We start from the raw sequence: 71,908 nt of genomic DNA, 5'->3' as shown, positions 1-71,908 counted from the left end.
GCTGGGTCCTTTTTATTCCTGTCTCTCTGTAAATAGTTATATTTTATATATTTATGTTTAATGTTTTTCTGTTTGAGAATTTTATATTATTTGAAATAAATTTTTGTAATGACTTATGCTTCAGTTCTACTACACAGCAAATATTGGCACACAGCTTGACACATGTAGAATTAATTTCATGTTATACTAATGAAAAAAATATACTACTATATAGGAACATAGTGAAGATCAATTATTTAAGAGAATAAAGAGAGGTTAGTTTATTTTGGAGTAGACCTCCATTTATTAAGAAAATTTTTAAAAGGCAGGGTTGTGGGGAAGTCAGTGGGTCTTCAAACAGGCTATTCTTTTGGCTGCCAAGACACTGCTCCCTCTGCCGAGAAGTGGGCCATGAACTTCTTCTTGACCAGGACAGCCTCTCTGGAGGAGTTGTTGGCTGCTACACGACCCAGAACTTTTTTGAAAAATTAACCTGTGATAAGACAGCATATCAAGACAGAATTGTTATTATAATATAACTAAAGATTAACTGTGCACAATTTTATCTAGCTCTCAGTTTTAAAAAAGGCTGGTGACCCCTGTTATAGAGTCTGACAGCTGCAGAGATTATATACAAATATTCAACTGGTTCTGTACCAGAATTAAACCAGGTCTAAAGAAAAAAAAGGAGTGAGTATCACTACAAAGATTAACCCAGAGTAGTCCTCATACCAGTTTGATATCAGCAAACACCGAGAGCATACACTGATATGACACCACAGCCATGCTATCAATGCAAACACTGATAACAGCATAAATCGAATTAAATCGGGACTTGATGAGAGCTTTTGAGTATCACTAGAAATATTATAAACAGTCGTCTCCGTACCACAGTTTGCTTTCAGTAAACACCAACGGCATTCGCTGATAGAATACTACATCCATGTCAGCAGTGTATAAACGGATAGTTTAGCATATATTAGCACAGGTATCAATAAAGGACTACCGTATTAAATACTTTTACTAACCTCAGGCAGATGGACAGGCGCTCTGCAGGTGGGATTGACTGCCTGTAGTTGGTGTCTAGGCGGGCGATGCTTGAACCTACGCGGGACAGCAGCTCCTCAAACTGGGCAAGGGAAAGACAGTGGTGCTGCTGAAAGCGGCCGTTATCCAGGCGCAGCTCCGGGAGCAAGTGGTGAAACTCACCAAACCGCTCACACTTCAGGAGGACCTGATGAACCCAGGTACGGCGAGGACGTCCTTTACGCCGCTGCTCTGCTCTCCATAGTAAATAGAGAAGGGAGACTCTCTCTTCAAACGCTAGCTCGATAGCTGCCATCTTGCAAACATACCGTCTGGCACTACTTCCTCCCACATTTCCAGTTCACGCGCGTCAAAATTGAATATTTTGATGCGCAAATGATTCGCGTTGGACACGCGTCGAGGTACGAATGTGCACACGTCAAGTTAGGGGTATCTGGTGCGTTTTGTATGGCAAGCCGTTAGAGCCATAAATCGCCACTTTCCTAACCCGTTTGGTTAAGAAATGGCGTAAAAAACGCCGTTTAATTATTCAAAACGCCGAAAAAAGCGGCGTTCTGTTCCGACAAACGCCGCTTTTTCCGCCACTCGGATGGCGCCCTGAACGCACCATCCGAGTGACGTAAAAAGCGGCGTTCAAAGACAGACGGAAACGCCGTTTTTTACGCTACTTGGCACAAAACGCCGTTTTTATGCATCTTTGAACGGCGTTTTTTACGGCGTTCTCTGCCAGCTGTAACGGCGTTTAAAACGGCGTTTTATTGAAATTATGCAGGGCACTCCCCATGGTTCCCTCATCCAATTACTTTCAACTCATTTCACCCAATCAAAGAAGAGGAAGTGCAGACCACACTAATGCATCACCGATTCACCTTGCTGCTAAGTGATTGCCTATTCAGTACCAGTGCTTGTCACAGTATTCACTTGTATTATAATCCCACTATGCATTTTGATGTGTTTAAGGCATGATCGAGCAAACAAACGACAGAATACTTTTTCTGAAACCTTAACTGTGTTACCTGTTATGGCAGCTAACAGGTAATGAGCAGAGCTAGCTCTGCTCATTTCTGAGCTTCTTTCTTATTTTCCTCTTTACTTCTCTTAACCTTTAACTTATGTTTTAGCAATCAGATCCTGCCATCTTGCATTACCGCTTCGTGCTAGTTATGTTGACTTTTCTCTTCTTTTGTCTCCACTTTTTTCACCCGTGTTTGGACACTCGGCGCATGGCTCCTTTGTTTACATTAGGGATCAGCTGTTAGCGCTGCGCCCTGCAGCTGCGCTACCGGCAGACAGACCCTACATCCCCAGTGAGGGAAGAAACGGGGGTGATGTCTCCCGAGGACACCTCACACACCATCTCTCCTTCCTGTAATCACTTTAAATGTGAGATCGCTCCCTGATATGATTGAGGAGCTAATGACGCTAACCCGGTCACAGTGGCAGTATCCCGGTACTCCCTCTGTGAGTAGGCTGCCCGGCTTCCAGCTGCTGCGGGCGGACAAGACGAGAGACAGCGGTGAGAGGAAAGGAGGGGGGCTGGCAGTGTTTGTTAAAGACGGTTGTGGTATCTCTGGGCACATCGCTGTGAAAGAACAACTCTGCAACACAGACATTGCGCTATTAGCCGTTAGCATCCGTGGAGGTAGCCTGTGACTCTCTGTGGTCCGCAGACTGCAAACGCAATCTCCGAGAGCTCTTCTTCTAATATCAGGGGACTTTAATCATGTCTCGCTGGACTCCACACTGCCCACCTTCACCCAGTATGTGACCTGCCCCACCGTAGGCAATAAAACATTGTACTTAATGTATGCCAATGAAAAAGTGGCATACAGTTCATCACCTCCCCCTGCCCAGGGAAGATCCGATCGTAACCGAGTGCGTCTTGTCCCTGTGTGCAGCCCTTACTGTGCAGGGAGCCACTAATCACCCACGCAGTGCAGAGATGGTCCGCGGAGGGCATATAAATAAATAATAAAAGCAAGTAAATGACAGTATGCTCTTTTTTTCTTTTCGAAATAAGTGGAGACATTAACTTTGATCAAAATTCTTTCCCCCGCCATCTCCCTCCTAAGTGGTTAAACTGTCACACTGCTAGACTGCAACTGCACTCTTTGGTATCAACTTCTGTAATCCTGTAATTTCTGTGTAAAAGAATTAGATTGTGTATTATATTGTTAGTTTATACACCTGTGTGCGTGTGTATTTATGTATGTCCATACACATATATGGATTGTGTTTTACTTTTTTGTGCTTGAAAGACGCCCTCAAATGGAACCAAATTCCTTGTATGTGTTTGCGCATATACTTTTCCAATAAATGCGATTCTGATTGAGATATTTCCCTCTGTATGGCACACACGAGTAAATTAAGTAGAAAAAATGTCATGTGTATAGCCTCTTTTAAAATTGTTTGTTTTTAGGCTTGTAGAGATGACAGTAGGCAAGCAGACAAGTTTCCTGAGGTTGGGCTGAATGAACCTATAACAGAGATAAACCTAAACAAGCAGAAGGAACTTTAGCTAAATATATTTTCACGTACAGCCAAATGACTGTAATAAAGTAGGTAAGCCGTGACCATAGAAAAAGCAAAGCAATCACTGGATATACTGTCCAAATTGCTACACACTTTTTAAGCATCGTTCACCAACAAACTGAGTCTAACAAATCATTTTCTTTACTTTGGTAATTACAGTTATTGCCTTATGTATAAAATATAATTTTAATACCAGTGTTCATTATCTTGATGTGATTCTTTTTTTTTTTTTACAAAAAAGCTTTACAGCCTCTTACATAATTCTACCACAATTACATAATTGATTTTTAACCAGGTTATAGTGAAAGGCCAGGTGCCAATCTCAGAGTTAACGAGAGCTTAAAGTCAGTTTGTTAAAACTGCTTTGTTCTCGAAACCAGTAAAATTAATTCGTAACTTTTAATTCTGAGTTGAGATTGATTCTTCAGTTCTTGGTTTGAGAACAATGAGGGTAAATTCATTTAACCTTTTACCTTGACTTAAGCACATAATTGTACTACATAGCCCTCGTCAATGGAACCCAATACCAGTATTTGACAGTAACAGGTAAGCCTTAAATTTAATTTTTAAATAGACAAGACACCATGAGAACTGACATTACAATATTTTATTTTACAAAAGTCAGTGTCTTTTAGTTCAAAGTTTGTCTGGCATCTCTTGTACATCTTGAAAATAAATTAAAAAAAACAAAAAACAAAAACCACTCTATGCAGTGTACTATAATTGAACATAAACAACAATCTTTCAAAAGAATATTTCTAGATGAATTGTCATTTGAACTATTTCCTGGTAAAAACTGCGTTTTATAAGGAAAGCTCTCTCTCCGCCTGCAAAACCAAAACCAAAAATAACCCCACCCTTTCTTATTGTTGGAAAAATGTACTATGTCGACCAATCAAAAAAATGATATGGCAACATGGCATTTAGTTGTTTAGGAAGGGGGGGGGGGAGGTTTTAGAAGTGACAGCGGTGTTTTGAGATATGAGAGATTTGCGACGTTTGTTTGGAGTCTAAAGTTAGTGTGTTGTTTTGGAGTGGCACAAATAATTTGTGTGGCATCAAATTTGATGCAGAACACCGGATTGTTCTGTAAATAGTTTGAAATGTTTATTTAAAAAATGCCTTGGCTGCATTTTTTGATAAACAGCTGCAAAAAACGTTGTTGTTTGCAAAACTCAATAACTTTTTTGAAGAAGTAACTATGTAATTAATTGCCCAACATTGGTCATTATAAACTGTATTTGCAGACAGAGTTACAGGACTCTCAACCACACCACAGACTCATAATACAAGTCAGAGCTTTATAAAAAAAAAAAAAAAGAAAGTTGTGTTTTGAAAATTGGAGTTCAAGTTATTTTTACTTCCAATAGTGTTAACATACTACACAGGTCATGAACAAATTTTTTTTTTTTTTCAAATTTTCATTGTAAGTGGGCTAAAGCAGTTAATTAAAAGTAGTCTAACATAAATGTAAATGCTGTAATTTGATTATTTTAATAAACCATGTAACTTGGATGGATTCAATGCTGGCGTGACCACAGTCACACGTCTGCTGTTGCTCACAGTGGTCCACGGGACCGCTCAGGGAGTTTGTGTGTTCGCTCAGACACATGAAAAATTAGAGGGAACATGGTGGCAATACTAAAGGGCTCATAACAGGACTCATTTTCACAAAATCTTTATTCATCTTCATTTACTCATCTTTTACTCATCTTCATTTAAGCATGCACTTCTAGAAGGGAAGACGAGGCCGGTGTCCCTCTGCAAAAATCTTCACCCCTTTGTCTGTGAAACACAGTTTTATAGAAGTGACCCCATCATAAAACCCCCCTATGGTGTGCTGCAAACTCTGTCTGTGTCTATGTGCACGAGCACATGAATGCCTACATGCTACATAGCTGTAATCTACAAACAGCATTCTCACATACGTGTCTCTCTTCTCCAGGTGTGACAGGGCAGTATGTAGTGTCAGGGCTATGGCATCATCAGTGGACCTGTTGTGGTGGTATGCGAATTGTAGAGAGTCCAGTGAGTCGGGTAGTGAAGAGCAAACAAAGTCCCTGACCAGCTTCTCGAAGCATTTGCTCACGATGGATTGTTGGATTCCCTTGTGATCACCTTTACTAAATATCTACAACCAATCTGTTTATATCCTGTTTTTTTTTTTCAATGTTGAAAATGAAAATCTAGTAGCAGCCTTCTCATTTCTTTGTGTTGTATTTTACAGGCCCACAGAGAAGGACAGTGCCGAGGCGAACGAGGGACAGGTCCCAGGACGGTCCATCAGCAGTGGAGCTGGCCATCCTGGAGTCCCTGAAGAGGCCATGCCAGTCTCCAACGGAACATTTCCTCCTCAGCCTTGTTCCTGCTCTTGAGAGCAATGCCGACTCACACGAGACAATTGTAAAATTTCAAATTTATAAATTAGTTTTTGAAAACAGCACAGCTGTGTTAAATTTGGAAACATTGGACCCCAGCAATCAGTAGTTTTCTGCTGAGGCAGCAGGCTCTCCAGGGCAGAAACAATGTTCTTATTCTTCTCCTCCTTCCCCCTGAGGCTCTTTCACTTTAAGCTGGGTCCTTTTTATTCCTGTCTCTCTGTAAATAGTTATATTTTATATATTTATGTTTAATGTTTTTCTGTTTGAGAATTTTATATTATTTGAAATAAATTTTTGTAATGACTTATGCTTCAGTTCTACTACACAGCAAATATTGGCACACAGCTTGACACATGTAGAATTAATTTCATGTTATACTAATGAAAAAAATATACTACTATATAGGAACATAGTGAAGATCAATTATTTAAGAGAATAAAGAGAGGTTAGTTTATTTTGGAGTAGACCTCCATTTATTAAGAAAATTTTTAAAAGGCAGGGTTGTGGGGAAGTCAGTGGGTCTTCAAACAGGCTATTCTTTTGGCTGCCAAGACACTGCTCCCTCTGCCGAGAAGTGGGCCATGAACTTCTTCTTGACCAGGACAGCCTCTCTGGAGGAGTTGTTGGCTGCTACACGACCCAGAACTTTTTTGAAAAATTAACCTGTGATAAGACAGCATATCAAGACAGAATTGTTATTATAATATAACTAAAGATTAACTGTGCACAATTTTATCTAGCTCTCAGTTTTAAAAAAGGCTGGTGACCCCTGTTATAGAGTCTGACAGCTGCAGAGATTATATACAAATATTCAACTGGTTCTGTACCAGAATTAAACCAGGTCTAAAGAAAAAAAAGGAGTGAGTATCACTACAAAGATTAACCCAGAGTAGTCCTCATACCAGTTTGATATCAGCAAACACCGAGAGCATACACTGATATGACACCACAGCCATGCTATCAATGCAAACACTGATAACAGCATAAATCGAATTAAATCGGGACTTGATGAGAGCTTTTGAGTATCACTAGAAATATTATAAACAGTCGTCTCCGTACCACAGTTTGCTTTCAGTAAACACCAACGGCATTCGCTGATAGAATACTACATCCATGTCAGCAGTGTATAAACGGATAGTTTAGCATATATTAGCACAGGTATCAATAAAGGACTACCGTATTAAATACTTTTACTAACCTCAGGCAGATGGACAGGCGCTCTGCAGGTGGGATTGACTGCCTGTAGTTGGTGTCTAGGCGGGCGATGCTTGAACCTACGCGGGACAGCAGCTCCTCAAACTGGGCAAGGGAAAGACAGTGGTGCTGCTGAAAGCGGCCGTTATCCAGGCGCAGCTCCGGGAGCAAGTGGTGAAACTCACCAAACCGCTCACACTTCAGGAGGACCTGATGAACCCAGGTACGGCGAGGACGTCCTTTACGCCGCTGCTCTGCTCTCCATAGTAAATAGAGAAGGGAGACTCTCTCTTCAAACGCTAGCTCGATAGCTGCCATCTTGCAAACATACCGTCTGGCACTACTTCCTCCCACATTTCCAGTTCACGCGCGTCAAAATTGAATATTTTGATGCGCAAATGATTCGCGTTGGACACGCGTCGAGGTACGAATGTGCACACGTCAAGTTAGGGGTATCTGGTGCGTTTTGTATGGCAAGCCGTTAGAGCCATAAATCGCCACTTTCCTAACCCGTTTGGTTAAGAAATGGCGTAAAAAACGCCGTTTAATTATTCAAAACGCCGAAAAAAGCGGCGTTCTGTTCCGACAAACGCCGCTTTTTCCGCCACTCGGATGGCGCCCTGAACGCACCATCCGAGTGACGTAAAAAGCGGCGTTCAAAGACAGACGGAAACGCCGTTTTTTACGCTACTTGGCACAAAACGCCGTTTTTATGCATCTTTGAACGGCGTTTTTTACGGCGTTCTCTGCCAGCTGTAACGGCGTTTAAAACGGCGTTTTATTGAAATTATGCAGGGCACTCCCCATGGTTCCCTCATCCAATTACTTTCAACTCATTTCACCCAATCAAAGAAGAGGAAGTGCAGACCACACTAATGCATCACCGATTCACCTTGCTGCTAAGTGATTGCCTATTCAGTACCAGTGCTTGTCACAGTATTCACTTGTATTATAATCCCACTATGCATTTTGATGTGTTTAAGGCATGATCGAGCAAACAAACGACAGAATACTTTTTCTGAAACCTTAACTGTGTTACCTGTTATGGCAGCTAACAGGTAATGAGCAGAGCTAGCTCTGCTCATTTCTGAGCTTCTTTCTTATTTTCCTCTTTACTTCTCTTAACCTTTAACTTATGTTTTAGCAATCAGATCCTGCCATCTTGCATTACCGCTTCGTGCTAGTTATGTTGACTTTTCTCTTCTTTTGTCTCCACTTTTTTCACCCGTGTTTGGACACTCGGCGCATGGCTCCTTTGTTTACATTAGGGATCAGCTGTTAGCGCTGCGCCCTGCAGCTGCGCTACCGGCAGACAGACCCTACATCCCCAGTGAGGGAAGAAACGGGGGTGATGTCTCCCGAGGACACCTCACACACCATCTCTCCTTCCTGTAATCACTTTAAATGTGAGATCGCTCCCTGATATGATTGAGGAGCTAATGACGCTAACCCGGTCACAGTGGCAGTATCCCGGTACTCCCTCTGTGAGTAGGCTGCCCGGCTTCCAGCTGCTGCGGGCGGACAAGACGAGAGACAGCGGTGAGAGGAAAGGAGGGGGGCTGGCAGTGTTTGTTAAAGACGGTTGTGGTATCTCTGGGCACATCGCTGTGAAAGAACAACTCTGCAACACAGACATTGCGCTATTAGCCGTTAGCATCCGTGGAGGTAGCCTGTGACTCTCTGTGGTCCGCAGACTGCAAACGCAATCTCCGAGAGCTCTTCTTCTAATATCAGGGGACTTTAATCATGTCTCGCTGGACTCCACACTGCCCACCTTCACCCAGTATGTGACCTGCCCCACCGTAGGCAATAAAACATTGTACTTAATGTATGCCAATGAAAAAGTGGCATACAGTTCATCACCTCCCCCTGCCCAGGGAAGATCCGATCGTAACCGAGTGCGTCTTGTCCCTGTGTGCAGCCCTTACTGTGCAGGGAGCCACTAATCACCCACGCAGTGCAGAGATGGTCCGCGGAGGGCATATAAATAAATAATAAAAGCAAGTAAATGACAGTATGCTCTTTTTTTCTTTTCGAAATAAGTGGAGACATTAACTTTGATCAAAATTCTTTCCCCCGCCATCTCCCTCCTAAGTGGTTAAACTGTCACACTGCTAGACTGCAACTGCACTCTTTGGTATCAACTTCTGTAATCCTGTAATTTCTGTGTAAAAGAATTAGATTGTGTATTATATTGTTAGTTTATACACCTGTGTGCGTGTGTATTTATGTATGTCCATACACATATATGGATTGTGTTTTACTTTTTTGTGCTTGAAAGACGCCCTCAAATGGAACCAAATTCCTTGTATGTGTTTGCGCATATACTTTTCCAATAAATGCGATTCTGATTGAGATATTTCCCTCTGTATGGCACACACGAGTAAATTAAGTAGAAAAAATGTCATGTGTATAGCCTCTTTTAAAATTGTTTGTTTTTAGGCTTGTAGAGATGACAGTAGGCAAGCAGACAAGTTTCCTGAGGTTGGGCTGAATGAACCTATAACAGAGATAAACCTAAACAAGCAGAAGGAACTTTAGCTAAATATATTTTCACGTACAGCCAAATGACTGTAATAAAGTAGGTAAGCCGTGACCATAGAAAAAGCAAAGCAATCACTGGATATACTGTCCAAATTGCTACACACTTTTTAAGCATCGTTCACCAACAAACTGAGTCTAACAAATCATTTTCTTTACTTTGGTAATTACAGTTATTGCCTTATGTATAAAATATAATTTTAATACCAGTGTTCATTATCTTGATGTGATTCTTTTTTTTTTTTTACAAAAAAGCTTTACAGCCTCTTACATAATTCTACCACAATTACATAATTGATTTTTAACCAGGTTATAGTGAAAGGCCAGGTGCCAATCTCAGAGTTAACGAGAGCTTAAAGTCAGTTTGTTAAAACTGCTTTGTTCTCGAAACCAGTAAAATTAATTCGTAACTTTTAATTCTGAGTTGAGATTGATTCTTCAGTTCTTGGTTTGAGAACAATGAGGGTAAATTCATTTAACCTTTTACCTTGACTTAAGCACATAATTGTACTACATAGCCCTCGTCAATGGAACCCAATACCAGTATTTGACAGTAACAGGTAAGCCTTAAATTTAATTTTTAAATAGACAAGACACCATGAGAACTGACATTACAATATTTTATTTTACAAAAGTCAGTGTCTTTTAGTTCAAAGTTTGTCTGGCATCTCTTGTACATCTTGAAAATAAATTAAAAAAAACAAAAAACAAAAACCACTCTATGCAGTGTACTATAATTGAACATAAACAACAATCTTTCAAAAGAATATTTCTAGATGAATTGTCATTTGAACTATTTCCTGGAAACTTTCTGAACACCACTTATTTTGCATAGCTTGATGCATGAATACCCTAGTTGTCTTAACTGGACTATAAATATAACTATATACACAATGAACAGTCATTTGTAAAAACACCTTTATAATGTAAAATCTTTAAGAAGCCTGAGTGCCAGGAGCAATCCCCTTTAAGAACATTTACAATAAGAACTTCATCCCAAAAGCCCACAGGTTTTAACCACAGCTTCCCAGCATCAGTTCATGTATGCAGCTACACCTTTCCAAATCCCAGGGATCCTTTTAAGGCATCATTCATAAGATCTTTGAATTGATCTTCATCTGCAACACCTCTTGGGAGATACAGGGATAAGCTGCACGTTGATGTGTACGGGATACGCCGCATCCCTGACTCCTGATCGTAGAAGTCTATGTTGCAGGACTGTGGGAACCCCAGTGGTGGAAGTAAGTCAGCCCCAGTTATAAAGACGAGGAGCTCTTCAAATGTGTGGTCCACCTCTCGCTCTGTTAAAATACATACAAGTGTTAAATAAGGTGTGCAATGTGTAGATTTATAATCAGTTACACTGACTGCATAGTAGAACAGTTGCGTTAATGACTATTTTGGAGTCAAAAACAGGTTGTTAGGCAAAACAATTATTGCAAAGCATTGTATTATAAAAAAAAAAATAAAATTACTCAAAGCAATCCTGCCCTGCTAAGACAGGAAATTAATTTTGTCCTCCGAGTCAGACCTATATGTCAAGGACTGTTTATGCAATGTGTATTTTTTTTTTAAGAAGTTATTCATTCTGTCCTTGCAAGAGTACATTGGCTTTCTAGTGATGTCACATTTGCGTGGGTGTTGTCATTGCACCACTCGATTACTCTAGGACACTAATATACAGGAGGTTTCGTTATAGTCAATGTAATACCTGAAGGTTCTTGTAGTTAGGCAGTGCATCTAATTAACAAATGACCTTTGTCTCAAAGGGAGACAGGTTTCAAATTGTGTTATTCTATCTTAAACACTGCAAAAACACTGGGGGTGATCGTGGCTCAAGAGTTGGGAGTTCGTCTTGTAATCGGAAGGTTGCCGGTTCGAGCCCCGGCTCGGACACTCTCGGTCGTTGTGTCCTTGGGCGAGACACTTCACCCGTTGCCTACTGGTGGTGGTCAGAGGGCCCGGTGGCGCCAGTGTCCGGCAGCCTCGCCTCTGTCAGTGTGGCTGTGGCTACAATGTAGCTGCCATCACCAGTGTGTGAATGTGTGGATGACTGCTTTAGTAAAGCGCTATACAAATACAGGCCATTTACCATTTACTTAATTCTCAGATGTGCTAATACAATTGAATCATAAATTTTACCATATTTTAAATACAAGTATGTAATATAACTATTTAATATTTTAGTGTTAGAAGTTTTCGGTCATGTAATAAAATTAATGTTTTACCAGAAATCACAATGAAAATCAAATTACATCCTATCTATCAGTCTAAACAAGCAAGATCTGGTAGAGATGACAGAGGATAAAAGAAATAATCTTCCAAAAATATTTGTTGTAGGTGGTTTCCTTTCAAATACCTCACCTAAAAAGGTAAAATAATCAAAAACTTCCTCATATGCTCTAAGAAGGGGTGGATTTTGCAAAGTTCTAAGGTTTTATTGCACCCAAGTGTTGTTTCGATTTAGTTGTCTGTATTTTGTATTGTGGACACTGTATTTAACATGAAATGCCTGAAGCAATTCAAACAGAAACAAGACATGTGTTGTATTCTATGTACTCACCCTGAATGGCCATAAGCCACCATTCCCACTGAAAGATGGTTGCTTCCTCTTCTTCACGTCTGTTACTTCCAGCTGGACTCCATCCAATGGTGAAGAGATCCTGGAAGCTGTTCCTTGTAAGTTTATTTCCTGCATTTGTAAATACAGGAAGGAACTGCAGCATCTCTTCACCATTTGCCAGAACCGACCACACGAGTCCATACCGGCAACAAACTGCTGAATCATGCTGGCAACCCTGTTGACCACAGATTGTACTCTCAATTCATACAACATAGCAAAATTGTGAAACAAAAAAAAAAGTTTTGTCAATTTAAACACCACCTTAACTGCAATACAGATATAAACTCAGCAGATTGATGATTTGTTTAAGTGTTAACTATTAGGGGGGAACACAATGGGAAGACGAGCACTGACCAGGAAAGTACTTTGTAATTTTCTAACAAATTCTCACCTGTGAAACGCAAAATGAGATACAATCTCGCCCCTTATCCTCTTAACATCAAGTAGTGTGGCAGTGTAGATGTCAGGGATACCACAGCCTGCAATCCAGTCCCCAAGGTGACTTTTCAAGTCTGCCAGGTCTTCTGGGGTGCTGCAGCTGGAAACCTTGAAAATTAGGCACCTCCATAAATACATACGTTTAAAGCATTCACTAAGGCCCACCTCCGTGCTGTTGGCGGAAAACTCCAAAGCTATCATTAGACCATGAGATAATTTTAGTGAAACTAATCACACAGAGACACCCCCCCCCCCCCACCAAGAAAAAAAAGAAAAGAAAAAAAAACCACCCAACACACTCAGAGTAAGGAATGAGTGTTCAATCGGTGTTTATTGCATGCATTTTTCGATTGTCTCGCAAATTAAATGCTCCCTGAAAATATGGGATATGCTACATTTATAAACTAAAATCTTTATGCATAAATGCACATAACAGGGATTAAAATGACTGTCATTTGAAGTCGTCAATCTAGGATAGACATTTATGATTACAGAATTTGTTGTTGAATTGTAACAGATAATTAGTAAACGAGCCATTTATTATTTAAAAATGTAAAAGTTATTTCCTTTTGCAAAAACAAAAAAGGCGCAAAGCTAAAAGCTTGCCAATAGAGTAACCACCACCAAAGCATTTCACCTTTGTAGAAGAGATGTCCCCTCTTCACTGTCATCTTGATTCAGTAGCCGGTTAAATTGGGCATTCATTCTGTCTCTGATATCAGTGACTCTCCGTCGAAATGCAGCGCTCCGTTCGGACATGACTGTTCCCAAAAAGTCCGCCAAAAGGCTTGGCAGAAATATATATATAGCATCCCTAAAATTCAAAGTACGGCGGGAGAAGGTACATTGTTTGTGATTGGATCAGCAAGACTGAAGGTTGTGTTTTTTTTTAATCCACCCCTTACCACAACCTGTGATCAGAATTTGTGTTAACCAATCACAGTCAACCTCATATTTGTGTTGTCTCAATCAAGCTATGTGCGACAAACTACATACAGATGAATGCATGCGAAATCTCTGCGCCAACAAAAAACACCGTAAGTACCCTAGTTAATCTCAATTATTGTTCGTCTTTGCTAACTAAAAGCTAAGCGATGATTCAAAAACATTGCTTTGTCCTTTTAAGCACATGTTATATGTTAGCTTTGTATTGTAGTAGGCGGAAAAAAAAGTCATGCTGAGAACCTTCACAGACAAGTCATGCTAACCTTTGTCCGTTAGGAATGTTGCCAACATGCCATTTTAGGTGAGGCATGTTAATAAGGTCTTTAATATGGTACTCCGTTTAGCCACTTTATATTATTTAAAATACGATTTTATATCACTTGTTACATTAGCCGGATTAGGCTACACGGTACTGCACTGCCATCCCAGATAGCAAGACGACATTGAATTGATGTTGATTTTTTTCTATAAAGTACCGGAGAAAGTAGATTGAATGTTCTTTTGTTATCACTGATTTATGGTCTAGTTACAGTTCACTAGCTATGTCGACGTGCAATTTAGGTATATCTGACCGGTAAATTAAAGCAGCGATCACCTGGACTGTTCCGTATCACCCCTCTCACAGTGGTACATCCCTCCAGGTAACCATTCACAAGTCTTGTACAGTAGAGCGGGAATTAATCTCAGCGGAATTGAGAGGAGAAAGTGGATGCAAGCTGCCATTAAACTTGACTGAAGAAGAAGAGAGGAGAAAGTAGAGAAATGAATAAAGAACAGTCAGTATATGCAGAAAAGAAATAATAAAGTTAAAAGAGCATGGTCTTCATGAACCCAGGGTACAATACAAAAATGTCGTTTTATTTAAGTGAGCAAAACAATGTAGACCATGTTCATTTTGGTAATTAGTTGGAAAAAAAAAACTAATGACAGCATTTAAAATAAACAAAGATGAATAACATGGATGGGAACATTTGACAATGGAATCGGAACATTATCAAAAATGATTTTTCAGATCTGCTGAGTAGAAGATGCGGAGATTCAAATTTTTAACTTGGGTGTGTGTTTGAAATATGAAAATATTGGTTGACATCGTTGACATACTGCTATTAAAGATAGGAATATGTATGAAACGTAGATTCAAAAGCTCTATTAACAGAACTATAACCTGTTAGAATGTGACATTTATTTCAGATGCATTCTGTAACTGTTCACAGTCCCAATACTTAGTGATGACAGAGTGTTTCCAAAAGTGCTCAGTCACAATTTTCAGAAGACTAACATGAAATTTTTTGATTTATTTAAATATATAAACCTGTTGAAAGCAATAATTTAAATTTTTGTCTTTGTAGAATCACAGTACAAAGTATGGCCTGGAGGATTTTCATCTCAAGGTGCAAGAACATTCATAATGACTGTACACGGCGGCTGCTGATGGACGATGTTGGGCCAGATGTGCTACAGTTAGCGTTAAGGAGGTATGATGAAAGCATGATGGAAAACATTTAACATTTTAACTTGCATAAAATGTTTAAGGGGAATATGGCCTGAAAATATAACATGAATTAAGAAGTAATTTTTTGATGTCTTTGAGGTTGGAGACAATGCAGAGAAGCCTTCGGTGGGCAAGAGGAAGACTGATCAGTGTAACTGCAGCAGATCAACTTCTGCGTGACTTGGCTGAATTGATTCAGGAGGTCGAACTGTCTACTCAGCATGGCCAACAAGGTAAGCACATATTGTGTCGATTCCTTGACTGATCAAAAGTGTGAAATAAATTATGACTCTGTCTTAACCTATTTTCCAAATACACCAAACGCTTATATATTTTCAGGCTCTTTTGGATACCAGGCACCAGTGGTTTTCAACAGAGGTAGAGGCAGATCCCTTTACCTTATCACTCGGGAACAGCTTTCATTCCTGAAGTCATGTGGATTCACTGCACCTCAGATGGCTGATATTTTGAATGTTTCACTTCGTACAATTCGAAGACGTCTGCGGTCAGTGACTTTTGAAACCAGTGTGACTTTCAGTTCTTTTGTGACACACACCCACTGTTTATTCAAATTAAATGGTATTGTGAAATTGTAAAAATTAGTATATTTGAATGTGCACTAACTAGTCAAGTAATGATGTGTGTTGTTATGGCAGTGATAAAATACTCGTGTTCTTTTTGTCTGATTTCAGACAGTATCATTTCACCCGTGCATCAATGTATGCGGAACTGACTGACAGTGCGCTGGATGAACATGTGCAGGACATTGTCGCTGGCAATGAACAAATTGGTCCTGAGGCTGTCAGAGCCTCCCTGCGAGTACGTGGACTACGTGTACAGCGAAGGAGGGTTCGAGCAAGCATGCTACGGATAAATCCTGGAGCAGCTGCCATAAGAACAGTTTTGCGGAGACCAGAACGAAGAACATATCAGGTTGCAGGTCCAAACTCATTGTGGCACATTGATGGAAATCACAAGCTGATAAGGTAACCAAGCACACTGATTTGTTGAACACCTATTTTGACCAAAGTGAAATTCAGCATTACATCAAATATAACTGTTGAACAGTAAGACACATCCAATAGAGCCAGGCCCTGTGATGGGCAGTCCTCTAACACAACTGGTTATGTTTAAAGGGGAAAATGAGAGAACACAGACATCGCAAGCAACGTACAGACAAACTTGACATGCAATAGTGCCATGTAAATCAATTAAGAGTGTGTGTTTCCATTGTTTCAATAACAAAGCAGAAATAAGATTTTTCTTCTTATGGACCACGGTTTTAGGTGGAGGATAGTCATTCATGGGGCTATTGATGGATACAGTCGTCTTGTGGTCTTCCTTCATGCCTCAAACAACAACCGTAGCAGTACTGTTTTATCAAGTTTCATCAGAGCCGTGGTATCCTATGGTGTACCCTCGAGGGTCCGGACAGACAGAGGAGGGGAAAACAATGCTGTCTGCCTGATGATGAACATTTTCAGAGGCTTTGATCGTGGAAGTGCCCTAAGAGGAAGGAGTACCCATAATCAGAGAATTGAGAGGCTCTGGGGTGATCTGTGGCGAGGAATGACCAATGTGTACTGTGATTTATTTCACCACCTGGAGGAGGAAGGCATCATTGACATTGACAATGAAATGCACCTTTGGGCTCTCCATTACATCTATCTCCCAAGGATCAACAGAGATTTGAAAGACTTCACTCAACAGTGGAACAATCATGGCTTGCGGACAGAGAGACACTTGAGCCCATTACAGATTTTTGTCCGAGGCAGCCTCCAGCAACAGGGCCGAGCCTCAACTGCCATGCAGGACATCTTTCAGACCAGAGCAGCTGCTGCTGATGGGACTATTGGTGGGACAGCTGATGGTGGTGTGACAGCCACTGAGAGTGAGACGACTGCTGCTCAGGGCTCAGGTGCAGATTCTGGTGGTGGTGCTGCTGCTCATGGTACAGATGAGCTGGGATTGCTGGTCGACTGGCCTGAGAGGATTACTGTGCCAGACATTGAATTTACTCTGGACGGAATGGTGATGGAGCAAGTGGTAGAACTGTTTAATCCACTAAGTGGCACCAGAGGGAGTCATGGTATTGAGCTCATCACTGGCTTAATATACTTTCTGGACTCCACATATCACTGAGACAGTTCAATTAATGACTGAAACATAATAGCAGCAAGTGGAAAGACTTCAAAATATCTAGGTGACTGGATACATATAATGTGAAAAGTTATGATACGTGTTTACTATGTACCATTGAGTAGTGGTGTAAATGCTGTTAAAATGTTCTGTGTGGATATCATGATGTAGATGACTGATTTATAATAAGTTACATAATATCATGAATATATATATAGTTTGTGTTGAAATGTCTTTATTTGAAATGTACATGTGTAAAGTGTAAGAGCTAGTGTCTCGTGAGAATACCCTTAACGAGAGTACACGAGACTTTGCATGGACTGCGAGGGAGCAGATGTCTCTCATGAAGCGATTTTAAGTTAAAAGTTTACTAAAAGAAAAAGCAACACAAGGACTTAAGGACCTCTTTTCAGGACAAGCAGCCAACGAGGTATTTGTCATTTGAGAAATGTTGTTATTTGTGTTTGGACTTAATATGTGTACTCTAAAGTTGCTAATTGATTTGTACTGTTCGCTTGTGACCAGTTCTCATGGTGTATCGGCGTACTGGTGATGGTGAAGCCAAGGAGAGAAGGCCCAAGTAATAAACGCCCGTTTCAAAGAACCGACCTGTGTCTGTGTTGTTGTGAATTCTGTCATGGAAATCAGTGCATTTCCTGAAAGAAATCTCTCCTTCCGGGTCATCCGTGGATCGAGTTTCCTTCGAGACGTGGGCAGCGATAAGCAGAGTTTTGTATAAGATTAATTATTCAAAGTAAGCTCAGGTATGCCGTTCAGCGGGTTAGTTACAGCGCCGGGAGTAGCCTGGGAGAACAAAATGATACAGAGACTGCTTCAGGTTGCTTTCCCAAAATCAACTCAAAGTTTATTCTTCTGTGCAGGGTTTTTATAGGCAGAAGGGTTCGTGTGTCAACAAGTTTCAAGTTACAAGTTACAACCATATAAGGAAGTTCCCCCTAGCTCTGAAAGGGGCCTTCTATAATCTCAACATACTTTTGACAGGTCCATTAAACACTAGACAGTTAGAATCCTTTAGTGATATAAGTTTGCACATGGTAGAATACTGCATGTAGTTATTTGCATTAGGAAATGTTTAACCATATATACCTAAAGGCACATAATCAATGGTGTGTGATCTTTAGCAGGCTGCAAACTTGATGTGCACTCGAGGAATGCACTGTCCCACTATACCACAGCAGGATCAACGCAGCTATGCCTGTTCCAGTTTAAGTGCCTTCTTTACATATAGATGAACTGTTGGATTTTCCAGACCAGCAGGCCAAAGGAAGTTGCCCGTGGGGTCGCAGCAAGAGGAGATGAAGTTCAAACAAAGGGCATTGCAGAAACAGGGTCCTTTGTATAATATCATCAAAAAAGGTATTCAGTACATGCTCCCAAAATACTAAAATATCTAACATTTCCTGTATCCTTTGGGGCAACAGACCTGAGTCACACTTTTAGAGAAGTACCTGGTGAGGTGGATTGAGAGGAATATCCATGATGCATGGCAGTTTGTTCACTCACTTCCTCTCCACCACAGCTTCCGAAGTGCAGCCAATCACAGAGCTTGCTCTCCTGATCCAAGAAGAAAACATCAAAGTGCGCTGCACAAGCTTGCTCACAAAAAATAGCCTGCCCATACACTGCTTGTGTACAGCTTCTGTTTTGATCTTCCAGTTCAGCAAATGTATATATGTGGGTGTCCAGGTATTTGTGCTCCTCCACCACATCATATCAGTGGGTTCAGTATCTTATACTTTTGTCAAGATAATGCACACTGCAGCCGACAGTTATCAGAAAGAAGCCATTACCAAGTTACATGGATTCTTTTTTTTTTTTATAACTTCATGTCATATAAACTAGTTATGTTATGTGCAACACTGTCATGTGCCACTCTGGTTTTATGTTTCAAATTCGTGTAAGACATCCACAGTACTCTGATGACATTGACAAGGACATCTCCAGTTTACATGGGAAACTATTATTTCAGGTTCTTGAGATTACTTATTTACGTCACTTTTGAGAAAACGTACATACAGGTCTGATTCAAAACTGTATATCTATTTTATTAATGCATGTTGAAAGGGCAAAAATATTCCTGAGATACTGTTAACATTATTAAATTTGAAGGCTATTATACAGTGGTATTACTTTAAACTGAGTAAAACGGTTTTTTGATAAAAGTTAAGGTCTCCGTTTGTTTCAGAAAGAGCATACTGTCATTTACTTGCTTTTATTATTTATTTATATGCCCTCCGCGGACCATCTCTGCACTGCGTGGGTGATTAGTGGCTCCCTGCACAGTAAGGGCTGCACACAGGGACAAGACGCACTCGGTTACGATCGGATCTTCCCTGGGCAGGGGGAGGTGATGAACTGTATGCCACTTTTTCATTGGCATACATTAAGTACAATGTTTTATTGCCTACGGTGGGGCAGGTCACATACTGGGTGAAGGTGGGCAGTGTGGAGTCCAGCGAGACATGATTAAAGTCCCCTGATATTAGAAGAAGAGCTCTCGGAGATTGCGTTTGCAGTCTGCGGACCACAGAGAGTCACAGGCTACCTCCACGGATGCTAACCGCTAATAGCGCAATGTCTGTGTTGCAGAGTTGTTCTTTCACAGCGATGTGCCCAGAGATACCACAACCGTCTTTAACAAACACTGCCAGCCCCCCTCCTTTCCTCTCACCGCTGTCTCTCGTCTTGTCCGCCCGCAGCAGCTGGAAGCCGGGCAGCCTACTCACAGAGGGAGTACCGGGATACTGCCACTGTGACCGGGTTAGCGTCATTAGCTCCTCAATCATATCAGGGAGCGATCTCACATTTAAAGTGATTACAGGAAGGAGAGATGGTGTGTGAGGTGTCCTCGGGAGACATCACCCCCGTTTCTTCCCTCACTGGGGATGTAGGGTCTGTCTGCCGGTAGCGCAGCTGCAGGGCGCAGCGCTAACAGCTGATCCCTAATGTAAACAAAGGAGCCATGCGCCGAGTGTCCAAACACGGGTGAAAAAAGTGGAGACAAAAGAAGAGAAAAGTCAACATAACTAGCACGAAGCGGTAATGCAAGATGGCAGGATCTGATTGCTAAAACATAAGTTAAAGGTTAAGAGAAGTAAAGAGGAAAATAAGAAAGAAGCTCAGAAATGAGCAGAGCTAGCTCTGCTCATTACCTGTTAGCTGCCATAACAGGTAACACAGTTAAGGTTTCAGAAAAAGTATTCTGTCGTTTGTTTGCTCGATCATGCCTTAAACACATCAAAATGCATAGTGGGATTATAATACAAGTGAATACTGTGACAAGCACTGGTACTGAATAGGCAATCACTTAGCAGCAAGGTGAATCGGTGATGCATTAGTGTGGTCTGCACTTCCTCTTCTTTGATTGGGTGAAATGAGTTGAAAGTAATTGGATGAGGGAACCATGGGGAGTGCCCTGCATAATTTCAATAAAACGCCGTTTTAAACGCCGTTACAGCTGGCAGAGAACGCCGTAAAAAACGCCGTTCAAAGATGCATAAAAACGGCGTTTTGTGCCGAGTAGCGTAAAAAACGGCGTTTCCGTCTGTCTTTGAACGCCGCTTTTTACGTCACTCGGATGGTGCGTTCAGGGCGCCATCCGAGCGGCGGAAAAAGCGGCGTTTGTCGGAACAGAACGCCGTTTTTTTCGGCGTTTTGAATAATTAAACGGCGTTTTTTACGCCATTTCTTAACCAAACGGGTTAGGAAAGTGGCGAATTTTGGCACTAATGGCTTGCCATAGTTTTGGTCGCGTCTATCGCGTTCGGTGTGAACACATCGTTAGAGCTGAAGATTTTGCGGGTGACACGTTATCGAACGTTACGTTGTGTGTCATGGATACTGTTGACTCCAAATCTCCCGACCACTATGTCGATCTGAGAAAGCAAGACCGAGACAGCGAGACCAAGACAAGACCGAGGGATCCAAGACCAAGACAAGACCAAGACCACGTAAAAGTAAGACTGGTCTCGACTCTAATATACTGTACAGAAAATTTATAATGTAATGTTTCATACCTGCAGCATACCTGTATGCTATAAATACACTTGTTGTATAAATGTTTACAAAGACACTTTAAAAACATCTTGCTGTCTGTTTTTTTCCTCTGTTCCTCCTCTGAGCACAGTGTACAGTTTATCCTGATATAAACAGTTTCATTTTATTGTTTTATATAAACATTGCAACACATTAACAGATGAACAGTCCTTTTTCATTTGTTTAAAAAAAAACCAGCTGATTTTAAATTCAATTGGAGAATATTTAAACTGACAAAGGTTTAAAGTTAATTACACACATATATACATGGGAGAAGTCAACACACCTTATACACTGACACTGTCTCAGTGTTTGTTTCATATGCAACAAGTCAACAAGAAAAAAATCTCACTGTTTACATCTTATTTCTTTTTTCTTCACCTTCCCTTTTCTGTTACAATTCGGGATTGTATTTTTATACATAGAAGCCCCCCCCTCCAAAAAATAAAAATAAAAAATCTAACTCAGAGATTGTAAAACAGTTTCTGATAAGTCAAGAAATATGTCTGTGAAGGTTTTCAGTCATCCAGGTCATCGTAGTCTAAAGAGCTTGGGAAAAAAAGCGTCAGGACTTCTTTAAGTTAACTTAAAGTGTTTGAAGCTACATTTGAATAGACACAGATGAATAAAGTACTTATGAATCCAGAACCATCTGGATCAACTGTTGAGAAAACTGGTCACATGGTGGTTATATCGCCTTTTTCCAGGAATTACTTGTTACTGAATTTGCATAACAAGAGAGAGAAAAACAAATGTATAGTTATGCAATGTAAAAAATTAAAGAAGCCCAAACCCAAAATATTTAAAGCCTGCAGCTAGTCCTGTGGGTATTTAAAATGTAACATATTAGTAGAAACTGATAACTGCTCTTGAAAAATAGGCACCTCAAACAATAAGATGATAAAAGACATTTTTTTCAGGAGAATCTCTGGACTGCAAATCAAACTAATATATGTACAATGTATGAGACAATTTACCTGATAGATTTAACATTTACAATAGTTAAGTGCGAAAAAGTATGAAACACCACAGTAAGTTCATTATTGTGAGTCAGCACAGAGGTGGATACTAGAGTCAGGCTTCACTCTAAACCCAGCATATACAGGTTCAGTGAAGGTGGTGTTGAAGGTGTGCAGGTGGATCAGTTTATCAGAGGAGACACTGTAGAAGGACACAGTTCCTGCAGAACAGTCCACATACACTGCTACTTTGTGAGAGAGAGCTGAGGGGAGAAGAGGGATGGCTCTTCCAATGTAATCATGATTTCCATAGTAACCTATATTATCATGACAGTAGAGACTCCAGGATTGGTAAGTCCTTCCAAACCTGCCTCTTCTCCTCTCCTTCTGATTCCTCCATAAGCTACAGCAACATGAACCTCTCCACTCCACTCAACCTCCCAGTAACAGCGACCACTTAGACTGTTGGTACACAGCAGCTGAGGCCACTGATCAAACCTATGATCATGATGAGGATACAGCTGGTCTTCTTTCACATGTGTCACCTCCTTCTTGTCGTCAGACAGTTTGAGGTTCCTGTGTGCTGTGTTTGGATCCAGCGTCAGATCACATAAATCTAAAAGGGCCAATAAGACACAGTGCATAAACACTTAACTCTAACAACTCATTAGCAAATTATTAATTAGAGCCAATGTGTAACAGTAAATGTGGTCCTCATATTTTGTGGTCTGTAGCTTAAACATTCGAGGATGCAGGCAGTGAGATGATGAGTGTGAATGAGAAAAAAGAAAAAAATCGTCTTAAAAACAAAATTATCAACAATAATTATTTGAAAGGGAAGTGAATTAGAATAAATATTAACATTTAAATATAAGCATACAGGCTTTGTATTTACATTCACTTAATCATTTGAATCCTACCAGCTAAAGACAGCGGTAGGTAGTTCCATCTTTGAAGATCAGACTTAACTTTCATTGTAAGTAAAGTAATATTCTGTTCCCGCATTAATCTCAGAGATCGTGAAATTGCAATTTTGAGATAATTAAACCCCGAATTAGTCATTTGAAAGGGTATAGTTGATGTAGGTATGTCTGCAGCCATTTGATTAAGTGGAAAGTATTCGCTTTTGGAGATGTTAAGCTTATATCCCGATAAATATCAGAAAGAATTTAATACTGATAAAATGTGTGGGATATTTAGTAGAGGATCATTCACATAAAGAAGCAAACCATCTGCATAAAGCGACACCTGATGTTTTATACCCCATCTATCAATCCCTCCTAATCCTTTCACCATTTTTAAAGCTACTGAGAGTGGTTCAATTACTAATGCAAAACTGGTTACACTTAACACAGGACATATAACTATCAAATTAAACAGGAAAAACAACAAATATGGAGACGAGGACTAAGATACGTAAGCTTGACACTCAGACCAAGGGAGAAACAGACTTGGACACATAACTGACTGGGGACACATAGAGAACATGGAAGATGTAGACAAGAGAACAAAAAGAGAAACATGTAACACAAGGTTGGCACAGTGACAGAAAACTAAAAACTAGAAATTCTAAATGTAACATAAGACCAAACAATGCGAGAACCAAATCCACGAATGACACAAAATCGAAGAATATTGGAAAAACCCCAAAACACATAAACACTGAGTCACAGACCCAATGCCATGACAAAAAGCTGGTTATACAAAGAGGGAAGGATGATTTTTTTCGTCAGCCCTGTTACATCACAGCTGATGCAACTTTTCGTGAAATTGCACGTACTGTACTAACAGAACATGCTGCAATATTATTTCTCAAATTTGTGCATTTTTTTCTGAATCTCAAAAAGCAGCTCTTTCTCAGTTTAAGTTGAGATAAGTCTTTTGTTGCTCTTGCTCTGTGTCACAGTTTGATATGAACTATTGATGGACGACCTGCATATTTTTACCCGTATACATGTCATGGATTTCGAAATATAAGCTTTTTCTTCATGATCTGCTTTTGTTGTTAAAGCATAAGGATTGCCCACCTGTTAAGGAGCACATACAGACATACACGCATGTATGCACTACGATCATTACAGTAAAGAATTCTGATCTAAAATGAAAAATATATTACCTCTGTCATGGAAATTTAATTAGTCAAGCCTGCTGACATGGTAGTAGCAGTAACAACATCTTTATTTCATGCATGAAGACAGACGTCAGTCGGGGGGCACTGGGAGCCATCCCTGAAGATGCCCAGTCCAGACCTCTTTTAAATACAGTCAACAGAACAAAACGCTGTTGTTCACACTTTTGATATCCTCCAAGGAAAGAGTTCACAGAAAAGATGTAAGACAGAGAAACTAGAAACTAGACAGACAGACAGTAAAACTTTGTCAGGCCCCAGCTCTGTGCATGTGGACCCATAGTTGCTCTTTGAGGTTGGAGCTGATCGCCAGCTTCTGAAAAACAAATATAATTGGTGAAATACTGAACGAATGCTGGAGGTGTACCAAAAAAATTATATAAATAGCTCTGTTTTCATATCCAGCACTTTGAATGTAAGAAAATCTAAAAATATAATAGAGTTCTCAGCAGACTCCATAACGTAAACAACACAGACAGTGATTATTATCTTTAAAAAGAAAAATTCTAGTAAAAATTATCTTACCAGTATCGACACGATGCCTTGGTAAAGATCATGCAGAGATGTTTCCAAGTGTCATCATTTCCTTACAAATGCATTTGGAGATCAGCACACTGCATCCTATGCAGTCGTATTTGTTGGAGAAATTGATTGTCATTAATGAGAATGATTTACGTGTGAAGAATGCATGATCAAAAACAAATGCCTATAAACTGTTAACACATGACCTATTGAACCTGCCAGACTGTTTCATTTTATAACCTTTTAAAAACTTCTGCGAGATAGAGGAACTGAAACTGCGACTGCGCCTGCCAGCTCCTGTCATCTCAAAAGAAAGACATGTTTTACAAGGGCTAAATATGAGGAAGTCACATGACCATTGCTTCAATGTGTCCTAATACGGTTGTGCACCATAAATCTTCTAGCCGATTAGAAGCTTTATTTAAAGTTTTGCTAATTTCCACTGCAAGTATAACCAGCTACAAGTTCCTGTTTTTATAGTTCAGAAAGATGCTCACACTCGTTAAAGGGTCACGCCATAAATGGTGACAGGAAGTGACCCCCCCCCCCCCCCCCCCCACACACACACACACACACACATACACACTGACACTGATGTTGCTCACACAAATGCTTGCTTAAGACTGTCACGTGTATTTGTAATTGCATATTCATGTATGATCACTGCTCGCAATAAAAAGAGGGAAAGAGGGAACTCAGGTTTGGAGTTGCTTGGATGGGCGAGTGGTAGCACTGCTCACCTCGACGCATCCCCTTGCCGGCAAGAAAACCAATTGAGCTCTGAGTGTCTTGCTTCATTCACAGTGACAGGTCTCTGAGAAAGCGAAGTCTGTGAGTTTAGGCCTAACAGTATTCTAGAGGCTGATCTAAAGAATTCCACACAACAGCTACAGTTATAGTCTCTGGTCTCCTCCCCCTACTGTAAATGCCCCCACAATGGTAAAATGCTGATACAGTAACCAGTTAAACCAGTTATTTTAGTTGGATGTGTCAGGTTTGGTCGTGAAAGTCGACTCCAGTGTGATGTTGTGGTTCTTTGCCTGCCTCCAGGTGTCCATAAGTTATGGTACTTCCGCAACTAGCTAGTGCTACAGAAGAGAAGCAAGCATAAAGGTAGTTTTTTTAAGTGTCAGGTAATTTTAAATGTGATGTTTCTATCAGCTCATCAAACATCAGCAACTATTTAAAGGTTGCAGGTTAGTGCAGGATAAACAGGTTAGTTTGCTGCACTGTGATCGATTTAAAGTAAACAACAGTGTGTGACTGGTGCACAGTGGCTGGGGTTTCATTGTCTGAGTTAGCTTACATCAAGTGTAGCAGAGATTCATATGAATTTAATATAATAATAATAATAATAATAATAATAATAATAATAATAATAATAATAATAATAATAATAATACATTTTATTTGAGGGCGCTTTTCTAAAACCCAAGGTCACCTTACAAAGAGAAAAAGATATCAGTAAAACGGTAGATTAAAATAAATTAAAATACAAAAAACTAAAGTGGCCCCTAGAGACAAAACACGTACAAACTCCAAAACACTTGCAAATTCCAAAACACGTACAAACTCCAAAACACTTGCAAACTCCAAAACACTTGCAAATTCCAAAACACTTGCAAACTCCAAAACACTTGCAAAATCCAAAACACAACGGAAGTGCTCCAGGACGCTAGGGGCAGTGTTGAGCTCGATTTGCAAAATAAACTGCAAGTTTGTCTGTATGGGACGGTCTAGTCTCCGTCTCGCTTCCCAGGTTGCCTAGCAACCATGATACTAACCGCTGGAAACTCATACAACTTTGTTTGACAGAAATGAAGGAGAACATATTTTGTTAATTTGTTTGTTTGTTTCTACAAGAGCTTTGTGTGATTTGATAAGTATCTGAGGCTGAGACCACAGGACAGTAAAACATGATTGTTGGGCTTCATTTCTGTACTGAACAGTCATTTAAGATTAGTTAGTAAATAACAATTAGCTAATGTTGTTCATGAGACTAAAGTCATATCACTTTGGTAATGTAAATATAATATGGCCAATATTATAGTTATTATATTAATCATTATTAGCTATTACAGCAGTGAACATGAACTCTGTGCCAAATACTGAGCCTCAGTACAGATTCAAGTTGCAGTTATTTATATGTCTTATCACCTTAAATCTTCACTCAAAGACAAGTATCTTTGACAGTGCATATATAGGTGTATCATATATAAGAGACAAATGTTGTTCCTTCAGTATGTTGGCATTAATAAATTTGGCTCAATGCTTACATATATTTATAAAAAGAAAATGTACGAGCTGTGATAACTGTTTCTGATAGAATGAAGAGTAGACTGATATATGAAATATTCCTTTATTGGGTGAGAAAATCAGACCATGTCATAACTGCTTTAAGTCATACAGAATAGATATCAGAGCCTTAAACAGGCTGACTTCTGCTAAATGGGTCAAACTGGGCAGAAAGTATACAAACACATAACATCCTTATAAAATATGATGTAACACTATAGATCAACTTACCTCAGAATATATAAAGCATATAAACAATTACAGCAATATGATGCAACAAACACAGCAGTACTACTAATCCAAAATACTCAAAGCTTCATAGAACTGAAACAAACATTTATTTTTAGCTCCATTCTGCTGCTGATACATACTTTAGGTTTCTGAATGTTAAACTTGTTGCTGCCTTTCATAGTGTGTAACTTGAAGGCCCTGAGTACTTTCTCCCACACTGAAAACACTGGGAGGATAAAATTATTTGAACATTACCTAATAAGACTGATTCAGGACAGACAATTAGTGATTCTAAACTTGTCTAGCAGTCCTTCACAAACAGGGAACAGTCTGTCTATTCTCTCCATCTGTCAGCTGCTGCTGGCTCTTCCTCCTCCTCTTCCTCACACACTGCTGAGTTTGTCCTGGTGGATCATCAGGGGTGCAAAGCCTCACAGATGATGTGCAGCAGTGGGTCCCTCAGTCTGTCCTCACTCTGGACACTTGCAGTTGTCACACATGGAAATCAAATGTGTGATAAGCTGCAGGATTCAAACACAAGTGTAACTTATAAATGAATGTTCATACTTTTATTCCACAATCAGAGAGAAAGAAACAGAGAGAGAGTGCAGGACAGACAGACAGGTGACAGTCTCAGGTGTATACACTGCTACAAAACAGCATAAAAGAAGGAGGATTTAGTTTGTGTTATTACGAAACAAGAAGAGTTCCCAGATGGTACAGTGGACACATGTGTGGCTCCTGTGATTAAAGCATCTTTCTTTCAGCTTAACGAGTAAACCGTCAGCTCGTTCAAACACACGTTAAAGTCCGTTTGGCTCGACACCACCGAACAGAGGCAGCAATATAACATAGCTAACATTAACAGTGCAGTGAATCCTGCTTGTGCCGTGATATTCATGACTGCAAACCGAGCAGCATCACTGACTTTCAGCCTGTTGTGTTTGTGGATATATGACTGACTTTAATTATCCATAAAATCATCACATTCTCTGTAAGATTAAAGTCAACTATTGAACGGCGTATATTTTGAAGTAAAGGCTTTAAAACCAAGTTAGTACAAACATCGCTAATATCACATAACTTTCCCGACATGTGGCCAACAGTAATGTTTTAATGTTCTTCATTATAAAAACATTTGTGCATAAATAAGTGACATAATATTCAGTACTTACTTCTGAAAGTTTACTCTTCGGCGGCTCCGCTTCCGCCGTTTTTTTCGGCAAAATTATCCACACCACCACCGCGCTATGAAATCTGGGATATGTTGGGCCCATCCTTAAAATTCAGGGAAATTAAGGACGCATTTGAGGGCCGCATTTCGAGCAGCCTTTGAATTGGGACAGCCTTTGTCGTGTCGCTGTGCCGTAATCGGCCTTAAAATGCGGCCTTTAAGGCTGCAGACCCTGAATTGGGATACAGCCCAAATCCGGTCATTGGTACTTCCTGGCTTGTGTAGTTACTAGGTAACAAAAGCTCAACACTGCCCCTAGCGTCCTGGAGCACTTCCGTTGTGTTTTGGAATTTGCATGTGTTTTGGGGTTTGCATGTGTTTTGGATTTTGGAAGTGTTTTGGATTTTGCAAGTGTTTTGGAGTTTGCAAGTGTTTTGGAGTTTGTACGTGCTTTGTCTCTATGGGCCACCGTAAAAAACCCCAAATAAAAACAAAAAAATAAATAAACAAGATTTGACCCCAAGTTAGATCTGTATTAAAGTGAATAAGCCTGTTTAAGAGGTTTGATATTGGGAGAAGATTATCAAAATTATTGGGATCTGCACCAGGCTTTTAAAGAATTGGAATGATAGAAGCAGTTTTCAAAGATGAAGGAACAATTCTAGTGTTAAGGGAAGAGTGGATAATACTAGTTATGAGAGGAGCCAATCAGGGAAGACAAGCTTTAACTGACATGGTGGGAAGAGGGCGAAGCTGACAAGCGGATGATTTCGATTTTTGAATAAGATTTAATACATCAACTATGGAGACTGTAGTTACCTCACAAAATCTATAGCCTATAGCTAAACCAACCAACAAGGTTGGTTTAGCTATAGGCCTTAGTGTGGGTGTAATTGTGCAGAGACAGAGGAATTTATTGACGGTGGGGGTCTGCCTGTCATAAAAGGAAATAGGAAGCCATAGTTGGGGGATGCTAGGACTGTATGGAACAGATAGGAAAGAGAGGGGAAGTTTGTTACCCTTCTCCCTGAATGTGATAAAGGCTCACAACTGTCACAAGTTATAAGTAGGTTTGCAGGGGACCCTCCCCCACGCTGGGCTGTGAAAGTAGAACAAAGGGAAGCCAACAGCTCAGTGGAAATTCCCCAAGGGATACCTGAGTGGGGGTCTTAGTTTCCAGTGACTTGGAGGTGAGAGGAGATGACTTTTTATGACCAGCAGGAAGTCACGTATATAGAGACACATACGCACGCACACGCACACACATGCACTAACGTGTTCGTACATACACAAACACAGTGTTTTGGATTTACAACACACTATGTGGGTTTTATGATGGGGGGTTGCTTGTATAAAACTGGTTGTAACAGACAAAGAAGTTGATATTTGCTGAGTAATTTCCGGGCCATGTACATCTCCCTTCTAGAAGATGCATAACTGATTGCGGATGAATAAAGGTTTTGTGAGGTAACTACTGAGTTCTGGTGTTGTCTCTGATGGCCTCAGGAATAAAAAGATCTGGGGTGAAACTGCTAAACGCAACACATCATAGTAAGAACCAAGTTCATTGGGGGTTGAGGAGCTGTGAATAAATGGAAGGTCATGGCAGATGAGAGATCAACATGGTTAATATTACAAATTTTCCTAAATGTGATGTCACGAGGAGTACAGGTGCAAGGTTCAAGTATCTTTATTAGATTAGATTAGATTAGATATAACTTTATTAATCCCTTGGGTGGGTTCCTCTGGGAAATTCGATTTGTCACATGCATAGTTATACAAGTATAACACACAGTGAAATGTAGCCTGACACGCTCCTCGACATGTGCAAAAATGGGGGGGGGGGGGGGGGGGGGGGGGGGGGGGGGTAGAGGAAGAATATTATATATATATACACTCAACAAAAATATAAACGCAACACCTTTGTTACTGCTCCCATTCCCCATGGGATGGACGTAGAGACCTAAAATTCATTCCAGATACACAATATAACCATCCCTCCCAAACAGTGGTCACAAATCAGTCCAAATGTGTGGTAGTGGGCACATCTGCCATATTGAGATAATCCATCCCACCTCACAGGTGTGCCACATCAGGATGCTGATCTGACATCATGAGTAGTGCACAGGTGTACCTCAGACTGCCCACAACAAAAGGCCACCCTGGAATGTGCAGTTTTTTGCGCTATTGGGGGTCTGGGGACCCAGAACCGGTCAGTATCTGGTGTGACCACCATTTGCCTCATGCAGTGCAACACATCGTCGCATGGAGTCTATCAGATTGTCAATTGTGGCCTGTGGAATGTTGGTCCACTCCACTTCAATGGCTGTGCGAGGTTGTTGGATATTCGTGGGAACTGGTACACGCTGTCGTATACGCCGGTCAAGCACATCCCGAACATGCTCAATGGGTGACATGTCCGGTGAGTATGCTGGCCATGCAAGAACTGGGACATTCTCAGCTGCGATCTGCCCTGAACAATGTGAACCATGATTCATCCGTGAAGCGCACACCTCTCCAACGTGCCAGACGCCATCGAATGTGAGCATTTGCCCACACAAGTCTGTTACGGCGACGAGCTGGAGTCAGGTCAAGACCCCGATGAGGACGACGGGCATGCAGTTGAGCGTCCCTGAGACGGTTTCTGACAGTTTGTGCAGAAATTGTTTGGTTGTGCAAACCAATTGTTCCAGCAGCTGTCTGGGTGGCTGGTCTCAGACGATCTTGGAGGTGAACCTGCTGGATGTGGAGGTCCTGGGCTGGTGTGGTTACACGAGGTCTGCGGTTGTGAGGCCGGTTGGATGTGCTGCCATATTCTCTGAAACGCCTGTGGAGACGGCTTATGGTTGAGAAATGAACATTCAATGCACGGGCGACAGATCTGGTTGACATTCCTGCTGTCAGCATGCCAATTGCACGCTCCCTCATTGCTTGTGGCATCTGTGGCATTTTGCTGTGAGACAAAACTGCACATTCCAGGGTGGCCTTTTGTTGTGGGCAGTCTGAGGTACACCTGTGCACTACTCATGATGTCAGATCAGCATCCTGATGTGGCACACCTGTGAGGTGGGATGGATTATCTCAATATGGCAGATGTGCCCACTACCACACATTTGGACTGATTTGTGACCACTGTTTGGGAGGGATGGTTATATTGTGTATCTGGAATGAATTTTAGGTCTCTACGTCCATCCCATGGGGAATGGGAGCAGTAACAAAGGTGTTGCGTTTATATTTTTGTTGAGTGTATATATATATATATATATATATATATATATATATATATATATATATAGTATATAGTATATACATTGGGTTTTGGAAGCTGTTGTATTTACATTAAAAGAAATAAACATATGATCAGATTGGGGAAACAAATGGGCTTTACAGTGAGTGGGGGTAATGCCAGAACAGCAGACCAAATCCAAGATATGACCTTTAAAATGAGAAGAAAATTTTATGTATTGTAGAAGCCCAAAACTTTCCAAACAGGAAGTAAAATCTCTGGAAAGGGGGATGTTATCATTGTCCACATGAATTTTGAAGTCACGAATGGATTGCATTTGCATTTATATAGCGCTTTTCGAGAACCTCAAAGCGCTGTACAATTCCATTATTCATTCACTCTCACATTCACACACTGGTGGAGGAAAGCTACAGTTGTAGCCACAGCTGCCCTGGGGCAGACTGACAGAAGCGAGGCTCCCATATCGCTCCATTGGCCCCTTTGGCCAACACCAGTAGGCGGTGGGTGAAGTGTCTTGCCCAAGGACACAACGACCGAGACTGTCCAAGCTGGGGCTCGAACCGGCAACCTTCTGATTACAAGACGAGCTGCCAACTCTTGAGCCACGATCGCCCCAACAATTATCAAATTTGGGGAAAGTACACAGAAATGAGTGACAAGCGCAGCAAAGTCATTCCTTAAAAATTCCTTATTTGGCTTAGTTGGCTGAGAAACAGCACATATAATGGTGGAAGTAGATCCAAGGAGCTGTACTGCAAAGTATTCAAATGAGTGGGAGGGTGGAGCAGAGACAGGGAGAACTTTCCAGTGCTTTCAGCGAATTATGGCGAGGCCGCCGCCTCTCCCGAATTGTGAGGTTGACAGATGTAAACAAACTAAGATGGAGTAGAGTCATTGAGGGAATTCATTAGGCTGTTGCCAGGTTTCAATCAAGCAAAGAAAGTCCAGGAGATCCTGGACGAGATGCCCCTTACCAGTAAGAGAGCGGATGTTTAATAGACCGAAGTTGACGCTGGAGTTACTATGTCTGACAGTAGGCTTAGCTCACCTAACTAGGTGGGCCAGCACATTGTGGTCAACAGCCACAGTCATGCAGGGAGGACGACGAGTTCTGGACCAGATGGACACTACTGAGTTGGTGTCATTGCTATTGAAGTTTCGCCAGACCCCTCGGTGGATGTACCTGCAGCGGGGCTTGAAAGCGGTGTCTGGATAGAGGCAAAGAGCCACAGGTGGAGAGACAGCCAGGCAAACGCGGAGTCGCAAAATTTCCGTAGCAGAGTACTGAAGCAGAGCTGTCGCCAGTAGATGGGCAATGGAAAAAAACAACCCAGGTGAGCACGGACCACACAGACACCCTATGGATAATGTTTCCTCTAATTTTTCATGTGTCTGAGCGAACACACAAACTCACTGAGCAGACACTTGGACCACTGTGAGCAACAGCAGACGTGTGCACTGTGGTCACGGCAGCATAGAATCCATCCAAGTTACATGGTTTATTAAAATAATCAAATTACAGCCTTTACATTTATGTCAGACTACTTTTAATTAACTGCTTTAGCCCACTTACAATGAACATTAAAGTAAAAATAACTTGAACTCCAATTTTCAAAACACAACTTTCTTTCTTTCCTTTTTTTTTTTTTTTATAAAGCTCTGACTTGTATTATGAGTCTGTGGTCTGGGAGAGAGTCCTGCAACTCTGTGTGTAAAATACAGTAAATAATGACCAATGTTGGGCTATTAATTATATAGTTACTTCTTCAAAAAAGTAACTGAGTTATGCAAACAACAAAGTTTTTTGCAGCTGTTTACCTAAAAATGCAGCCAAGGCGTTTTTTTAAATAAACATTTCAAACTATTTACAGAACAATCAGCTGTTCTGCATCAAATTTGATGCCACGCAAATTATTTGTGCCACTCCAAAAAATAATTTCTGTCCACTATGAGATAAAGGAGAACAACAGACTGATACCTGCAGGCCTGACAACAGGAGATGTATCACTGCTGCAGTGTTGCCAACTCCTCAGTAAGGAAAATCGCTATTGGTTGTCCTAAAAGTTGCTAGAAGTCGCTAAATGACGTCATCACCTAATTTGCATAGTTGGTCATGCTAATGTAATTGTAACCTATGTTGTTGGAGAGAGAAATAACATCGTGGAAGAGACATAAAGTGAGTTAAAAATGTCCTAAATGCATTTAGAGTTTATTTAGAACTACAAATTAAATTTCTTTTAGCAATTATTGTTTTTTTTAATGTCACAATTCCAACCCTGCTACTTTACCCGGGCTTGGACCGGCAAAAGTGACCCGAAATAGGCACTCTGGTTTTTCGTGGCCTATCAACACAATTTAAAAACTGGTATCGTTTTTAAATTGTGGTATAAAGTCCACACCTTTTTCCCTCAATTGTTCCATCTGTCCTGCTCACATCTCCAATGGTTGTACACATTGTCATTAGCGTGGCTTCATTCCACATCAGCCACGCCGCTTTGCTAGCTAAAACACCGTGTCGGCACATAAGGACGCTGTCATAGCCTGTCGACCTTAATTCGGTGTGTATATACAAATGTGAATTGCATTATTGGCTGGACTATGGGATACGTTGGCATCATTCTAATTCCATACGGGAGCAGCCAGTCATTTACTGACTAACACTGCAAAAGAGAATTGTTAAATTTTTTATTTTAATTTCAATTCAGGTTGGATTTTTTTTGTACGCAAAGCAGATTTTCTGTGTGCAGAGACCGTGCCAGCTGTGCGCAATTGTGCACGTGCGCAGCTTAGAGGAAGCATTGCCTGTGGATCCACATCTTAATCAGGGCCAGACACTAAATGTAGATGGCTGGAAAAGGCCCAATGAGGGTAAAAGATCAAACACACAGCTGAAGCACAAGCAGTAAAAACCTGCAAATGTTGCAAAAACAAATCAAAACAGGATTACGCTTTAAAAACTTGATTCAAGTTGTCGTCATTAACTTTAAAACCAAAATAAAATGAGAATAAATTGGTGAGCAGCGACAGCCAAATGCGCCAGCGTTTACTTAGCCGATTACCTGTAAATATAGAAATATCCTCCAAAGAGCTACATTTATTTTTACTTTAAATACATTTCAGACCCTTTACTTTTTAGTTTTACTTGTTTAAATAAGTTGAATTAGTATTTCAAAGTCTGAAACTGTTGTCATTGACATTTACGGCATCAGAGAAACTTCACAGTACTGATCTACAAACAGGCAGATTCATATGCAATGTTTTGTACACACATACGTTTCATTGTCACATCATCATCCTCATTAGTGTGTGATGAATGCAACTAAAAAAAGGAAGGAAACAACTTATTGAGTAACTTCAGTTTTCTGATGATCTGACAAACACAGACGGAGTTAAGTGTCAGACGCTGTTCTTCTGAAGTTTAACAATTTTTCTGCATCAGGATCAAAGTCAGAATGAAAATCCTCCATTTTCTCTTTTTCTGCATTTTGTCAGGTGAGGACTTAATGTTGCTCTTTAATTAAAAAATATTAAACTTCATAAAATAAACTTTATACACTAAAATTCATACACTAAATAATGTTTTGATTATCTATCTTTTAATAATTTTATTTATTTAATCTTTTCATCTGACAGATCCAGCTGGGCTCGTCAAGGCAAAACAGAATATCTGGTCTGCAGCCGAAGGAGCAAATGCTTCACTTAGATGCCCTTCAACTTTTTCTTTAAGCACAAAGTTCTTCTGTAAGGAAAAATGTGAGCGAGCAGAAGATATCCTCATTAAAACAGATGGAAATACAGCTCAGAGTGGGAGATACAGCATTAATTATAAAGACGGATTTCCAGGAACAGGATTCATGTCTGTGACCTTCACGATCAAGTCTGACTCAGGACTGTACAGGTGTTCTTTAGGAAGATCTTCTGTTCCAGATACATACTATGACTTTGAGGTCAGAGTTTCAAATGGTGAGTTTGTACGAAAATTCCCTGAAATAAAAAAATATGAAGAGCCCTCACTAGCTCTAATTTAGCATTATAGACCATGTTTAGATCAAGCTGTTTAATTAATTAATAAATAGAAATTAACATGATATACCATGTAGGTGTACATTTTATACAGCATGGAAAAAATTTCTTTCTTTGGCTCTCGGAGGAGGCGGAAGCACTTTTTCTCTTCTCCCTTATCTTCCCTGCTAGTTCTTATGTCCTTGTCTAGTCTCGTGTCTTTTTTGTATTACTTTCCCTGGAACACTCTCTCACAGTCTGGGTCTAAAACCTAAAAGAGAATTATGGATTTGATCAACTGGTCTCTGAATGCTATTGACACCCTTTAACGAGAAGTCTGGACTCGGGAGAACCCGAGTGCCCTGGAGGGACTTTCCCTGCCGGATACACGATGGACGGGTGGCAGAGGATCATGTGCCTGGCGGGACTGTCAATCGAGGACGCTGAAGATATCTACCTATTCGGAACCATGATAACAGGGTTCTTGCTGATCGGAGCTGGCTTGGCCCTGGCTTATTGGAGAATTAAGAAAGCAGAACCGGCTGTTCAAACCCCCACAAGGCTGCCCGCTGGGATTGGAACGACAGGTGCGACTTCTCAAAAAGGGCTCACTGAAGGCAGCAAGGTTAAGAGCTTGGAGGCGCTTACGACTGCAGTGAATGCTCAGAATAACACCTCTGAGCGTATGTATGTTGGATTACATCAGGAAAGAATCAACTCAGAACAACATCTCTGGGTGGAGCTGGATTACACCTCGGATCAGTTGGCTGCGGTCGTGAGGTCTCAGAATCTGCTATGTGAGCAAAAGAGTGACAAGACCACAGAATCGACGGCTAATAACATCATGGAGAAACTCGCAGCTGTTAACGGGAGACTGAGAGACCAGTGTCGGAGTGTTAAAAAAAGCTTGACATTCTCATGAGTTGTTTGCAAAAGAAAAATCACCATCATAATGCGTCTACCCCTTCCGCGCCAGCTGCAGGCTCAAGGCCAGAGCTGAACAAAACTCCCTGATAACGACTGTGTTGAGTCTGTTCCTTCCCATTCCCTACAAGGCCACCTGGGTTGGCTGGAAGACTCTTTACTTAGCCTGGCGGGGCGAAGGACACTGTCTCACCTGAACTATGGACACACACACACAAATACATATACTGATACTGATAAGCACTCACTGACGCATCACCTTCCCTATCCAACGCCACCTCCAACGCTTACCTCCCCTCTGATGTGGACATCGGGTCAGCTGGAGGCGCAGTCAAAGATTGCAGCGGTCCCAGATCAGATGTACACACTGGAACTCTTTCCCAAGTTGCTTGTCTGTGTTTATTGTGTTATGGTGTGTTGTTACCTGTGCATTCCTGTATTATCCTTTTGTGTTACACATTTCAATGTTTTTTTCCTCGCTACCTGGCCTGACCTGTCTTCCCAATGTGATGTTTGCATTGTATGTACGGTCGGCAAGGTCTGTCATCTCGGTTGTGGGCAAAAGACCTGCAACTGACAAATAAAGGCTATCTCATCTCATTTCAACTGTACTTTTGATAAGTTGAATTGAAATTGTAGCACCTCAGTGTAAAGCATACAACAATATATAATGATTTATGGATTCACATTTAATTAATGTTCTTATATTTCACAGAACTGGATAGAAATGCTGTTTTTTGTCGAACACAAATTGAGGGAGAAAACATCACGTTGGTGTGTTCCAATACTGTGTATGGACACAGGAAGTTCTTTTGTAAGAATGAGTGTAAGAATGAAGGGGAGATCCTCATTGACACAACTAATAACAAATCTGAGAGTGGCAGATACAGCATTGAATACAGACCAGGATCTACAGTTGGACTGTATGCGACCATCACACAGCTGACCAAGTTAGACACAGGACGGTACAGGTGTGGTTATGGAAACCCTCTGTCTCCAGATTTGTATAAAAACAATGATGTTCATGTGATTGATGGTAAGTTTCTTTTCAAGATGGTAAAACATTTTTCATATTTTATTTTTCTTGAAATGCTACTACTACGAATAGTAGATGATCACAAAAATAAACAAAATTAGAACACAAATAAATGAAAACATGAAACTTCCCACCTTCTGATTTGAGGTGAGATTGTTGTTACTGCCAGAGATCAGCTGATTCACTGCTGAGAGATCATTGCACCTTTTAAGAACTTTCTAAACTGAAATAGAGGGTTTGACATTTTAAAAAGTATTTTCCTTTAATTTGTCCAGCTTTCTTTTTTTGAAGTCTGGATGACCAGTCTCTGAGTATTATTTTTTTGTTGTTGTGCTGGCCAATCTAATCCACTGTTCATTCACAAATGCAAAAACTACTTCTTATGATGCTCGTATAAGCATGTACAGTAAGTTTCACAATCATATTCTCTTTTAATCAGTGCACATATTACATACAAAAAATATTTTAAAATCATTTCAAATCTAAGTGTGTGCTTTAAATGCATTGTTGGAAAATATCATGGCGGAGCTAAAACTGAGGGGACATCATCTACCATTTTTGCTAAAGCTGAGTGTTTCTACGCATGCAGGTGCATTTTGTGTTTGATAAATTTTTGTATTTGCGTGTGATAACATGATTATTATTTTACTTTATTACTTTATTATTTGTCTTTATCACTATTGATTATGATTTTTATGTGTGTATTTATTGTACACACCTGCTTCCACACTACAAACAACAACAGCAACACAGAGTGAAAGTGTCACTGCAGGAGTCTCTACACATTGTCTTGACTCCTCCTGGCTTCTGGTTGTGCGTGCGTCCTTGGATGGTGTTTTGCTGATGGCTGTTTTCCTCATGCTCTGCTACATTAGTAAGACAAGGAGGAACTTTGGACTGAACACCAGAGAAAATGACACAAACATAGAGGTGAGTTTGTGTCACTTGTTTTCTGTCTGTTGTTGCAGGTTTCAGTGAGTGTTGTTGATCCCTGCTGTCTGTGAGACTTTCTCAGTGAAATTTAGTGAAAATAAATGATGTTACCTGTTATCAGAGTTTCTTCACCAGCAGAGGGAAGTGAAGACAAAGCAAACAACTTTTATAGCAGACAGAAACATGTTTATATAATTATGTAGATATGACAGCATACAATATATTTTACTGACCTTTCTGAGGTTATTCCACAACATCACCATTTCAGGGTGTCATATTTAAAAGTGTGAACGCACCGTTAGTCCTGTTTCCTGACACTGCAGCACATGTATGCTGTTCTGAAGGAAACCTGTTGAACTTCTTATGATATTTATAATCTTTGTTTCTCTGGAAAAAAAATGTGTTTCTTATTTTTTTATTCCCATTTGTTAAAAGCGTGATGTTGCATGAGGTTGTTTAAACTCTGTTGTACATCTCATTGTCATGGTCCTGGGTCATTTTGACTCAGGGTTCTCAGTTTTCTTGTGTTTTTGTTTTATGTTAAGTTCATTTCTTAAGAATTATTCTACGTCTCCTAGGTTATTCTGTTCAGTATTGTTTGTTAGATTTCCCCCTGTGTTGTTGCTCTCTGTGTCTTCCCCTGGTGTCAGCGTGTATACAGTGGTGTGAGTTGTCGTGCCTTGTTTTCCTCTCATGTTTTATTCCATCTTGTTTATGTCTCCCCCAGCCCATCATGTCCGCTCTCTCCCTCATGTTCCCTCATTCCCTCTCGTTTGCCTCTCCACTTCCGTATCGTGTTTCCCGTTTTATTGTGAAGGTCCCGTGTTTCTATGTTTGGTCTAGCTTCCCTGTCTCATTATGGTTAGTGATGTCAGCTGTGTTCCTCGTGTCCTCACATCCCTGTTATCCGTCTGTGTATTTAGGTCAGCGTCTCCCTCAGTTCAGTGATGTCAAAGTCAAAAGTCAAAGTCAGCTTTATTTGTCAATTCTGCCACATGTACAGGACATACAGAGAATTGAAATTTCGTTACTCTCAACCCCTAGATGAATAGCAAATAAACATTTAAATATAAGAGAGTGATTAAAAAATGCAAGTAAAATAATTAAAAAGTAGAAATTTAAATAAATACAATACAATTTTACATATAACAAGAAACTATACAATATACAATATACAATATTCAGGTAAGGGTAAATGGCATTGAGTGCAAACCAGACAGAGTAGTGCAAATAGTGCAGATGGAGATTTAGTAATGTACGATAAAAGATAGTGTGACAGACAAAGTCTTATGAGGTAATGGCAGTCCAATGCTCCACAAAGTGACTGGAGCAGGCCAGTGAGTGCGTCAGAGAGTGTGTGTGTGTGTGTGTGTGTGTGTATGTGTGTGTGTGTGTGTGTGTGTGTGTGTGTGTGTGTGTGTGTGTGTGTGTGTGTGTGAGACAGAGTTCAGTGAGACCGTGGTGGAGAAGAGGGGAGAGGGGGGCAGAATCGAGAGGGAGTTTAGCTTCCTGACAGCCTGATGGATGAAGCTGTCCTTCAGTCTGCTGGTCCTGGCCTGGAGACTCCGCAGTCTCCTCCCTGACGGCAGCAGCTTGAAGAAGCTTTGCATTGGGTGCGTGGGATCGGCCGCTATGCAAAGGGCTTAGCCTCCCTCATGGCTGTGTGTCTCTCCCTGTGTTTCCCTGAGTAACTTAGCATTAGTTTTGCATTGTCTTGTATCTCCTTTTTCCCCATTCAAATGCCTGGTATGCCCGATGGTGATTTTTGTTTTAATGGGCCGATGTTTTTTTGGGTTTTTTTTTACATTTTATAATGGTATAAACAATGAAAGCTGCTGACAGCTGCTAACGGTGCAGGGATGGGTCTAGCAAAATTCTGCCAAGGGGCCAGGTAGGGCATTAACAGGGAAAAGGGGGCACAAAGACTTTTATTTCTTATTCTCATTTAAAATGTGTAGCTTTTAATAAAGAATTATCTGAATCTTACAATCAAAGTGGTCTTCTGATGTATAATTTATAGAAATCATACATACTAACAAGACAGTGTTTGTTTTTCATTCAATGGCTTTAAGACTTTCCTGTAATCAGGGGTGCACATAAGTGGTCCACAGGTGCGCTTTCAAAATAAAAGACGCGCACCAGATAAGAAGTTGCAACGCACGTTTGCGTACATAAGATTTTCTGGAGGAGGACAGACATTTGTTTAGAACTCTTAAAGATGTCGAAGAAGCAAGCTCCTTTAAGCAATTACTTTGGTGTTCCTCCACCTCCAAAGAAATGTCAGAAGGAGTCCGAACTGTAAACAAAGCGCGTATTCTCGGAAAAGTGGTTGCAGGAGGTGAGCTGGCTTCAAACACAAAAACAGTAAGCTAGAGTGTGATTTTCACGACATATTCTGCACCACATCTCTGTGCGTCTTTTATTTTGAAAGCGCATGCGCACCTGCGGACCACTTATGTGCACCCCTGCCTATAATACCTGTTGGGCCGGTCTCTACTCAAAATACCGGGGCCAATGTTTTTGTCCCAGTCCAGCCCTGCTTATGTTTTATGTTGTTTATTTTCAGTTTTCTGCTGGGTATGAGAACTCATGAGATCCAAATTCCAGACATAAAGAGCCCAAAAGGACCATCATTTCATTTTGACATTTTTGAGCACATTTCTGCAATTTTATGATCACCTCCCATATTATTTGCTTCACTGTGTTTCTGTATTTTACTGTACTTTTGTAACTTAAGTAGTTGTATATGAAATGTTAGCAAGTAAAACTGATTCACTGTTACGATGACGAAGAACCCTGTCTGTTGTTACCATTAAGGTTTTTACTTTCTTTGTAATTATTGTTCCCAAAATGTAACTTTAACTGGTCGTTGTACACATTTGGTTTTAACTCGTATATTTTTGTCTAATGTACGATCTACAGATTTATGTGATTACTTCTGATATATTTAAAACTACTGGCTGTTGTTAGAAGACACACAATTAACATTTTTTTGAAAATTCTAAGTAATGTGATGTTTCCTTAAATTGAGTGATTACACATCTTTCTTATTGAACTTAAGCACAAGCCTAATGTTAATGCATCCTCTTGTGTTTAATAAATGTTTGTATTTGCCCGTATTGTAATATGATTATTATATTGCTGCATTTGTCTGCATTGCTGTTGATTTAGTATTGATTTGTTTTGTGGTTATTGTTCAAGGTCAATGTTGATCTTGGAAAAAAATGTCCTGAAACCACATCCAGTAAAACATCACATGGAAGCTGTAGGTTTCGGGAGTTTAGTTTTCAATTTCCTTTGTACCTTTATGTTTTGGATCTGTACAAACCTGCCATCAGCCTGCAATTATCAGCTCTTCTGTTCACATCAGTCTGCCTTCAACATCCTGCACTTTGGTCCTCACACTCCACTCCACTGCGCTTGACATAAGGCTTATATTATAACTGGTAATTATTATGTGAATCCAGTCACATTACCAAACAATGGAAACACACTGTAACAAGTACAGTAGTGAATTAATTCTTTAAAAACGTATTACAGCACCAGCTTCATTGCACTCCCCTTATTATTACATCCACCAGTGAATTACTCAAACATGTCAGTAGATGGCACAAGGTGCTCAGAAGGAACACAAAAAATATCAGAGAGAAGTCCTGCAGGATAAATCGTGATGTTGAGCTAAACACAAGCTTCAGCTTTCTGCCTCTCTGATTGGACGGTTGAAACTAGTGTTTGTTCCTGATGCTTCACTTTTATTCTTGTTTTAAATCCAGCCTGAACTTTGAACTACATGATGACACAACTCTGAGACCTGGAACACATGATGAGACATGATGGTCCAACTCAGATTTCAAGATGCTGCCTGCAGGACACAAATCATTTGTGGAGACAGATTCTGAGTTCTCTAAAATAAATAAATGTCCTGATGTTCCTGCATGAAGATAAAAAAAATCCACAGTGTTACATGTTTTATAAAGGAGGATCAGCACAACAACAACAACTGCATCACTACATATACAAAATTTCAAGTGTTTAAGGGACATTAATTAAGGACACGAATTAAGTTTATCCTAAAGTAAAACAAAATCAAAGTAAATGTTTCCCTCTTATTAGTCAGAAGTTGGTTTAAAGTCACTGACATTAGCAGACATGACAGGTTAGCATGCTACAACCACTGACGCTCAATAAAATCTAACTGAGGGGTTTCACGAATAATATTTTTATGCAATCTACTCTTTATTGATACATGATGCAGCACTTAATGAGAAAATAAAGAAACTCATGTACCCACTCATTAACTTACAGGTTATGCTTGGTTAAACTTAAAACAAATAAAAACATAGCACCCTGACAGCTGGATAACACAGAAAACACTGACATTACAGAGACGTTTATAAATAGTAGCCATGACACACACAACTTCTATCTTAGGGGAAACTGAGAAACAGATTACAAAACTCATCGAAACAACATTAACCCCAACACTCTGTGCATGATCAGACACCAAAGGCCTTCAGCTTTGTTATGAAGTCTTCATTGAATATTTTCTTGAATTAAACTAGTTTGTCTGCTCCTCTCTCTCACTCTGTCTCATCCAGCATCACCTCCTTAAACATTTAAAGTTCACATGACACATCTGTGGTTCTTTAAAGGTGGAGAACAATGCCGAAAAAGCAGATTCAGTCAGATTAGGAGTTAGAAGTAAAAAGAGGAACTAAATTTTCTCTGAAAACAGACATCACTGTGTGTGTCTGGAGAGCTCATAAAGAAAATGTGGCAAAAAATCTGACTTTTCGGTCTAATTCATCTTTATTAGTTATTTATTTTTAATGGTGGAGAGAGTTAGTCAGCATAACTTTGCAAGGCTGTACAAATAAGTCTCATCTGAAACGTTGTCCTTGTTTTACAGAAGTTTTATTGAATCTGTTATTTCTTCCTGTTTTGATGTTTGGTTTTGTAACATAACTCTGAAGAACAAGAATTGGTTAGGACTTTTGGTAAAAACTGCCAGTAAAATCTCAGGGCATTCGTAAGATGGACTTTTGGTCATTTATAACAAACGTGCTGTGGAAGGCTCATTCTATTGTTAATTGTTTTAACCATCCACTTCACAGTGAGTTTGATTTGTTGCCCTCTGGCCGTCGTTTCAGAGTACCTTTGAGGAACACCAAAAGTCTGTTCTGCTCTGAGTCACAGTTTGGTTTGATTTAAATGCCTTTGCTTACAGTCGAGGGCCACCAGTGAAGCATCAGACAGAAGATTTCTCCAACTGTGTTCAGCTTGACATCATGATTCATCCTGAAGGACTTCTGACCAGTTTTTATGTTGCACTGTAGCTGTTACACACGGAGGAGCTTTAATGTTTCTACTGTTCAGCTAAAACTGTGCAGCAGTGTAGTCATAGTTCATATCATTATTTGTTATATATTTATAGAAAGACTCCAGGTTTCCTTTATCCCCACCGCATCTCATCTCCTTAATGGCAAATAACCATCTTATGGGTTTTTATTATTGTTTTGTTTACTTGTGTTGTTGCCCTTGCTGCTAAAAGAATTTCCCCTTGTGGGACAAGAAAGTATTGAATTTAACTGAACTGAAGACTGAGACACAAATTGAACGCCTGTGTCCAACTTGTCTCTCTACTGTCCCAATCCAACACAAAACAACAGCACTGTCACATAATATTACACAGAAGCTGTCAATTTAGCTCTGCAGAGTGAGTAGTTATAATTAGAACTGGGTATTGTCACTAATTTCTCCAACTGATTCAATTCTGATTCAAAAGGTCCCGACTTGATTTGATTTGATTCAATTTGAATTTGGCTCAGTCGGACATAATTATTGTAAATTCTTTGATGTGTACTTTCAGAAAAGAACTCTAAATGAAAATATATTTATTTTCATATTAATAACAGATCCTAAAGCAGCACAATATTGGACATGTAGAGCCCCGGGGCTTTTGAGATTGACTGTTTCTCTGCAATTACAACCTCAGTGTTATCTACCTAGGCATAAAAACAAAGCTGACATTTGTGAGACTTCTTCAGAGGTGCAGCTATCACAGCAGATGTCTTTGTGTCAAAGTAACTGGCGATAAAACAGAAAAATATGAAGATTTTCCTGGCCTGGTGTTTTATAGCACATTACCACCTTGAAAATATGCTCCAGGTAGATCAAAAATGGGAGAAAACCATGAATCAACATATGAAAATTACCTGCAAAAAACTGATGCTGCTAAAGTGAAGCAGAGCAAAGAAACAGAGGTTTTATCAAAAACATAGCTAAGAGTTTTGCAATTTCAATTCGTAAAAGTTGAAATTTCTTTGGTATTGAATAACCGAGATTAGGCTTTCTTATCTGATGGCATTTTTTTTGAGATAAAAACAGCGGTCGACAACACTGTACACAACGGTAGATAACAGAGCAAATAAGGCACCATGAATTCTTGACAGGAAACTGGTCTTAAAGTATACTGAGAGCTAGAGTTGTGTGCAAAGAGCGATTTTATTGTTGTGGAAGAAAGACAGCTAAAGTAAGAGAGAATTCATGACGAATTTGTATAATGTAACAAAAATGTCAAGTGCTTGAATTTGTAATATTTTGTAATATACTGGATTATTTTGTTTTTACTTTATCTCCCCATGCCGCCACCTACAGAAGTTCTCTGACCACTCTGCCATAGTCGGCCTCATCACAGAGTACAGACAGTGGACTCTGGACTTTGTGGACTGGTGCCAGCAGAACCACCTGCTGATCAACGCCAGGAAAACCAAGGAGTTGGTGGTGGATTTCCGGAGACGCAAACCTACCACACTGACACCGGTGAACATCCAGGGAGTGGACATTGAGATAGTGGACTCGTATAGGTACCTGGGTGTTCACCTGAATAATAAATTGGACTGGAGCCACAACACTGATGCTCTTTACAGGAAGGGTCAGAGCAGACTCTACCTGCTGAGGCGGCTGAGGTCATTTGGAGTACAGGGAGCGATTTTAAAGACCTTCTATGACTCTGTGGTGGCATCTGTCATTTCTTACAGTGTTGTATGTTGTAGCAGCGGTTTATCTGCAGCTGAAAGGAAGAGGTTGGATAAACTCATCAGGAAGGCCAGCTCTGTTCTGGGATGCACCCTGGACCCAGTGAAGGTGGTGGGAGACAGAAGGACTCTGGCCAAAATAACATCTCTGATGGACAGAGTCTCCCACCCCATGCATGTAAATGTTGCTGAACTGCAGAGCTCCTTCAGTGACAGACCGCTGCATCCTAGATGCATGAAGGAGCGTTTCCGCAGGTCCTTACTCCCTGCAGCTGTCAGACTGTACAACCAGAACTGCTCCCAACAAACATAGATGTTTACATCAGCGCTGTACCTTGCACTATTTTATCAACCGATTCACACTACAACCAGGGTTTGCCTCTTATCTGTCCATCCATCTTCATCCGCTTTATCCGAGGCCGGGTTGCGGGGGCAGCAGCCTAAGCAAAGAGGCCCTCTTATCTGTATTTAATTTTATTTAATTTAATAACAGTACAGTACTCACTTTTTAGTAACCATTGTCCTTCATGTACATATGTAAAAATTGTGTATGTTTCTGTTCTGTGTCTTGTGTACTGTTTGTTTGTATATGTGTCTGTCTTGCTGCTGTTACACCCAAATTTCAATTAAATTAAATTAAATTAAAGGATTATTCTATTCTATTCTGTTCTAACTCTCTCATTACTTTACTTTCTCTGGGATTAAAAAAGTATTATGATTCAGCTGAGGAAGAAACTGCTTTACATTTTATTTTCACCACATTATACAATCAGCATCACATTGTTTTTTTTATCATTTGACTTAGATGTTGATGTAGATGTTGTTGCTGTTTACATAACACACTCTGAGGACTGAAAACCAGGAAATTCAGTCAGACTGCTCTCAATAATCATCATAAAATAAAACAATAAGATGGTGAGCATTCAACAGCTTCAATCATGTGCTGATCTTTTTTCTTTCTTGCTTTCAAAAAGACCAGTATGTTTATATCCCTTCTCTGCTTTTACAGTTCATGGTTGTAAAGTGGAGGGAGCCTATCCCAGCTCACAACAAGAAGCATTGTTTTGTGTCCTGTGTGACTGATGATGAGAAAAGTATAAATGTAAGGTTGACTGATGTCTAATGTTGTACACTATTTAGATTTTAGACGGAATTAAAATGATGTGGGATATAACGTGCTTACATTGTGTAGACTGAAGGAACTGTGTGACCACAGAACAAGGAAATAAATGAAGGAAATAAATAAAGAGAATAAATAAAGGGAACTGCAGTAAACTTCCTGGTGCTTCATTAGCATTGTTCAGATTAGTGCAGAGTCTTTCACAGACTGTGAATCGCTGAACTCATCTATAAATGTTTAATCAAAGTTTGACTGTTTTACTCTTAAAAATTAAGTAAAAAGTAATTGTGGTGCTAAAGCAAAATTCAGTGAATATGCTATCATCTCAAACTTCAAGTAAACCAAGGCTTTAATTAATTTTGTCCTGAATCATATTTATTCTGTAGTGTTAGTGAAATACTTCGAAATGTGACCAAATTGTCCTTGATTCATTTGGATAGTTGAATGAAGAGTTTGTGAATCCTGTCTGTGATGTATTTTTAGTGTTTCTTTTTGCTCAGCAGCTTCAGGGGTATCTGAGGTGTTTTGTATGAATTTTATACAATTATATCAGACTACCATCAGTGTACAAGGCGAACGATAAAAAATTTGAACTTTTGAAATCATTCAAACATAAAGAAAACACATCAGTAAAGACAAAACTCTGGTCACAAGGATATGATAACAACAAACCAAGTTAAAACTATTGGGAAAAGAATAATTAACAACTTGTTTGACCCGTGTCACTGTTTTATCTCATTTAGTCAGAAAAAAAAAAGAATCCTCCATCTTACCACGTTTCTCAAACATTTGTCACATTCACCACCTTTGAAATAAAAACCTAACTCAACTGATTCCACTCTGCAATGACGTCCACATCAAATTGTGCTAAAACACTGTAACATGCTTACATTGTTTAGTTTCAAGGAACTGTGTAACCACAGAAAACTGAAATGAATTACAGAATGAGTATTACAGAGAAGTACTCTTTTCATTTCAGGAATATAATTTTCAAGCAGGAACCTCAGAAAATCCATTGGGGTTCAACTGATTAAGGGAACTGCAGTAAACTTCCTGGTGCTTCATTAGCATTGTTCATGTTGTCAAACAGCTAAAAAAAGAGCAGTGTGTTAACTGTAGACCCACGTATCTGTATAATGTGATGATCCTACCAGTATTGGAAAAAATAGTTGAATAGCCATGTTGTATTTTCATGGAAGCCGCTTAACAGCCTCCATGTTGCCTGCTACTGTAGAAAGTAGTTGTCACTTTTAATGCTAGTTAATACAGTCATAGGAAAATAAAGTACACTCAGTTCAATTAAGGCCAGAGAGAGTACTTTCTCTCTCTGACCTTAACTGAACCCAGTGAGGCCTGTAGGCACTTAGATGTTGTCCTGGGTTCTTCTGTAAACTCCTGGCTGAGTCATAGCTGCGCTCTTGGAGTAATTTTGGTAGGCTGGCAACTCTTGGGAAGTTCCAGCACTGTTCCAGGTTTTCTACTTAAGTGGATGATGGCTGTCATTGAGCCTTAGAAACCCTTTCAGAGTGATGGCTGTCACTAACCTTGTTTCTCAGTTGATTTTTTAGACATGATGTGCTGAGGTGTTGAGATATTTATACTGTTTCACTTTGTCAAACAGATTCTGTTTCACTAGCTGGGCCCACGTCCTCATGTTAGGCTTAATAGCGTTTTAGTAGGTAAAGGTGAATGCTTGGACATGAATTGAGTTGTGGTTTGGGAAAGGCCTTAAGGGGACTGGCGATGGCTCCTGGGCCTTGCAGATCTCCATGCACTAAATAAAAGTGAAGAAGTTAAAGTATTGAAAACAAGGAGGGAGGGTGGGGCACGTAAACGAGAATGAACAGCTTGCAGAACTGGGGGAACTTATATAGATGACAACTGGAAGGAGCGTGTTTGGAGGCGTGGTCCTGCTCCTGCAATTCCGATACAAATTCTCCAATTAATTGATTTCTGAATCAGTAGGTGTGGCAGTGATGAGGCCTGGGTGTGGCATTTAAACTGAAGCTTTTTCTTAATAAATTAAATATAATTTAATAACTGCACATTTTTCTTACTAGGGTTATTTTTTAAAGTGTATATTTTTAATGATATGAAACATCTAAATGTGACAAATATGCAAAAACTAAGAAATGAGTAAGGGGCAAATACTTTTTTCACATAACTCTATTACAGCAGATCATTTTTCAGATGCTACTTGTTATTAAAGAGAGGGGGCTTTCTCATGCAGCCTTTCCAAAAAAGCGATGCATGTTCCATCTTTTTTTACTGTCTGAGCCTATCAATTGATCCAGAATTTCTTCCACAGTTAGCAGTGGTGAGTCATCAGGGCCTGATGTATGGAAGTAAGTGAAAAGCTAATTTGCAAAGCAAAATCCCAAGCCTCTTGCCTTGCAAATGCAGTGAAGGCTTGGGCGTTTGGCTTCATTTGCTTATCTCTATCTTTCTTTGAAATTATTTCTATAGTCCCAGGTGGCGTTGTCCTTCGACACCTGTTCAGAATCATCTCGTCATGCCCTTCTTGATAATCTCTAATTCTGCTGACATCTGTTTATGTTAATTCCAGAAATGAACCAGTAACACCACAGTGACTACATCCATCTTTTATGTACAGTCTGTGATCTAAACACATGTTTGTTTTTACACTTAATAAAGTAAATACATTTTAATCACTATAAGAAGAAACCTGTCTTATCTCGGAGGAAAATGGGAGTCCATAAAGTTCTAAGGGTAGGGACAGAGTAGACACATCAACATTTATTATGATGGAAGTGAGTGAAACACTTTTAATTCAGTTCTTTAATCTTAAACTACATCTCAAATTTTATACACTGATCTGTTATCTAAGTAAAGTCCTTATCTGCATATTAGCTGCACATGAATACATGTTACCTCATGAATCAGTCATCTTTTACAAATAATCTAAGAAATGGAAAATCAGACACATCTGATTTTTTTCTGATGTGTCTGATGCTTGAGATGATTCAATCTGAAAACTCTAAATGACTTTAAACATTACAATTTAGTTTTTATTTTACAGAAATATATTTTAAAAGTTTTAGTTCAAAATTTGCAAAGTATTGTCTACATGATACAAATAAAGTCTCTTTGATGTATTTGTTTTAAATCACACAATGACTTACAGAGAACAGGAATGTTTATTTCTAAGAGGCTGTATCACATCACTAGCTGTGAGCTCTGTGATTGGCTGTGTGTGTGTTAGAGCTCACCTGCTGCTGCACTTTCTGCCAGTTCACTCAGAGACTTCATACAGTCACAGTTTAACTCTATTCGTCAGTGAGAACTGCTGATGAAGATGAAGGAGCTGCTGCTCTTCCTCTCCTATGTGCTCTGGGGCTCTGCTGATGGTGAGTTTCTCTCTTTAAACTGACAGACAGTCAGCCGCTTATTGATCAGAATATCAGCATTTAATTCCATTAATGTGTTTCAGCTCTACATACAGACATCCATGTCGTTGGCTGTTCATACATTCATGGAGGGGTCATGTTTGGACTGAATCGTGAAGAACTTTGGTACGCAGACTTTGAGAAACAGATGGATGTTTATCCTCAGCCACCTTTTGTTCAACCCATCAGCTTCGGAGATGGAGCTTATAATATCGCTGTGGCTAATTTATATGGCTGCAGACAGTTCCTGCAGCTTAGTGAGACGGCTATGAAGGACTTCCCTCCACGACGTGGTAAACACATACAGGCACACACAAACTGATAACAACATTCAATCTACATTAATCAACTAAAATAGGGAATTAAATTTACTTTGATGTAAATGTTGTCATCAGTGTCACGTGATTAATGAGGTTAGGTTATAAATGATGTGGTGTGTGGTGGGTTTCATAAACCAGAATCAGAATACTTTATTATTCCCAGAAGAAATTACGTGGTCGCACTTTCTCCAAGACAGTGAGAACAGTAGCAGACTAAACTAAGTTAAATATTACAACATATTACAAAGTTACAAAATATAAAAATAGCTCAAGTATAAATATCCAAGTATATTACACAAATTATATATTTGGCTGACATAGGGGTGTCCATCTTACTGTATGTTCCATACTTCCCCAGTACAAACCATTACTAACTCACAAACCTCTACATTTATTTGTTTTGAAGATTTTCTTCAACACTTTCAAGTTCCAAAAGCTCAAGATTTTCATTTCAGGTTTTAGAGCAGGAGGTTCTATATGGGTCCCACTGACCATTTCACTGCCATATGACTGTTTGGTATTTTATCACATGTATATTCTCATTGAAGTTTCTTTATTGAAAACGCTGTTGTGTTTCCATGCTGATAGACCTGACAGGCTCATTGAGGGAGTAACTTATCTAAGATTAAGACAAGAGATATTCTACTCTGCGGATTCCTTGACCATCATCGAACTGACTTGTGTTTGTGTACAGATGCTCCTTCAGGTGTGACGATCTACACCAGAAACGAGGTGGAGCTCAGAGCTAAAAACACTTTGGTCTGTCATGTGACTGGTTTCTATCCTGCTCCTGTCAAAGTCTCCTGGACCAAGAATGGACAGATTACGACTGGAGGATCCAGCATCAACAATCCCTATCCCAACAAAAATGGAACCTTCACCCAGATCGCCAGACTGCAGTTCATCCCACAGCAGGGAGACGTCTACAGCTGTACAGTGGAACATCTGGGTCTGACCAAACCACTGATCAAGATCTATAGTGAGAAACACTTTTATTTAAACAGAGGAGACAGACTGAAATACAGAGACAATAGTGCATAATTATGAAGTTTCATGTCTTCGTGTTTCTGTCTGCAGATTTCACAAAGCCTTGGCTGAGTATTAACCTGAACAGCTAACTTTAGTTAATGAGCTGACAGTTTTCAGCTCATGCAGTTCACATTATTGAGCTGTAATTAATCAGAACGATTAAGTCTGAACGATTGTGTCTGTGTCATGTGTCTGTTTCTGCCTCCAGATGTGGACACACCTGAGACGCCTGAGAAACATAAGCCCAGCCTTGGACCTGCAGTGTTCTGTGGACTCGGTGTGATTATCGGCGTGCTCTGTGCTGCAGGTGGAACCTTCTTCATCCTCAAAGCAAACAAATGCATCTGATCGTCTGTGGTTGATGATGTCAACCACAGACATCATCAACCACAGTGCTTGTGTAGACAATGTCGTTTAAGGATGCTGCTCTGCTCTCTGATCTTCATTCATGTGACCCTGGCTGTGTTTACATGGAGCCTTAAGTTCACTTTATTTTCACACTGTTAAACAGATTCAGTTTAAAATGCCAGTAACATAAAAATGACAAGTAATATTAACCAATCAGAAAGCTATCCAAAAGGGACTTCATAGTCAGTCTGAAACAATCCATCTGCCTTTTTACGTTTTTTTAAACTCAGTTTTATCTGTTGACTATCTTTGCCTTCAGTTCCATCTATATGATTCAGACAGATATAAATAAACCTGAATTTGAAATAAATCCTCACCTGTAAACATGAGTCAGTTTTTTGTTTTGTTATATTTCATTAATAATCAGTATCAGCTGAATGATACATGTGTGATCTGCTGGATGAGTGCAACCTAAAAGACCAAACTATTTGTTTAGTAAAGGGTAATATGCAGCAATAAATAACACTTCTAGCAAAGAGAAATATTATCCACTTAGATTTAAGATTTATTGATCTTAGATCTCAGCTGCCTCACTCACTGTCCAGAAGTGTTATGTGTTTCACTACTGCATTGCAATGTGGGATATCTAATAGTCACCTGGAAGAACAACAGACACACATTATGCCCCTATCCTGGACTAAACCAATCAGAGATAGTCAGGGGCGGGACTTCTCTGATTGGCCGTGAAATTTAAAGTGAAACAACACAAAACACTGCAAACCACAACACAATTAAATATAAATTAAAATATGAAAACAAAAAGAAGATGCACATTCTCTGTCATATGGGCCTGCATGAATAAACCTTCTGAATCCTTCTGAATCATCTGCAACTGAAAATAGTTCTGGATTATTACCTTTCTAGTGTGACGTTGTTGTCCCTGGCTCTCTTTCTCTCTCTTTCCCTCCTGAGGGTGAGAGAAAGAAAAAAAAAGGCTCGTGTCGTTCACTTCAAAGACTCTAAGAGCCGTTTCGTTCGCAACTGACACATCACTAGAATAAGGCAATGTCGATTCATTAAATCCTGAATCGACTTTTAAACATAAACGTATTTTGCCAGAAACGCCAGATTCTCAGATTAAAGCTCACAAAACTATTTCAACAACCACCAAACAGCAAATGAGAGCAGGTACACGGATTCCACACAAAGACGTAAACACAGAGCGGACCCGACGCAACAGAATCAACTTTGTCTTTCTCGGCTTTCTCACCCGACGGCCCGTAGACGGACACGCTGTCGGAGCTCTGTGTTCACGTCTTTTTGCGCTGATTCTGAGCTTCAGCTTTTGTCTCTCTCCAACCAAAATTCACCGAACCAGCAGCAAAAGAAGCAGCAAACTGCGCTTCACATTTGGTCAATGTCGTCATGAATTCCCTCTGACTTTTGCTGTTTTGCTTCCACCACGATAAAAATCACACTTCATGCACAGCTAGCTCTCTCTCTCTCTCTCTGTACTTCAAGAACAGTTTCCCGTCTCAAATCTGTTTTCTGCATTATTCATTTGCTTATTACCCAACAGTCTACCGTTGATTACAGCGCTGTCGGCCGCTGTATTTTTCTTTTCTTTTCTTTTTTTTCACTTAAATGACCTCGGACAAGAAAGCATAGTTTCTGCTGTTCAATACTGAAGAAAAATAAACTTTTTAAAATTATGCAAAATTACAGAATATTTTTAAGGTTATCTGCTATAAAAAGCCAGGCCAGAAAAATCTCCTTCTTGTTTTTCTGTGTTTTATTCTCAGTTACTTTGACACAAAAGCATCTGCTGTGATGTTCACAATTCTGATGAAGTCTCACATACATCAGTACTGATAAATGATGAGAATTATAATATTTCTGACAGTCTGAGGCTAAATTGAATCGAATCAGGACTTTGAGAACCAGAATCGAATGGATTATTGAAATCAGTGATGATACCCAGCCCTAGTGAGGCCCGACAGAAGTGGATGTAGCTGTGGGTAATAAGAAAAGATGAAAATAACTATTGATAACTTTTTTGTTAAGTTAAGGCCTGATCCGTCTGAAGTTCATAGCCAGCTCTGACATGGTGCCATTAATCTTTGAATGCTGAAAAAACACAGTGTATCCAGAAAACACATTATATGCTGCAATAAATGCACTGCCCAAGTGCCCCCTCTCCCCACTGCCTTTCAGCAGCATGCAACAGCAAACAGGTCGTCAGAGGAGGCTGATGTGATGATTAAGTTTAACATTGTCTACAATATTGCCAAAGCACTTTAAGTACAAGATTGTTAGTTAATAATTTACAAATGAATATTGTCTGTATGGACTGCAATTTCCCCTCCAAAAAAGTGCACATGTAAAACTGCGGTTTTAAGCGATGCGGTTGAAATATTTGAGTGCGCCTAACTTTTGTGCCGGTGCGCCTAACTTGCACCGTTGATGTGAGTTTCTACTCAGGGTTTTTTCTTCCAGTACAGAGCAGAAATGTTTTTGTTAAGATACTGGATACTTCGTGTTTTTCTCCACAATTTTAATTATAAGCTAGATATATTTCTTCTAATGAAATTAGTTTGCTAACACCAACAGGGATGAGTCAGGGAGTCAGTTGGGCTTGTGAATCATGATTCATGCGTTTGGAGTCTTTCTTATAAGTTAATTTATGAGGCTGATACTTTTACTGTTGCTACCACTCTACATGATTTAAATAACCAGATCCTGCAATGAGTGATTTAAAGTATGTCTCTCTGAATGTAAAAGGGATAAACAATGTTAAAGTAGTGTCTGATGCCTCTGTTTTACCAGATTGAGTAAGTTTTGATAATACATGAGAAACCAGTGCTGCTCAATTTGCCATCATGTGCAGTAGCCTTTCAAAAGCATTCCTATGCCTATGAGTTGACAAAGGACAAAGCAAGATTTAGTTGTCTTTAATGTTGACAACCTGATGATGATGAACTGAATATGATGAATATAAAAAATTACACTACAGAGAAATAGAAGTGAAATATTATTACACATTAGTGTGTTATTATTAAACTGCATTTGTAGTAAAAAAACAAGCTGTGTAAAGTGTAATCTTATTTCTCCGAACATTTCATTATTCATTTCGACACCAAATTGAGAGGAGTTAAAACTAAAAAGTTAAGACTGGCCCTGGAGTAAATTTTACTCTAATTTTGAGTGGGACAAAAGGTTATTTGAAACAGAGTTGAAATCAACTCTGCAAAACTGACACTCATTTTTTACTGTGTAGAGTCACGTGACCACAGCATCACCTGTTAACAGGAAGAACTCTCACAGAGGTTTTTTGGATAGTTTATCACACCACCCTGCCACATCCCTCGGGATGAATAAAGTACGATCAATCAATCAATCAATCAATCAATCAATCAATCAATCAATCAATCAATCAATCAATCAATCAATCAATCAATGAATCAATCAGTGAATCAATCAATGAATCAATGAATCAATGAATGAGTCAATCAATCAATCAATCAGTGAATCAATCAATCAATCAATCAATGAATGAATGAGTCAATCAATCAATCAATCAATCAATCAATCAATCAATCAATCAATCAATTAATCCCTTTCTTCTCTAGCTAATGCAGTGCCAGGTGTTAATGTGACCGAGGATTAAGCTGGTAGCATTATGTGGTCCAAAGTTTTTGGACTGTTCAAATTGAAACATATGACCCATTTGTTCAGATAAAGATAAACCAAATACAACATGATTTGGCTTCTATAAAGTGTGATATTATTTTCTGTTTTGGATGATCAGTAAAGCAGAGATACTGGAACCAGCACGTTCATCATGTTTATTGTAACAGATGACAGTAAATGTTGGACTAAGTGAAGCTGGAAGATGTGATTCACCACCAGAGATGGGCAGTAACTGTAAACCGATTACTTTTTTCAAGTAACAAGTAAAGTAAGGGATTACTATTGCAATAAAGGTAATTAGATTACTGTTACTTTCCAGTAAGCACGCTGCGTTACTGCATTGCTAAACTGTAATTTTGGCAGTCCCTCATTCCGTGTGCTTCATATTCCGGTTTGCCTGTCCTGTCTCGTCAGATAGATTCTGTTCGGCTGTGTTCCCCAGGTGTGTGCCAAGCTAAAGCTTGTCTCACGACAATGATATTAGCATGTGTGACATTCGTGGTAACAGACTTGTGCAGATCAACAATGGATTATATATCGAGTGCGGGAGAGAGTATGACTGTGCCGCCTTTAAAGCATGGAAGTACTGACCTTACTTTGAGTTTGTTTCATAAAAAGTGACAAAAACATTAGTGTCCGCTATACACTGAAAACTTCTTTCTACAGCGAAAAAAACCCATAAACTTCTGAGCAAGCACCAAGTACGCTGCCACAGGAATGTGAAATTCACAGAGAAACTCCCGGATCCTTCCACTAACATGACCGCTGCAGCACACCTGCACCAGGGCAAACCTCCGCCTACCCCACTCCTGCTATACAGGTGAAAATAGATTGAAGAGCAACAGGGCTTAGTGCCGCTGAGTCTTGGTATTTATTGATTTTCTGCTGTGTTTTACTTGCATCTATTTGAAAGAGTCAGTGTAAACGCAAAAAAAATGTTTTATTTTATATGCTGGAATGTGCAGAATATAGGTTTAAATGTTAAACAAATTTCTTCAAGTCAAAGACTGTTGCATTTAATTTAATTTTTGCTTGATGCATAAAGTTAAAAGACTAAAACTAATAAAGCAAGTTTTAAAAACAAACTTTTTCATTTGATTACATTTTATATGATGGATTATGCAGGTAATTATTGCTTTATTACCTATTCAGCTTGTGTGTCATGTTTTTAAAAAGTAACTAACTAAGCAATTAATTACTTTTGAAAACAAGTAATCAGAAAGTAACAGGATTACTTTTTTGGAACCGTAAGTAATTAGTTACTGATTTTTTTTTCACAGTCACATCATATTAATATAAAAATACAGAAAAAAAATCAGGAAGGGGGCAAACACTTTTTCACTTGTGATTTACCTTGAGGTCAGATCAAATTTCTAACTCTGTAACTGCATGAGTCTGTGGACAGTAATGAAGCTTTTACACTGTCAGTCGGCTCCTCGGAATCATTTACTGTAGAATCACTGATTAAAGATCTGTAGAACTGATCAATAATGTCTTGATACATGCTCAGTCATCCAGGTAAGAAAATTTCAAAAAGTTGATTCTGTTCATCTGGATGTGATGTTTTCAGTGGGAGAAAGATTTCATCACTCATCCATGTAATTTATTCAGTCTCAGCTGACTGCAGGTTCATTAACAGCTTAACTGATGTCCACAGGCTCATGCAGTTCCAGAGTTAGAGATGTGGTTCTGACCTCCGAGTAAATCACCATAATCAATCATGAAAATACTGTTGATGTGTTTATCACACTTAAATGTTTCAGGTCTTCAAACAAATTCAAACTTTACTTTGTCTAACACGTACTGTCATCAATAATGATACTGTATGTAGCGATAAAGTTTACTTTGACTAATGAACATGATGAACCTGCTGGTTCCAGTATATTTGCTTAACGATAGATAATATCACACTTTATAAAAGCCAAATCATTTTGTATTTAGTTTATCTTTATCTGAACAAATAAGTCACAGTGTTTCCATCTGAACAGCCTCAGTCCTCAGTCGCATTAATACCTAGGACTGCATTAGCTAGAGAAAAAAGGGGTGTGGCAGGGTGGGGTTATAAACTACAGATGAAACCTTTCTGAGAGAGTTCTTCCTATTAACAGGTGATGCTGTGATCAAGTGACTATGTCATCTGGCTTTTAAAGCAGCTCTCAGTCAGACTGAGGCAGTTTGTTAAGAGCACTCAGGAACATGGCTTCATCTTTTCTCTGCTTCACCCTCCTCTTCATCAGCATCCGCACTGCAGGTATGATCAATGCACTGATCAACACACTATTACCAATCAATACATCCATCTTTGGTCTGTATATTGTTGATCAATACATGGTTCATTGATCAATAGACTCATCAATATAACATACAGTTTATACTTTATCATCTATTATACAGCAGGTATGATCAGTTCTCCACAGTCTGCACTTCACTGATGTTCTGTTTTGTTCTTCAGATGGATTTTTAGAGTATAGGGTGGAACGCTGTGAATTTAACTCCACTGCGCTGAAGCACATCGAGTACATCTACTCTCGCTATTACAAGAAGATAGAGTACATCAGGTTCAGCAGCAGTGTGGGGCAGTATGTTGGATTCACTGAGCATGGAGTGAAGCTGGCAATGCTCTGGAACAATGATACTGCACGGCTGAATTCAATGAGACAAATGGTAGTGCAATATTGTTACCATAACATTGATGTTCATGATCGGGCTGTTCTAGCTAAGTCAGGTGAGTGTGTAGTTGCGCAACATCATCAGGGCATCATGTTCAGCCACACAGCGACCAACACTCTGAATCACTCAGTTTAATCCTTAAACTCCTGAAGGTTTAAATTTGTTTAGAAATTTGGAGTCTACTGGAGTTCTGTTTCTTTAAAATTCAAGAAACAAAGTTTTTTAACAATGAAAAGTTTTTTATTAAATTATTTCAGGATTAATTAAAACTTTAATTAGAAGTTAAAAAGTAGAAGATGATTTAACAAATATTTGTGTAAATACAGCTTGCATTGAATGCTGGTGGCAAAACTTGAGCTTCTTCAAATCCGATTTTTTTGTCTGCTTGTTCACACTACAAATAAAATGCGACAGCAAACGCTCTCGTGTGAACCCTTAAAGAGGCCCGCATGTGCAAAAGAAGACGTCACACACAACGCGCTCTGTTTAGACCCAGAGCAACAGTATTGTTTGACTGATGGCCCTTAATATAAAGACTTCGGACTTTACGTTTCCCAATTTTTGCTTTAAGTTATTTTGTTATTTACATAATAATGTAAATAACCTAATAATTATCCTTATTGCTGTTTTAGAGAGGAGTGGTGCTTCAAAGGATAGTTGCAGATTTCTGTCAGAATCTGCAGATTATACAGTATAAATAAAATGTTCATGCTTCTCCAACGCTGTCTTCCCAACAGTTTCACTGGATGGCCAGGAAGCATTTGCTTCCTGATACTGTTAGTGTTAATTAATAATTGCAATTTGAAAAAAAGTGTCATTTTTTTTACCAGGATGTCCTTCAATACACTTATTAAACAAATATGTAGGACTGCTTTTTTCCATTTGTGCAACATCTCTAAAATTAGAAATATCCTGTCTCAGAGTGACGCTGAAAAACTAGTTCATTCGAGAGAGTGATATTATGCCCCTTATGTCAAACAGAGTGATTTATGACCCCAATAAATTATTCATGAGCTTAGGGTGTAATAAAGGAAGTAGTAAAAATACGATATTAATAAAATTATGATATTAGAAATTATGAATTAGAAAGAGAAAGCATATTTCTCCTGTATTGGCTTCCCTTCAGTGGCTTCCTGTTAAATCCAGAATTTAATTTAAAATCCTGCTCCTCAATAATAACCTCATCTTATCTTAATGACTTTACAGTGCCATATCATGCCATTAGGCACTTCGCTCTCGCACTGCAGGCTTACTTGTCATTCCTAGAGTATTTAAAAGTAGAATGTGAGGGAGAGCCTTCAGTTTTCTCACCAAAACTCTTGCTCATAGGGGTCATATGATTGTTGCATTTTTTTTCTTATTTCCTTATATTAATGTAGGGATTTTACAATAAATTACATAAAATACAATTTTTACAATAGGCAACTGTTGTGATTTGAAGCAATATAAATAAAATTGATTTGAAATTTGCAATTCTAATTTATTTAATTACAAATAACCAAAATTATGCCATTATTCTGACAGCTAACACATTTTCTATAGGTAGATTACAGATGATTCTATCCCATTACACATAATATTGCCACAATGGTAATATAATGTCTGTGTGGTTTTTAGTTCGGCCCAGTGTCAGAATTAAGTCCAAGACCCCACTTTCTGGTCACCATCCTGCCATGTTGGTCTGCAGCGTCTACGACTTCTTTCCCAGTGAGATCAAAGTGAGCTGGCTCAGAGACAGACAGGAAGTCACCTCTGATGTCACTTCCACTAAGGAGATGGCAAATGGTGATTGGTACTACCAGACTCACTCCTACCTGGAGTACACACCCAGGTCAGTCCACATCAGATCCTGGTTCATTTCCGGATCCATTCTGTGAGTGGTTTGTGAATCAGTGGTCTTTGTGTTGAAGGTCTGGCGAGAACATCTCCTGTGTGGTGGAGCACGCTAGCCTGAAGGAACCTCTGATCACTGACTGGGGTAAATACCTGTCTGTCTGTCCACAGAAATATGTATTTGACTGCTAACCTGTCTGTTTGACTGTTGGCCTCTATCTGTCACCTGTCCGACTCAGAGCCGTCCTCAGACAAATCAACTCCTGAATCAACCACGCTGATTGCCATCGGAGCCTCTATACTGACCCTGGGTCTGATCTTACTTTTGGCTGGATGTTTTCTCTACAGGTGGAAAGCCCCAGGTTAGACCAGGACTCACACTCACAGACCATTTGGCAAGCGTTTATGTCAGCCTTTTTGTTAGCCTGTTTATGTTCTATATTCACTTTCAGCTAGTGAATTTAATTTCTCACAAGTTTAGACAAGTTTTAAGTCCATATTTAGGCCCCAGTCTAATTTCACTGATGCGTTCAAATGTGGTGGATCCCAGCTATCCCTGAATAAGAGGTCTGGATTGGCTCTCCATCTAAAGGGCCTGAGTCTGAGCTTTTATTACAATTTTTTATTCTAATATTGCATTGGAAGCTAAATTACCAATTAACACAATCACATGTGTATTTTTGAACTCTATATTTTATCTGCTGTCCTCTGATTAGATATTAGTCCCTTATTTAGACAACCTCAGCTGCTTCAGGCCTCAGGCATCTCCCTCTCAGACTTATAGGATTTCACACCAGTTCAGACCCGTTTTTCAGAGCAGACAGAGTCCATGCATTTAAACTAGGGACTTCACTGAATCATTGTTGTTGATGTTTGATTGAGATCAGTTGTCCTCATGTGGATAAAGAGTTTCTTATTGACTCTGTCCTTATCTCTTTATCTAGATCATACTCTGTTTTTCAATTAATGAGGCAGGATCCTGATCCTAGTCCTGGCTCTTTCTGATGGAGTAAGAAGCAGCTGATTTGTGTGTTCAGCAGACTCATGATCTCTGGAATGGGCGACTCTGAACCTGATCCATGACCAAACTCATGTATAGATGTTTAATTAATGTCTTTGAACCACAATAAACATAACATTTCACCTGTGTGCTTACTTACATGCATCAACACATTGATGTCACTGTACACTGTTTAAAACCCTTTAGTGTTCTGGTCAACCAATTGGTAGAGCACATTTTCAGGCCCTATATCTAACTGAGGCTTTCACTGAAATTGACCTACCTTATTGAGTCTTTTCTACCAATTGGTTTACATCTGTAATGCCAAAAAAATCCATCAGAAGGCACTGCAAATGGAAACTGTTGGCTCTGCTTATCCCTCTCCCAATAAAACTAAGGTAGGAAGATAACATTTTTTGATATATGATAGTGTTGGAGGACTTACTAAACAGATGTATGTCACTTGACAGCATTAAAAAAGTGAAATTAAATGTTTAATATTTTTTTAAAAAGTGGTCAAACAAAAGGTTTATTTGTCCCTTTGTGGTGCTAATGCTAACATAACCTAAATGTTATTAAAATTGACTATTTGCCATAAAATCAGACCACTAGACCCATTTTGTTTATCCATTGCTATTGATAAATCACATTAAGTGTTAGCACAGCAAGAATAGGCTGAAATAATTTCCTCAGTAAGTCATTTTTGTAACTTTCTGATGATTCTGATGATATCACCCACCTTCAACCACAGTGTGTTTGAGGTCATGGTTTCATATGAAGCAACAAGGGCTGGCACTCTCCACCAATATATTGCCAACAAACCAGATGAGTGTGGCTTTAAATTGTTCTGCCAAGCAAGTTCATCTGGTATCATCCACAACTTGCTGCTGTATCAAGGGGGGTCTACATTCTTCAATGCTCCCCTGAGTGAAAAGGAACAGAAGCTACCTGTAAGGGGCCAAAGTTGTAAAAAAAAACCACTATGCAACCCCATAAAAGAACCGCAGTTCTTCACAAGTTTCAGCTTGGTCCAGAACTTGCACACCTCCTTGGGTGTCAGGTGCATTGGTACTGTATGACCAAACTGCACCTGTGGAGCTCCCCTGATGGCAGACAAAGACCTGATGAAGAAGGGCCATGAAGCCTGTTATTACAGGCTGATCAAGGTCTGATTGCAATGCAATGGTTTGACAAGAAATGTGTCAACCTCCTAAACATCATCAGATCACCATTCCATGCCCATCACTCATCCCTGTATATAATTAGCATATGGGAGGAATTAAACTTTCTGATATGCTATTGCACCTGTACAAGACAAGTTACAAGTTAAAAGTTAAGGAGATGGCATATTACACTGTTTGGATACATCCTTGACTTGAATACCTGGTCCACAAGAGGGACTGTGCCCTACCGGACCAGAAACCGATGGCTCTCAAAAGGTTTCCACCTGGCTGTGTCTGAACCAAGTTAACAAGCCAGCATCTAGAGTTGGACAACCATGATCCAGCTCTCCAAGACCACAGAATAAATGCTACACCCTAAGACCCCAACGACCAAAACCACAAGCAGATGTGCTTGATTTGCACTATTCTATTTTAAACACAAAACTCATTTTTGCACAGTAGCATTCAATCAGAAGTGGCCTGAATGAGAGTATTTTGTGCTGTAGCACATCTTTCACATTTGCAGATGAAAAAACTATGTATTTTGTTGTTTGATATAATACTTTCATTTGATGGCATGGAAACAGCAGTGTTCACTGGCATGCTACTAGAAATAAACTTTATCCAATGGCCTGGATAGTTTTGTTATTAATTTAATTATAATTCGGCACTTTATTTGATTTTTTCTCAACTGTATTATCTAATGTACTTGTATTTGCATGACATTTCATACTTTTACCATAGATGGACATCTCAACTGTTTGGTAGAAATCAATATTTTAAAAACTAAAGGGTCTATTGAAAAAAGAAATATTGATTGTATATTATTAAATATATTATTAAATATATTATTAAATATTGATTAGTCACCCAAATCAATAAGAAATGGAAACAAAACCATTTCCATTGCTTTTTTCTTGGTGAGGACCTCAAAGGGTTAAACACTGACCATGAAACCACTGTTATGCAGCACCGAAAAGTGTTTTTCTAGATCACTTTTTGTTAATTTCTTAATGAACAAATAACTGTGCCAGAAATGTTTTTTGTTTGTTTGTTTGTTTGTTTGTTTGTTTGTTTGTTTTACTGAGAAATCAAAGTGGTTGAGTAAGGTAAACCTGCCCAGGATAGAAGTGATGTTATTCTATTATTAAAAAAAATATCTATATTTTTAACATTCATGATTCTCATTTATTTTGGTTAGTTACATCACTGCTGACCCTCAAACCTAACATGAAAGAGCTTACCCAATGGTAGACCACTGCTGATAAATAAAACAGCCATTTGATCTCATAGTTACACCCAACAATATTATCTATAACTGCAGTTCCCAGTCAACATCGTAAATTTTAACATTCTCATTCTGGTTTGGTCAATAAAAACAAAATGCAATGATTTGTATTCAGGCAACAAAAGCTTGGAAAAGTCACTGTTACTAAAGTGAATCAGCTGGAGGAGCATTTAGAGGTTAATTGGCAGTAAGTCAGTAACATGACTGACTTACTGAGTATAAAATGAGTATAAAAAGAGCACTTTGAAAAGATAGTTTCTCAGAATTAAAGACAGGCAGAAGTTCACCAATCCATCCAAATGTGCATCTACAAACTGTGGTACTATGCATACTCTCTCTCTCTTCATATGTGTGTGTGTACAACAGTTTTATGTTAATGTACAATCCTTGTTTTGTGTGTGTGTGTGTGTGTGTGTGTGTGGGGGGGGGGGGGGGGGGGGGGGGGGGCGCGCCAGAGGGAGTGTTCGCCCAGGGCGCCAAACAGGCTAGGACCGCCACTGCACACACACACACATATAAAGAGAGAGAGAGTATGCATAGTATGCAAACAGCTACCAAACAGCCATCATAATTCGTCATACAATGAGAACAGGACAAATCAGCAACTGACAATGACTAATTAATATTAAAATCTGTAACATAATGGAGTTTAGTCTGTTACTGTTTTTACCATTTCTTTTTGGAGCAACTGAAATCCACATAATTTCCTTAGGGATTAATAAAGTATTCTGATTCTGATTGTTTCAGGATGACCTGCCATTATCCAATGACACATCTGCTTACCTGTATCTTTTGCTCGTTTCTCTTCCTCTTCTTTACTATTTTTTCTAAACTGAGCACCTGATGGCTTTGAACTTTTCTTGTCCATCTTCCATTGGTTTTAATTTTGCACTCCAGTATGAACACCCATCCCCCAACCCGAGGATTGCCACAACATAACCTAATAGACCTACACCCCAGTTCACAGATTCACTTTGTCTAAGGTGTATTTCTGGGATTTCACACAACCCAGTATTCAGATCGTGAATACATAATGGGCTTGGATTTACAACATTATGAATGAAATGTGCTCTATTTGGGAGCAGCCGGCCCCTCCCCTTTCGACGGGTTAGGGTTAGTTAGTTAGTTAGTTTTTCTCAAAGTAAAACTTGAGTCTATCCATTGTAAAATCAGACTTAGCAATGACATCGCACAGACGTCCGAGCTCCATATACCGGTTGTTAAGCTTAACATAGGAATGCTTTATAAACATTCAGAGATGAACTTACATACTTGCTTTACTTCTTTGGGATAGCTTGCTCAAAGATGAAATGCTGGTTTGGCAGCACGTAACGAGTCTCCAGATGCTTTCAGTGTGAAGTAACTCCAGACAGCCGACAGATCTCGCACGCAACAGCTGCTCTATCATGTGATACATACTGCTCCGACATGCTAAGGTACCACTCACTACCTGGGTTACGCCATGTCACAAGTTTTGTGAGGTGCTTTTGAGATATTTAAGGATCGGGTTACATTTTTTGTTTCTCCCTGATATCCAATCCTGGAATTTAGGTCAGGATCAGACCGATACCAATACTGTATATACTGTAAGAAACTGCAGAGCACACAGGAAACATTTATGACACAATAATAAGAGTTATACATGATTACAAGTGTGTGAGTCAGTGTTGTGTTTCACTTCTTCAGACTCATACATTGCCACGTTTTGTTTTTAAAATGTACATTTATAAATCAATAAAATATGTTTAACTGTACTATTAATAATTAACAGTTTTATATAAATAGAAAAATAGCATTTGTTTGTAACACAATTTCAACTTATCAATAAAAATATTAAAGCTTCAAGTACAAGGTTTAACCCTTTAGAACCGGTCGGAGCGGGCACGCTCTGTTTTGCGTAACTATTTTTAAATCCCGGTAGCTCTGCAACCACGTAAGCTAGCGCAATAATTTTTTTTGCATATGAAACCGGAGGAGTTGTACTTACATCTTATACCATCAGCTTGTCCTAGGTCACAGTTTCCTTCCACATATAGCTTTGCAAAAACTGCATAAAAAGCGCTTGCTTTTAACAGCATACTAAGTTTTCATGCCTTTCCGACCCATTCTGACTTGAGAAGACAATGGCTGGTAAACATACGGCGGGATCATTTCACGATTACCTCTCACACCAGAGTCTGCTGCAGACACTTTGCCAGTGATCAACTCATAGAGCCAACAACCCTCGACGGTCGAAGGCGGCTTATTAAAGGTGCTGTACCAACACTTTTTGAGTGGAATGGCTATAAAGTTGAACCACCGCGGCGTAGTGTTTGGGAGAGAACGGAGCGACGCCCTGAAGGAGTTCCTCCTGACGATCAAGAAGAGCACAGTCTTACAAGAGATCATGACTACTGCTCAGTCCCTGAGCCGTCTGCATTGGACATATCTGCATCAGCTGCAGAAGACCTGTCCAAAGACGTGGAGACTCTAAAGAAGGAAATACAGGAGTTATGTGTCCAGCGAGAATTTGGGTTACAGCGTTTTGCTGGCTCCGACAGTGACATCCGATTCTATACCAGGTACACCTCAGTTCTATTCAAGCTAACTGTTTAAAATATACCAAGGTCACCATCAGTTAAATATTCGAAAGTTTTTCCAGTCTTAATGAAAACAAAATAGACATTTACTTTTTCTCTGCTGATTGTATGTTTCATGTAGATGCTTTAGTATTTAAACGATATCCTAATGCTACAGGTAAAATACAACACCAAATAGACTCTTAATCAGACTATTTTATACAGCATACCATTAGCATATTTGTCACAGTTCACATTATTTTTATGTCAGTGTGTAATGTTAATTAATGATTGACACATGTATGTCTCTCTCGTGAATAGATTTCCAAACTATGATCATTTGATGGCATTTTGGTTTTCGTAGTTAAACTAGTCGTAGTTGTGTATATATGATGCAGCACATAACTTAAATCCTTTATCTAATTTGCTGGCGGGGGTAGTCGTCACTCTGCAAATCCGATGAACATCAGTGATGTTTAATTTTGGGAGCTCTTGTAGGCAGAGAGTGTAGAACGTCGCCATGGTTTAACCGCACCGGAAGCACTGGGGCAGGACTACATAGAACGCGGAAGTGATTGTGCAAGTAGTCCATAGACGTCAGCACGAACTTTTGCATGTCCGCCATTACCTGCCCGAAACCGGAAGTGACGTCATTTTTGCGGAAATGTAGTCTTTTTTTTACCATCAGGGCCTCAGGGCCTATACTGGTCTTTTTAAAAGTTATGTTTGACTTTATGACTTTCTGTGTCATTTCTGGGATGCTTAGGACTCATATTGCACTGCTGGAAATAGTTTATTTTGATGCATATGCTGCTTTTTTGCAAATTTGTAGTATAATATTTATTTTCGTTTTTCCTGCAGTGTATAAAAATTGGTGTATTTCAAAAATAAAACTATGAAGACACTCAAAATAAATTTCCTGTGGTAGGAAACTACTTTGTGCAATTTTTTTGTATTTACAGTTTTGAGGGATAAGCCTCTTAAATTTCTCTAACTAGAAATATATGTTAAAAAAGCAAAAACGATTTTCAATTTTTTTGTAGTTTATTGCACTTTTTTACATTTTATGTAATTACTATGTATTTAATACATACATATTATTAAAATTTAGGCTGTAATGGTTGTATTGATGTATAGCAACTTGAAATGCTCCCAAAAATGGCTCTACAGCATGTAAAAATATAATATAAGCTCTGGCGGACTTGGTTCTATGGTAGGGCTTAAAGGGTTAAGGCTCTAAATGAACACGCGTCTGAACTCACAGATACAGTCTGGCAGTTTTTATGAGATCAGACAATAAAGCAACAGATCACTGTGGAACACAAACACCACTTATTCTGTAAGAAAAAAAACCCATATCTTTCTGACTTCCATTATTAGATGAGTAGAAATCCTGTTTTCTATTCAGACAGTAAATGAATGAAAAGCAGCACAGAAGCAGCAGAGCTGCTGTCAGTCCACAGTAGAGGCTGATCTTTCCTCCACTTGATGTCTCAGGTTTTCTCTCAGGTTCAGAACAATCCCTCACTGCTGTCTGTCTGCCGTGCATGCTGGTGCCGAAATCCAGGAGGGGAGGCATGGCAGACCCAGGATTGGGCCAGCAGAGGGAGAAGGTGGTGAGAATGGTGGCCGAGCTGGCGGCCATGCAGTGAGAGCAGGTGGCGGTGGCACGCCGTCAGCAGGAAGAACTGCGGAATCAGACCGAGCACCAACTAAGAAGAATGTCGGAGATGTCTATTGTCGCGTTGTAACGTGCGGTGGAGATGAAGCCAGCCGTGGAGGTGTGCAGGTGGATAGCGAATGAGCAACAGCTTCTGACTTTCCAAAAGTACTCATTTATTTACAATATCAAGCTGAGGCTGAGGCTGGACCAGGCGAAGCTGAAGCTGAGGCTGAGGCTGGACAATATCAAAAATAAAAGTGCTACCTCTACCACACATTACACGAGAGCACACTAGTCCGCGTACACACGGGAGCATCCATTACAGGAGGAGTGCGAAGAAGAACAAAAAGGGGGTGACACACCAGTCATGAGACAGGAGGCGCTGCCATGTGGTCGTACACTGCATTACAACAGCAACTGTTACATAGTCCCCCCTGGTGATAAAAAGGCTGTCCTCAGCCGTACACAGCTGAAAAAGCACACACCACACCTAACAGTACCCTATACATAGAGGTTACAGCTAAGATTGGTGCACACACACAGGGCAAAAGACCATTTAAAAATGAAATTGGTGAAAATAAGACAAATATATACAGTGGAAAATCAGTTTTCCTAGTTTTTTCACTTTTTTTTTTTTAAGTAAATGCCAAGAATGAACCTTAACGCACTACAGAGCCACAAAACTGGATTAAGTGGAGCAAACAGAAACATCTACATATCACGACTCAAAATAGCAATGCAACAAGACAGCATCAAACAGGTTTAACCAAAACATTTCACTTCAGATCAAGCCTGGTTGTGTGAAAATCATTAGTCCATCTTTTGTTGCTCCAGCCAGACGTAACTCTTGGGCAACGTCTGGGCCTGAGATTGTAATGTCCACCAGCAGCTTGGTGCTGGACAGATCTGGGTGAAAGACTGTCTGAAACAGCGCCCACACCAGAAGAAGAGTCAATGTCCGGTAAATCAAAGGGGAATGGCTCAGAGTCAATGTCAGTGTCTGCAGGGGGGCCAGGGTGGGCCTGAGAGTCAGAGTTCAGATCCTCTGCGGTCTCTCTCCCAGCAGGCGATGAAACAGAATGTTCTTTGGAAGTGAGAGAGTCCCAGGTATGGACTGCATGTTCACAACATGATAAACACCTGCATCCACCCAAGTGAGCCTGTAATTAACATCACTGAGTCTTTGAGATACACGCAATGGTCCCTCAAACAGTGGTGCAAGTTTAGCAGTAAAGTTAGACTGAGCGTCTGACCTGGGGTGCGTCTTAACTTTCACAAGGTCACCAACACGAAACGTGGCATGTCGATGTCTCAAGTCATAGTAATGTTTTTGTCTGTCATGGCTATAGTCCAAAGCTGCTCTGGCGTGGTCGTGAGCTTCCTGCAGGGAGGCTCTCAGAGTCTCAGGGTAAGGCACACCCGGTTCATCAACACCTGCTGTAGAAGGCTGAGTGATAAGGTCAAGCGGGGTGTCTAACTCACGACCATAAAGCATCATGGCAGGAGTCATACCTGTACTGTCATGGGGGGAGGTACGCAGAGCAAAGCAAATCTGAGGGAGAAACTTGTCCCATGATGTGTGCTTATCACCTACATAAGCTTGGATTGCAGTTTTCAGAGTCCGGTTGACGCGTTCAGTAGCATTTGTCTGAGGGTGATATGCCGTAGTGAGTCTGTGCACCGAGCCTAAGGCAGAAACAACATGTTCAAAAAGCTCACTCACAAAAGGAGACCCTCTGTCAGAAATCAGGTAAGTGGGTGTACCATGTCTAGCAAAAATGTCAGTGACGAATTTATCAGCTGCTACCTGAGAGGTAGCTTCTTTGACAGCACTGGCTTCAACCCACTTAGTCAAATAGTCAACAAACACGATCAAATATGCATTACCAGTGGGGGTGCAGGGAAGTGGCCCAACAAAATCCACACCCACATACTCCCAGGGTTTCTGAGGGACAATGGGAACCATAAGACCAGCTGCTTTTTTCTGACTTGGCTTGGTGAGTTGGCACACTGAGCATGACGTGGACTTGGGTTCTCTGTGATACAAAAGAGAGTCATACACAACATACTGTAACAAGGTGGCATTGTCCCAGCTGTTCAGAGAGTCTGCTTCAATGTCTCTGAGGAGTGGACCTGTGACATGATCGTCTAACTGCAGCTGTCTCAATTGTGAACGATCAGCCAGAATGACGGGGGGTAGAGTACGAATGTCCAGGCTGCCCATGACAGCATGATCTGGTAAAAGATCAGTCAGCCTGTCACAGGTCAGAGGCAAAGGGTTTGTCATGGTCCTGGGCCATGTTGGCCCAGTGTTCTTAGTTTCCTTGTATGTTTGTATTTTGTTCCTTGCTTAGGCCATGTTTTCTGAGTTGCCCTGTTGTGTTGTTCCCTAAGTGTTTTCCCTTCATGGCTTTTACCCCCTGTGTGCCCCTCTATGTATCTGTGAGCCCTCGTCTCTCCTTATGTTTTATTCCATGTTTCCCCTGCCCATTATGTCTAAGTTCTCCCCGTGCTCTCTCTTCCCCCTGTGTGCCCTCTATGTATTTATGAGCCCTCGTCTCCCTTTGTGGTTGTTTCATGTTTCCCCAGCCCGTTATGTCTGTGTTTTCCCCGTGCTCTCTCTCCTCCTGTCTGAACCTCTGTGCACTTCCTGTTTACTTTGTGACTCTCACGCCCGTACATGTCATGTTCAGTTCACCCCGCCCTGTCTCGTTATGATTATCAGTGTCACCTGTGTTCCCCGTGTGTTCCCACTTTCCTCGTTAACCCTCTGTGTATTTCTGTCTGCGTCTCCCTCTGTTCAGCGTGACGTCGTCCCTCATGCTGTGTGTGGATCTCCCTGTGTCTCGCTGTAGTTCTTAGTTTGTGGCTTCCCAGTTTAGTTTAGTTTGTATGTTTGTTTTACCAGCAAATAAAGCTGTGTTTTGAGTTCATTCCCTCGAGTCTGTGAGTCCTGCATTTTGGGTCCAACTCCCGCCTGCCGCACAGCGATTCATGACAGGGTTGTGTGACAGTGCATCGGGAACTTTGTTTCGTGCACCAGGTTTGTGCACTATTGTGAAATCAAAGTACTGCAAACGAAGTGACCAGCGGGCGAGTCGGCCCGTTGGGTTTGACGAGATATGAGCCACCTGAGACTGTTGTGGTCAGTGAAGATGGTAACATGAACACCTTCAACATATGGGCGGAAGTGTTCCAGAGCCCATATCACAGCAAGGCACTCCTTCTCTGAAGTGCAGTAGGGGAGTTCAGCTTTGTGAAGGGAGCAACTAGCAAAAGTCATAACATACTCACGACCCTTGTCATCCTTTTGCATCAACACTGCCCAAGACCAATGTCACATGCATCGGCGTGAATGGAAAAGGAACGGTTGAAGTCTGGAAATGACAGGATCAGGGCTGATGTGACATGGTCCTCACAGAGTTCGTGAGTCTCTGAAAAGTTGCAGGTGCGTTGCAGAGTGAGAGATGAAGGCAGTTTTAGGCTTTGAGTCCTCTGCTACAGCAACCTGCCAATAGCCTCGCGCTAAGTCCAATGTGGGGACAAACTTTCCCCGTGCCAGAAAGTCCAAAGACTCATCTACACGAGGCAGGGGATAAGAGTCTTTTCGGGTAACTTGGTTGAGCCCTCGAAAGTCCACACAAAACCTTGGTTCTGCGGCCGCTCTATTTACAATGACTACAGGAGCTGCCCATGTAGACTGTTCTAGTGGGAATGTGAATAGAAACAGAAGCTCTTGCCATAAAATCCATTCCCAGAATGAAAGGAGAGGACAAATCCGGTATTATTGCAAAATGCCGGTAAAAGCTCTTGTTCATGAATCCAATATTGAGCCAAATAACACCCTCAGGGATACAGGGAGCATTATTGGTGAGGTTAACTGCAGGACCATTCCACTCACTTGTGTTTCTAGGGTAAGAGTCATTTACTTGAATGAGATCTGTTCGTACAGCCGAGAGGGAAG

The 71,908-nt window shown here is 40.0% G+C and overlaps 4 protein-coding genes, 1 long non-coding RNA gene and 2 pseudogenes across 5 annotated transcripts; 5 read left to right on the top strand and 2 right to left on the bottom strand.

Moving 5' to 3' along the window:
• The first annotated feature begins 15,107 nt into the window (after positions 1–15,107).
• On the top strand, positions 15,108–15,879 carry LOC146635761 (uncharacterized). The gene is made up of 4 exons (XR_014905267.1): positions 15,108–15,155; positions 15,272–15,405; positions 15,512–15,677; positions 15,865–15,879. It is a non-coding gene; the product is annotated as an uncharacterized LOC146635761 (long non-coding RNA).
• Positions 15,880–15,889: 10 nt separating this feature from the next.
• On the top strand, positions 15,890–17,374 carry LOC146635760 (uncharacterized). The gene is made up of 2 exons (XM_085350208.1): positions 15,890–16,158; positions 16,459–17,374. The coding sequence occupies exons 1-2, from the start codon at positions 15,890–15,892 to the stop codon at positions 17,312–17,314; spliced, it is 1,125 nt and encodes a 374-aa protein (XP_085206334.1). The 3' UTR covers positions 17,315–17,374.
• A 5,033-nt stretch (positions 17,375–22,407) lies between these two features.
• Positions 22,408–25,726, bottom strand: LOC146635759 (stonustoxin subunit alpha-like). Its single transcript, XM_085350207.1, has 3 exons — positions 25,717–25,726; positions 22,694–22,942; positions 22,408–22,589 (listed from the first exon to the last, which is right to left on the bottom strand). Exons 1-3 carry the CDS (start codon positions 25,724–25,726, stop codon positions 22,408–22,410), a joined length of 441 nt encoding a protein of 146 aa, XP_085206333.1.
• Positions 25,727–35,375: 9,649 nt separating this feature from the next.
• Positions 35,376–41,462, top strand: LOC146635758 (polymeric immunoglobulin receptor-like; annotated as a pseudogene).
• An 8,823-nt stretch (positions 41,463–50,285) lies between these two features.
• Positions 50,286–52,079, top strand: LOC146635757 (HLA class II histocompatibility antigen, DP alpha 1 chain-like). Its single transcript, XM_085348844.1, has 4 exons — positions 50,286–50,343; positions 50,427–50,675; positions 51,397–51,681; positions 51,940–52,079. Exons 1-4 carry the CDS (start codon positions 50,286–50,288, stop codon positions 52,077–52,079), a joined length of 732 nt encoding a protein of 243 aa, XP_085204970.1.
• Positions 52,080–57,962: 5,883 nt separating this feature from the next.
• Positions 57,963–61,239, top strand: LOC146635756 (H-2 class II histocompatibility antigen, E-S beta chain-like). The gene is made up of 6 exons (XM_085348879.1): positions 57,963–58,020; positions 58,222–58,494; positions 60,057–60,270; positions 60,350–60,417; positions 60,512–60,634; positions 61,217–61,239. Exons 1-6 carry the CDS (start codon positions 57,966–57,968, stop codon positions 61,237–61,239), a joined length of 756 nt encoding a protein of 251 aa, XP_085205005.1. The 5' UTR covers positions 57,963–57,965.
• Positions 61,240–68,980: 7,741 nt separating this feature from the next.
• Positions 68,981–71,908, bottom strand: part of LOC146635755 (uncharacterized) — a 5,215-nt pseudogene continuing 2,287 nt past the window's right edge.

Source organism: Diplotaxodon limnothrissa, linkage group LG3 (assembly GCF_057381915.1).
Source record: "Diplotaxodon limnothrissa isolate DT_005_m linkage group LG3, D_limnothrissa_male_GT1.1, whole genome shotgun sequence".
Lineage (NCBI taxonomy): Eukaryota > Metazoa > Chordata > Actinopteri > Cichliformes > Cichlidae > Diplotaxodon > Diplotaxodon limnothrissa.
This window is presented reverse-complemented; position numbering and strand designations above follow the sequence as displayed.

What these genes read in the sequence shown, in the direction of transcription:
- LOC146635760 (XM_085350208.1), top strand. Translation starts at nt 15,890, where the DNA reads ATGTATGCGGAACTGACTGACAGTGCGCTGGATGAACATGTGCAGGAC. An exon ending in GGAAATCACAAGCTGATAAG is followed by an intron (nt 16,159 to 16,458) that starts GTAACCAAGCAC and finishes CCACGGTTTTAG; the next exon opens with GTGGAGGATAGTCATTCATG.
- LOC146635757 (XM_085348844.1), top strand. Translation starts at nt 50,286, where the DNA reads ATGAAGATGAAGGAGCTGCTGCTCTTCCTCTCCTATGTGCTCTGGGGC. An exon ending in GCTCTGGGGCTCTGCTGATG is followed by an intron (nt 50,344 to 50,426) that starts GTGAGTTTCTCT and finishes AATGTGTTTCAG; the next exon opens with CTCTACATACAGACATCCAT. An exon ending in ACCACTGATCAAGATCTATA is followed by an intron (nt 51,682 to 51,939) that starts GTGAGAAACACT and finishes TTCTGCCTCCAG; the next exon opens with ATGTGGACACACCTGAGACG.
- LOC146635756 (XM_085348879.1), top strand. Translation starts at nt 57,966, where the DNA reads ATGGCTTCATCTTTTCTCTGCTTCACCCTCCTCTTCATCAGCATCCGC. An exon ending in ACCTCTGATCACTGACTGGG is followed by an intron (nt 60,418 to 60,511) that starts GTAAATACCTGT and finishes TGTCCGACTCAG; the next exon opens with AGCCGTCCTCAGACAAATCA. An exon ending in CTACAGGTGGAAAGCCCCAG is followed by an intron (nt 60,635 to 61,216) that starts GTTAGACCAGGA and finishes CTCTTTATCTAG; the next exon opens with ATCATACTCTGTTTTTCAAT.
- LOC146635759 (XM_085350207.1), bottom strand. An exon ending in AAGGAGAGGAGAAGAGGCAG is followed by an intron (nt 22,590 to 22,693) that starts GTTTGGAAGGAC and finishes TTCTCCCCTCAG; the next exon opens with CTCTCTCTCACAAAGTAGCA.